This window comes from Erpetoichthys calabaricus, chromosome 4, assembly GCF_900747795.2.
Source record: "Erpetoichthys calabaricus chromosome 4, fErpCal1.3, whole genome shotgun sequence".
NCBI classification, from domain to species: Eukaryota; Metazoa; Chordata; class Cladistia; order Polypteriformes; family Polypteridae; genus Erpetoichthys; species Erpetoichthys calabaricus.
In genome coordinates, this window is record NC_041397.2 from 301,700,316 (window position 1) to 301,772,404 (window position 72,089).

The 72,089-nt window shown below is 39.2% G+C and overlaps 5 protein-coding genes across 5 annotated transcripts; all 5 read left to right on the forward strand.

The window, feature by feature from the left end:
* The first annotated feature begins 1,072 nt into the window (after positions 1-1,072).
* LOC114651282 (olfactory receptor 6N1-like) lies at positions 1,073-2,109 on the forward strand. Its single transcript, XM_028801226.2, has one exon. The coding sequence runs from the start codon at positions 1,085-1,087 to the stop codon at positions 2,036-2,038; it is 954 nt and encodes a 317-aa protein (XP_028657059.1). The 5' UTR covers positions 1,073-1,084; the 3' UTR covers positions 2,039-2,109.
* A 14,635-nt stretch (positions 2,110-16,744) lies between these two features.
* LOC114651283 (olfactory receptor 6N1-like) lies at positions 16,745-17,918 on the forward strand. Its single transcript, XM_028801227.2, has one exon. It carries the CDS (start codon positions 16,754-16,756, stop codon positions 17,708-17,710), a length of 957 nt encoding a protein of 318 aa, XP_028657060.1. The 5' UTR covers positions 16,745-16,753; the 3' UTR covers positions 17,711-17,918.
* A 12,935-nt stretch (positions 17,919-30,853) lies between these two features.
* Positions 30,854-31,887, forward strand: LOC114651284 (olfactory receptor 6N1-like). The gene has a single exon (XM_028801228.2). It carries the CDS (start codon positions 30,866-30,868, stop codon positions 31,817-31,819), a length of 954 nt encoding a protein of 317 aa, XP_028657061.1. The 5' UTR covers positions 30,854-30,865; the 3' UTR covers positions 31,820-31,887.
* Positions 31,888-49,272: 17,385 nt separating this feature from the next.
* LOC114651286 (olfactory receptor 6N1-like) lies at positions 49,273-50,340 on the forward strand. The gene has a single exon (XM_028801230.2). It carries the CDS (start codon positions 49,285-49,287, stop codon positions 50,236-50,238), a length of 954 nt encoding a protein of 317 aa, XP_028657063.1. The 5' UTR covers positions 49,273-49,284; the 3' UTR covers positions 50,239-50,340.
* Positions 50,341-62,027: 11,687 nt separating this feature from the next.
* Positions 62,028-62,960, forward strand: LOC114651287 (olfactory receptor 6N1-like). The gene has a single exon (XM_028801231.2). It carries the CDS (start codon positions 62,028-62,030, stop codon positions 62,958-62,960), a length of 933 nt encoding a protein of 310 aa, XP_028657064.2.
* Positions 62,961-72,089: the final 9,129 nt, after the last annotated feature.

Below are 72,089 nucleotides of genomic sequence, written 5' to 3' on the forward strand. Positions count from 1 at the left end.
ACTAGGGTGTTGTATCGTGTTAGCCATTATGAATGTAGAGAAAAGCCAAGCAAAATGACACCTTTTATTGGATAACTAAAAAGATTACAATATGCAAGCTTTCGAGGCAACTCAGGCCCCTTCTTCATGTAAATAACAAAATCCAGAGGGTTATTATAGCCATAGTAGTATATTTTATAAATGATCTGGCTGTTCCTTAGTTTGTATCATTATGTATTTGCAGCTGGTTTGACATATTTTGATGTTTTTTTGACTAATTTATACATTTTAGCTGTGCCTGGTTACCTTGCTATCTACAAAGTCCGGTTTTCATTGATATCTGAAAAATGTGCAAATTAGTTTTGAAGTATTGGTGATCAAGCTTGGTCCTTTTGATGGTCTAGCACCCTGTATAATGCTGGTTTCTGTGTTTAATCTAATTCTACAAGGATAGACTGGTTTCACATAACCATGATTTGGAATAACCAAGCCTGTAAACTGAATGAAAGAACAAACACCTTCCCTGGATGTAAGATCAGGTTTAAAGCTGTCATTGAGTAGAAAAATTGGACAACTGTACATGAACCCTTCTGTCACACACCAACAGGCTTAAGCTTTAAAATATCTTTGCACAAATCTTTAACATTGATCTTTTTAATGCATAACAACTTTATTTTTCAACATATAATTTGGAGGTTATTGACATGAGAGAACATTCTCAGGCCTGATTAATTCCGTTCAGAGTCATGGGGAGCTGACTCTTATGGGCACAGAGCAAGAAATAACATTCAGCAGGTTGCTAGTCCATCACAGTGTCCATTCACATACACCCTCCTCACTCAAAATCACAAAGGGGATAATGTGGAATCCCACACCTTTAGTAATGTGGGAGAAAAAGCAGAGTACCTGGAAAAAAAACTAGCATATACGATCAACAGGACTTCAACTAAGCAAGCTAAAACCTTTTTCAGCATTATCTAACCATAATGCAACCATACTGTTGCATGAAATATCTTAATGAAATATTCCTAATTACTGCATGAAATTTCATCAAGTGACGATGTATTTTTTTATTTTTAATTCACAGAAGACGTTTGAGGTCATCATGACTAATACAAGCCTGACAATGTCATCAGTGGAGCAGTTTATTGTAATTGGCTTACCAGGATTTCAGGATCATGAAAGCAAACTTCTGTTTTCTGGTATATTCTTGATTGCCTATCTTTTAATTTGCCTGGGGAACTTCAGCATTCTTGCCACATTTATGCTGGATGAAAACCTGCACAAGCCCATGTATATGCTGATTTGCACTCTGGCAGTGTTTGACATTACTTTTTCATCTATCACAGTCCCAAGAGCACTGGCCATTTTAATGTTTGACGCCAGTGTAACTTCATTTGCTGCTTGTTTTGCTCAACTCTTTCTTTACCATTCTGTAGGTAGTTCACAGACTCTTCTCTTAATGCTGATGGCATATGACAGATTTGTGGCTATCTGTAACCCTCTTCTGTACCCCACCATTATGACCAACAGATTCCTCCTAAAGCAGATCGCTCTGTGTTGGCTTGGCGGGTTCACTACGCTCATTATTCCACTTGTTTTGGCTGTCAGGCTGCCCTTTTGTGGTCCTAATAAAGTCAGGCATCTCTATTGCGACCACACCTCAGTGGTCAGACTGGCTTGTACTGACATTTCAGTCAACAGCTATGTAACTTTGACCATCGGTCTGTCTGTTATGTTCATTTCCTTGGCATATATTGTGTATTCCTACATACGGATCATCACATCTGTGCTCAAAATTGCCAGTTCTGAAGGACGCGCCAAGGCCTTCTCAACCTGTGGGACACACCTGGTGGTAATTTTTATATTTATTTTCACTGCTGCTGGTGTTTACATTTCATATCGGATCCCAGGAACTTCTGAAGATATGCGCATAATAGCAGCAGTGCTGCAGACTATAATTCCACCCTTACTGAACCCTGTTATATACTGCCTGAGGAATAAAGAGATTAGAGACAGCTTTGTTAAAATTGTAAAAAGGTGTAAAATATCACCATAGCCACATTTCTACTATGATATTTTGGAATCTGAAATATGTGAATATGTTAAATATTAATATGCTTTATATACTTGGAGCTTGTTTTCATGGAATCATCTTTTTCAATTAAACTTTAATTTGCTACTATATTTATTTTGTCTGTATTTTCCTTTGTAACTTATTAGTGTTATTTAATTTATTGTCATAGTCAATGCAGTGTACTCATGTAAATACATAATTTTGTTAATTTTTAATAATGTGCAACAATTTGTAAACAAAGAGCGTTATACTGTAAATATTGTATTCTTAGAATAAAAAATTCTATCAGCCCAAAATTGGAAGATTGGAAGAAGAAGCAACATTGGAAAAGAAGTGTGCTAATTCTAGTATACAAAGACACAGAGCAATTTATTGGACTGTGGATCACATATAGCAGTCAAATTATCAGAGCAGGTAATGGTGAGAGAAGCGCTATAGAGAAACATCAGGGGTCAGCTCAAAGTCAGCAAAATGCAGTTTGGTTCAACACCTAGGAATGGGGAACAACAGATGAGATCACGCTGTGCTACTCATCAACCTGCAGAATTGCATTGTGAGTCTGCTCTTTTCTTTGCGTGTGTGTGAACTAGCAACAATGCAGTGCGCTGGCACACCGACATTTTCCATCACAATGGTAAGTACAGTATATTACTCACTCTATGGGACCCATTTTACTCTCAATAAAGTCGACTCATTTCTAAAGAAGCTTCACTTCTCTTTCCAAAAGCAGCAGGCGATCACCTAAACCAGGCACTATGCTCTGAGTGCTGCAATAGATCTCTACATAACAGCTAAGAAACATGAATATCCATTCACAGGACCCAGATCAGTCTTCCGGCCTGCACTAAACATTCCAATCAGGAACCCCAGTGATATGAGTCCAAATTCTTTTTTCAATTTCATATTCTTGTTCTGCACCTTCCAGTATGAGGGGTAGAACAATAGCAGACTGAAAAAGGATTTATATTACCTGGTTATAGCTAAGAAACATGGAAAGTTGGACGGATCTTGAATTGTGCTATAATGGCCAGTTTATTGTCAAGTGGCGTTGCACTTAGTGAGCCAAACCTTATGCCCTATTTAGTAATTTGGAAGGATCTGCCATTCCTCAGGCAGTGGTACTCAAGAATGTGGATATGACTTGCACTGTGCCTCCCCTACTGGGATACCCAGTAACCGTGGCAAGGCACCCCAACTCCAAAAAGAAAAATAATAAAATATAACAATAAGAATGAAAAAATGAAGTGAATACAGTATCTCACAACCTTATCAATTGAATGGATACACAATCTATACAAATCAACACAGATTGGGTTTATTATACTTTACTGAAGTAAAGATGGAATTTAGAAGGTTCATTATTTCATTAAACAGTAATACAATGTCAAATTTGTTCATTTTTAACAATAATTCTCTTAAGAAAGTTATGGTTTCATTTACTCTTTCGCTCATGTAAACTATTGAATTGTGATTCTGGTAAATCCTGGTCAGCAGAGCAGTTTTCTGTTAACTTTCCCTGAATTCACATTACGTAAGGTAGCAACATAAATACTAATTTCTTCTTGAAAGAAAGCTGACACCCCATTTATAGCAGTTGGTACCCAATTTTACCTTTCACTCATGTAAACTATAGAATTGTCACTCTGCTAAATCCACATCAGTATGCTGTTAGCTTTCCCTGAACTCAACTGAAAGAAAAGTGATACCCCTTTTATAAGAAGATTCCTCGCAGGCCACACTGGAACTCTGACTCCGTCTTCCCCAGTTAACTAGCAACTTTTATAGTTAGGCTCACGCTAGCATTTCAGTAATTGGGCTCAAAAGAATCTGATTCAATATTTTGTGCGTACAACATACAGATATTGTTTGCACAATATATACCATGTAATGTCAAGATATCGCTTGTGCCCAAAAATCTTGTTTGCACAACATTATAAATGCAATGCTTTTTCGGAAAATCAGCGGTATGACATAAAATAGCTTAATAAGAGGAAAATAAAACCACTTACTTCAACTTGCTTTTTTTAAATTTGAAGGTGAACTCTTGAAAGCAGACATTTCTTTAAGTGCTGCTGTCAAATAAGACTGTGAGGAAAGTACACATTCAGTTTATATGTCTTAACAGTGAATGGGAAGCACACAAGTGACGTATCAAATCAGCAGTGGAAGGCATTCTGTTATGCTTTTATTTTTGAATAGCTTACAGCATTCCATTGGCTGTGTCTGAGCAACACTGAACTATAACATAAGTTAACAACACACCTGATATTCTTCTTTCATGAATTTTTAATATTTTGGTTTTTGTAAGGGAGGAGCAAGCAATTGCTGCAAAATGTAATGAAGTAAAAAGTATGCAGTGTTACCTAAAAATGTAGTGGGGTAAAAGTAGACCTAAATGAAGTTTACTCAAGTAATGTACAAATAGCTGAGAAACATACTTAAGTAAAATAACAAAGAAGTTGTACTTTGTTATTTTACACTTCTACATGATATTAGTAAGCTCTGAGCAGCAGAGCAGTAAGCTAGGCAGACTCACAATCAAGTCCCCAAAGATACTGGACAAAATGAGGGACTGAGGTAGAAACTAACCAGGAAAAATATATGGTAGAAGGGAGACTGGACGGTAGTTCTCAATGGTAGATGGGTTGAGAGCGTGTTTCTTGAGAACAGGGAATACATGAGACTTCTCACATAATCTGAAATGTTTAAAATGCATAAAGTGAAGGAAAATGTAGGAATGTGTGTTTTGTTTTAGCCTTTTCAGTGACAGATTTTTACCTTTAGATTTTAGCGAGTTACCGCCAGATATTTGCTCCCAACAGAGAATCCTATCCTGCCCTGTGAGACTAGCTTTTGTGTGACCTTATCATAACACACCAGACATCACATGTGTGACCTGTAATATGACTATCTACATGTAATGATTTTGGACTGGAAACAATGAGCAATTATGAGTAAACCACGCAAAAAGAACTTCTAATAGTAAGACTGACTAAACAGTGAAACAATGGTGTCAGGTAACTGTAGAACCTCATATCTTGTTTATGGCTTGTTGTTTAACGTATGATTAGAAACATTTTGCTACTTGTTGCCTATATTATTAGCTAATTTGGTTACTTTATTCTATATACTACTGTTTATGAGTATGCTGTAATTATTATATTGTATCTGTTAAGTGATACTGGTTATTTATAACATTCGTTTGGACTAAAATATAAAATATTTCCGTTCTTGAGTACTGTTTGGTCGAGATGTCAACTGAAGGAACCACAGGGCTTTAGCCGGGCATACACTGTGTGATTTTGGCACACTTTTTAGTCCAATTTGCAGTTACCAACTGAGTTTCTGAGTCAGAGCAAATTTCAGCTTCATCTGTCCTCATTTCACTTGCAGTGTTGAAAGAGGCTGCGATACCCAATTGCATTTTACGATTGGGCTGTCGTACAATTGGGAAGAATTTCTGTCTTGTCAGAAGATAAGATAAAGTCAATAATAAAGTCACAGCCCTACAGACCTCGGCCAACTGGCTGCCTACCACCTCTTGGGTTTTCTATAGTGGAGTCTGTGCTAGCCATCCAATCTGATGATGCAAAGCTCCTTAATCTGAGATGACATTACCATATGCAGAAAAGCAGGCTGGCAGAAGAGCAGTGGCACCAAGTGCCACATGCAGATACTGAGAAGAGAAACAGAATAGAGGAGGGTAAGTAATGGTTTATAAATATTATGATATGTATATTTCTATACAACTAACAAGTGGAAATGCAGTATGCACAGCTAATCAGCAGCTCTAGTCAGGGTTTACCAGACTAAAGTTGTGAGCCAGGATTTAAAAGCTGAGACTGAAATTGGTTCTCTTATATTAGCAGTCAAATCATTCCACATTACAGTCTCTTTCTCTGCTGATCAGTGTTAAAAAGTTAAAAATAAATCCCTGTGATTTAATGTTGTGTAACAATAAAATGTGAAAGCTTCAAAGGGGATGGACACTTTTTTATGGGCACTGTATTGCATAAATAAAAAGTACATGTCCTTATATGATTCTTCAGAACATATCAATGAAATTATTATTTAATTACATTGCAAATAACTAAACATTACAATCTACTTACCTTAAAAGCATACGTTTTGAAAATAGTTAATTATTCAGAGCAAGGTATGTAGGCGATAGCATATATTGAAAAATACCTTAAACCTACATCCCACAAAGGAGGAAACTGCTCTTGTGGTTTCTGCAGCCATGCTTGGGTTAAAATGAACTTCTTTAATGAAGTTCTTTCTCTGTGTTCAGCCCTTCTGCTTCGTTCTTAATCTTGAAGTTATTCAATCAAACAGGTAGATGTCCTCATGTTAACTTTGGTTTTTTAGGGTCTTCAGTCCACTTCTGATCTGATTCAGTTCTTAGGCCAAATGTTTGCTAGTAGGCCAGGACAATTGGTGGCTGTGTTAATATCAGTGTATGTGGAAACACAAATTACTGTAAGAACAATGGACAGGAATAGGGAGTTTTAGTTGAAGATGGGGCTGCACCAGGGATCTCTACTGAGTCTATTGCTCTATTAGATTGTGAGGGGAGTGAACTCTCAAAGATTTAGAAATGGTTTTATACCCACAGCCTGATCTATGTCTCAACCCAAATTGATCACGGAGGTCCACAGAGAGTTCCTTGGCTTTGTTTTTGTTCTGACATGTAGTGTGAATTATGGGACCTTCTATACACAGGGAGTGTTCCTTTCCAAACAATGTTCAATCAATTCAGTTTGACACAGGTGGACTTCAAGCATGTTCTAGACACATCTCAAGGAGAATTACAGCAAACAGTACGCACCTGAGCACAGTTTGGAGTGACACAGAGAAGGCTTGGAATACTTAATAAATCTGCAATTTGTATTGAATTTGAAATTTGTATTTGTATTTTTGCCATTTTACCTATCAATCCCCATTCAATAACATATAATAACTCACAAAGTGTAAACCCATTTTCAGAAAGTTTTGAAAATGTATTTGAAATCAATACCTGAAGTCTCTCATTTACTTAAATACCCTTTAGTGTGGCACTTCAGATTGTGGCCAGGTGCATTCTGTTTGCTTTAATTATCCATGACATGTGTCTAGAACTTGATTGGAGTCCATTTATGGCCAACTGAATTAATTGGACATCATTTACAAAGGCACACTCAGGGATTTGTCCTGAAACCACTCCAGCATTGTCTTGGCTATATGCTTCAGGTCAATGTTGTGCTGAAAGATGAACCATCACCCCTGTCAGAGGTCACGTGCACTCTGGACCAGGTTTTCTTCAAGGACTTCTCTGTATTTGGCTGCATTAATCCTTCCATCAATTATGACCAGTCTCCCTTTCCCTGTTGCTGTGAAGCACCCCCATAGCCTGATGACACCTCATTTCACTGTAAGAATGTATTAGACAGATGATGAATATTGCTTGGTCTTTGCCAGACCTTGCGCTTAATGTTCTGCCCAAAGAGTTTTGTTTTTCTTTCACCAGGCGAGAGTCCTTTAACACTAGAATCCCTGAAGCCTACAAAAAAGTCATAATGCCAGGTCACTTTAAATTCCCTCGCCCCTCCTCATAAGCATCTTTGTTTTGCAAATTTGTCAGTCAGCACAACAGCAAGCGGCCTGCTGTCCTATCCCCCACCGAGGCAGTTGAAGTCGAGTCAAACACAAAATTCTCACAGCTTAAGTCTCTTTATCTCGGAGTGAGGTGTCTGGAAATGTATAGGGTAAATAAAATATAATTATTTGGAATACATGCATTTCATGTGTGTTCCGTGTCTACAACGAACTGTATAAATGCGAGAAATGCAAGAAATGTTGAACACATAACTAAAACATAAACTTTTTCGTGTTATAGTAATAATTGACAAAATGTTGACATGAAGTGTATAATGTGTGAAGACTGAAGTCCAAATAACAAATAAACACTTTCACAAATGGTATAACAAAACAAGTTTGCCATTATTCAAGAAAATAACCGAAGAAAAAGAAAATGAAATTATTTGATTGGCATTTTGCTGTCAAAGTGTAAAAACAGAAGCCCAACGCCTCATAATCAACATTTAAAGCTTTAGAATTGGTTTGATCCCTGTTGCCTCACCACAATTTGACTGTAGAGGTCTACATAGACTTTCTTAGACTTTATAGCTTGTTTTTTTGTGGAATCTTACTGTATATATGCAGGCGTGTCCCTTCATAAATGATGTTAAATCAATTTGCCATACAAAGACTCCAATCAAGTTCTGGACGCATATCAAGGAGAATTAAAGCCAACAGGGTGCACCTGAACACAATTTGCAAACCTATCTGAAAAAATGTTTTTATTTTGTCATAATGTATAATTGAGTGTAGAGTGATGGGCAAAAATGTCACATTTTTCCATTTCAAATTAAATCTACAACACAGTAAAGAGTGCAGAAGGTGAAGGGGTCTGACTTTCTGAATCCACTGTATATAAATAATCATTAAAAGCAAAGCCCTGAGACGTGGGGGGTCTTCATTAATCAGCGGTGTTCTGTGCTGAGGGTCGACTAGTACAACAAACTGGTAAAGGGATTATAGTGCAGGAGATAAACAAAGGTTTTAAATATAATATGAATATAGAAAATAATTGGAAGAAATATTACACATCCAGAAAGTATATATTTATAATTTAAAATGAATTATTCAAATGAAAGCATTAATAATAATACATAGTATTGTAAGTGTTACTCAACAACCACTTTACATGACATGTATGCATAATTTATAATTTAAAGATGTTTATACACTTTTAGGCAAAATTCTGCTTCTTTTTAGTGTTTTGAAAAAGCTGTCTCTGATCTCTTTTGTCCATAAACTGTAAATTACTGGGTTTATCAGAGTAGGGAAAAAATTATGAATTAATGAGCCAATAATTCTCATGTCCACGGATGTACCAGGAATTCTGTAGGAAATGTGTGTTCAAGGTATAGAAAGCCTTCATGCATCCCTTCGAGGTGACAATCTTGAGAACTGAAGATATGATCCTCACGTATGAAAATACAATATACATCATAGGATAAAACAGGACACTCAGAGCAATGGTTAACCCAACGTAACTACTGGCCAGAATATTGCCACAGGCTAAAATGAGAACAGAAGAGAAATCACAAACACATTGTACAATTTTATTAGGGCCGCAGAATGGAAATCTGAGCGTGAGAGCTACAATTATGGTTGAGCAAAGACAGGCCGCTAACCAGCAATCTGCCATCAATTTCAAGATACGAGTGTTGTCCATTAAATTTGGGTAGTGAAGAGGATGACAAATGGCTACGTATCGGTCATATGCCATGAGCCCCAAGAGAAAAGACTCTGAGAAAAAGAGACTTAAAAAAAAAAAACATTTGTGTGAAGCAAGCAGTTAAAGAAACCAATCTGGAGCCAAACCTGAAGAGAACTAGAATACCCGGGATTATGTTAGTTGTTATAACAGTACAGTGTGCTTTGGACTGCGAGCACATTTCCGGAATGAATTATGCTCGCAAACCGAGGTTCCACTGTATAAGTAAAGCCATGTAAATACTTTTTAAGCCTGAATTAATCTGTATAAATAAATCACAATAAATTCCCATAATCCTCATTTAGAATCCAGGCTGAGAACTACCTTTATGGAGTTTTCACATTTTCCCCTTGTCCATGTGGGTGTTTTTCCAGGTGTTGCACTTTTCCTCCCATATTCCAAAAACATACCTCTTGATTTAGATGAAGACTGTGATTTGGCCACTGATTTGTCATGTAATGGTTTTAGGACAACCTTTCCTAAAATGTTAATCCCTTGTGTCACTGAGCAATCTCTTTTCCTGTAGACCCACAGTTATATATCATTTCCTCACCATCTATGCTCTATTTCTGTACTTACCTATTTGAAGGGAGACAATGCCCACAGTAGCAATGAATTTGAACCCAAGAGTATGGTCTGATTACATCTAGTATCATCCATTACCGTGACCCTTACCATCAGGAAGTGCGCCCTTCATATCTATTCCTGGATGAGCAGAATAAAGCAACAACACAAGCACTGGAGTAGATTTAGATACATTATTCTCTTATTATATTCTTTGGCATTACTTGATATGCCAAAAATTGAAGCAAAGCAAATTAGTGTGACAATCACACCATACAACCTTAACGTTTAGTAGCTTTCACAGATACTTTTGATCGAATGTTCAGTTGACTTATAGCTCTTGTGGTTATACTTCTTTAGTTTGGATGATTCATGGCATGGAGGTCCCTTGGTGGTTGTGTTTCTGTACTCCAGTTCAGTGTGTGACCTTATAAAAATAATCTAAGATGGGGTTCTGCCCTTGAGAATGGTGCATTCATCCTCTTTAATGGTATTTTTATATGTTTTTGTGTTTCTGAAATATAAAATCAGACAGTGGTCAATGTTTTATTTCCATGTTTGGTACTTGTATAACTAGGTTAGGTGTGCAAGCTAATCAATCTAAGCAAGTTAATTCACACGTTATAAACTCAAAAAATGTGTTAGCTGTTAAACTTACATCCGTAAAACCTAAGCAAGGCAAAAGCTGAAAAGAAAGATACCGTATTTTTCGCTCCATAAGACACACTTTTTTTCCCCAAAAGAAGGGTGGAAATGTCTGTGCGTCTTATGGAGCGAATATTGCGTCACAGACCGTGATGTGTATTACCTGACAGAAGTCAATATCCAGGGATAGAGGGTGACAATCAGCTGTTATTGGCAACAAAACGGTACGTTACGTTACAGGCATTCCCTCTCTGCTTGGAGGAATGTTAGACTCATTGACTCGCCATCTAAATCTTGTGTGTGCGTGAGTTACAAAATGTAAACAAATGTAAACAAAGGCAAGATGGCATCGACATCTCACAAGGGAGCGAAACGAATTCAGAAAACAAAAAACTCAGCAAACGATGTTTTGCGCATTATTGCTGAGTCGGACTGATTTTTCAGAATCTGATTTTGTTGAGAGTGATCAGGAGATCGAGCAAGCGAGTGAGGAACTGGAATCAGCTGATCGGACACCAGCCGATACCGCTCCAGCTGAGCACATTCGCTCAGCTGATGCACCTATGGCAAGGTTCGTGTGGGAGGAATACCAAGACATTGATCATTGGGAGCCAAACTGGCTATCGGACTTCGCACGACAGCATGGCTTGCTGTTGGATACAACAGATTACCAGCCACTGGACTACTTCAGGCTGCTCTTTCCTGAGGCTGCCTTTCAGCTACTGTCAGATGAGACAAACAGGTATGCAGAGCAATTTTTTTGAATCGCAGGCTGCACTTGCATCGCATTCTCATTTTGTCAAAGTGGGAACCCACAATAAAAGACGAGATGAAGGGCTTTGTGGCATTACAAATATAGATGGAGCTAGATTGGCGATATAACTTTGGTCCAAACGTGTTTTGTCCCCTGGTGGCTTTGGACAGGTTATGCCGCATGATGATAGGTAAGTGCTCCTGCAAAGTGATTGTGAGCAGCTGAGTTTCATAAATTCTGACACTAGTGATGAGGAGTTCTTGGGGTTTCCAGAAAACTAGAAGAGTGCTTGAACCTTAAAGTCTCTCCTCATTTGTTAATGGCAGTGGTGATGGTTCTTAATACCACTGTTGACTTTACATGGTTGAAATATTCTGCTATATTTTATTAAATATATTAGTACACCATTTGTTTCAGAATATTTTTTTTCTTGTTTTCCTCCTCTAAACCTAGATGCGTCTAATGGTCAGATGCGTCTTAAGAAGCGAAAAATACGGTAACTGAAATAAATTCTTAAGAATGCTACTACATAAGGATATACAATACAATTTATTTTTGTATAGCCCAAAATCACACAAGAAGTACCGCAATGGGCTTTAACAGGCCCTGCCTCTTGACAGCCCCCCAGCCTTGACTCTCTAAAAAGACAAGGAAAAAGTCCCCAAAAAACCTAGTAGGGAAAAATGGAAGAAACCTTGGGAAAGGCAGTTCAAAGAGAGACCCCTTTCCAGGTAGGTTGGGCGTGCAGTGGGTGTCAAAAGAAGGGGGTCAATACAGTAGAATACAATACAATACAATACACAGAACAGAACAAATCCTCAATACAGTATAAAAATAAAACTTTTACAAGTACGGAGCAGAATTTAACAGTAGTTGATATCACATAAGAAGATTTGGATATATTTAGAGTCATGGAGACCTCATCCATCAAGCTGCCTCCCCCATTTGGCCATTCCATAGCTGAAACAGTGTTGGGCCAGCCAATCCGATGAAAGGACCCCTCTACCCCATGATTCCTGCAATCCTCCATCAGGGATGATTTTACCTTAGGCAGGCAAAACAACTTGGCAGGTGGGCCGTGGCACCAAGTGCCACATTTGAGTACTGAGAAGAGAAACAGAATAGGTGAGGGTTAGTATCCAATTATAACTATCATGTTACTTATGGTTTAGTGCTAATGACTGACAACAGTGATGCAGTCTGTACAGTTAATCAGCAGCTCTAGTCAGGGTGTACTAAACTGAAGTAGTGAGTCTTCAGCCGGGATTTAAAAGCTGAGACCAAAGGGGCATCTCTTATATAAGCAGGCAGACCATTCCACAGTTTAGGGGCCCTGTAACTAAAATCTCAACCTCCCACTGTTATTTTATTAATCCTTGGAATCATAAGCAGACCGGCATCTTGAGATCTTAATGTGCGCTCAGGTTTGTAAGTTATGATAAGTTCAGACAAGTAAGCCGGACCTCGGCCATTTAATGCTTTATATGTTAAAAGGAGGATTTTGAAATCTGCCCTAAACTTAACCGGGAGCCAGTGTAAGGATTTAAGAACTGGAATTATGTGTTCGTATTTTCTTGTTCTTGTAATAATTCTTGCAGCCGCATTTTGGATTAACTGGACGTTGTATAGAGTATAGTTTGAACATCCAGTGAACACCGCATTGCAGTAGTCAATCCTACTAGAAATAAATGCATGAATTAATTTCTCAGAATCCTATTTATTTAGAAAGTGCCTTAATTTCCTAACATTTTTAAGATGGAAGAAACATGATTTGGACAACTTTGTAATATGCATTTTAAATGACATGCTAGAGTCAAAGATAACTCCTAGATTGCGGGCTGATTCAGTATAATTAATGGGGATTCCAACTGAGTTAAATGATGACAAAATATTTTTGTGATCAGCGTCATTTCCTCCAACAATTAACATCTCTGTTTTATCTGTGTTTAAAGACAAGTAGTTCTCATTCATCCACTCCTTTAATTCTCTAACACAACTAATTAAAGACAACATTGGAGAAACTTCATTTGATTTAAATGAAAGGTATAACTGGGTGTCATCTGCATACTAGTGAAAATTAGCATTATGTTTCCTAATGAGAGATCCCAGTGGAAGCATGTAAAGTGAAAACAGTAAAGGTCCCAATGCTGAGCCCTGCGGGACACCATATTGAACTTCTGTGTATAATGATGGAGTACTGTCAGCAGATTTCTGTACGTATTGGAATCGATTTGATAAATAAGATAAACCAAGTGAACACGGTGCCTGTAAGCCCAACATCATTTTCTAGCCTGTGCAGTAAAATAGAATGGTCAATGGTGTCAAATGCTGCACTTACGTCCAACAACATAATTACAGTGGAGTTTCCTTCATCAGAGGATATCAGAATGTTATATGATATCATATTTCCCACAGGCCTATATATTCGAGTGCAGGGGTGTGTGTATGATTGAGCCCTATAATGCCCTTGTGCAACATTCTAGGTGGTTTTCCATATTGTAATACTGCTGAGATGAGCAGCAGCTTTCAACAACCTTAAACTGGATAAACCAGATAGAAAACAGATGGATTGATGGACTGATGTTGTTTTGCATTGGAGCAAAAGTTGGTTACATGATTTATGTAGAGCTGCACAAAGAGATAGGGCTGGAGATGGAACTGGCATCCAATGCCTTAGCTAATACACCACACCACCTGCATTCTCTTCTTTGTTGCTGTAACCAAAAAGTTCATTTTTGTTCCATAATGATTCTAGCTTACATAGATAGATAAATTCACATACTCCAGCAGCAGCATACTAATGAAAAAAACAATATTAAATTAAAGAGTGATAAAAATGCAGGTATAACAGACAATAACTTTGTATAATGTTAATGTTAATGTTCTGCACTCTACAGGTGCTAACTATTGTGAATGGTGTCTTCTGTCAATTCATTCATACATATCATTTCTATTGTGATTTTGTTATTTTTTTATCGTATTCTACTGTGACTCATTTTGTTTGTTTGCTTTTCTTTCTCTGAATGTCATTTCTGAACTGTTCTAATGGCCACAGCCATTACTTTTAAAATGCCAGATAAAAAGCAATGAAAGAGTTGCGTGTACATGGCACAGGGCCCTCTATTACATTTGTATTTTTGCACACAGTCACCTTAGTAGTGTGCCACTCTGGGACGTCTAATTACAAGCCCATAGTTTTTTTGTAATGAGTTTACATTTGTGTGCCTTTTCTTCAGGGAGCCTGCAGGCCAACTCCCCATAGTGTTGGATTAAGCACTCCTTCCTAAAGTCGCTAACTGAACCTCTTAATGAACCTCAAATCACCTGACATTAAACTAATATACAGCAGAGCACTTCTAACAGAAAGCCAACTGGACATCCAAGACGTGTGCCGTGGATTTGTAAGTGTCTGCTGCCTCATTTCGCTCAAATAATTAGTGATGTTCATATTTTTAACTGTCTGATGGCAATCACACTAAATTAAAAATAAATATAGAGAGTGAAGATATTTTCCGATATATCAAGTAAAACAATCTTAAGTACAATGTAAATAATTACATGCAATATAAACATAAATGCAAAAAGAAGATATATATGTATTATAAGGTATACTAACAATGTACAGGAAAAAATATAAATACATATTATTAATATTTACAACCTAAGGATAAATGCAAAAAAAAGAAATGTGTTTTAAGTTATATTAAGTAAAAGGATGAATATATTAATAATATAAGGTAAATTAAGGATGAATATAATAAAGACAAAAAATTATTTAAATAGGATTAAATATAAAGTACACTATATTTTTTAAACTAAATTCAAGATAAATATAAAAAGAAAACATCTATTTTAAGTCATACTAAGTAAAAAAAGTATACAATAAATATTTAAAAACCAAATTAAAAATAAATGTAAAAAAATTTATTTTAAGCATACAGAAAGTTAAATACTAAAATGAAAATGAGAGCACCTCCAACATGTTATAAATTATTTCAAATTTTAGTTTTCAGAAAGGACCCTACATGGGAAAAAAAAACAAGTTCAGGTTGCTGATGATTTTTAAATCTAATTTTCTTGACCTCTCCCTACATTGATCGATACTGTATCCAGTTACTCTACTTACACACATATCATTAAATTACCTTAACACCTTCTATAGGATTTTGGGCTGCACTTAAGCTCCTCTTAATACGGTGCCTAAACAGTTTTACGAGGCATTATTACTCTCTGTGAAGATGTTTAGTTTTGTTAATATAATACGTCATACAGTTTCTTTAGCTACACAATAGTTGTAATACCTGTTGCTCTGTAGTTTGGCAAATGATTATGAATAACAATACTATAACCATACCATCGTAAAGGAAACTTCATCCATCCATCCATTTTCCATCCCGCTGAATCCGAACACAGGGTCACGGGGGTCTGCTGGAGCCAATCCCAGCCAACACAGGGCACAAGGCAGGAACCAATCCTGGACAGGGTGCCAACCCACCGCAGTAAAGGAAACTTAAGATACTTAAATTAAAAAGGTGCTGGAGTGTTTCTTCCAGAAGTATCTCAACTGTTATTTACAGTAATAGAACTAAAGTGCAGTACGTTTACAGCCATGCAGCTATGATAAGCTCATCTCCAGTTGGTATAAGATGGAGTTTACAAACACATAAAGGTCAAAAGTCTTCCCCTCTTGCATACTGATATTATTGCCTAGTATTACAACATAAGGATATAAGAAATTTAACAAACACAAGGAGACTGTTCAGTCTATCAAGCGTGTTTACTTGCTGATAGCTAAGCAGTTCCAATATCTCATCAGGATCCTTCTTAAACGTTGCTGACGTTTCTGCTTCAATTACAGGTGTCTGTAGTTTATTACACATTCATGGTTTCAGTCCTAAATGCACTTCCCCTTAATTTCCACTGGTGTTGTCAAGTATGTGATTCACCCTTAGGCTGAAAGGATTCTGCTGGATCTACTTTAAAACTGATTATTTGATGCGTACATAAATGAATACTTTTTGATATATAGTTTTAGGAGTATATGACATGCTGAGATATGAGCTAACATTCTCATACCTACTTAACTCAATTTAGGTTCAAGGGGAGATGATGCTTATCTCACTGGGCACTTAGTGAGAATTAGTCCTCAAAAGGGTGCCAGTCCATGCCGGCATCACTTCACATACACACATTCAAAAACACACAAGGGCCAAACTGAAATTTGTACGTGTTTAGTAATGTGGGAAAACAATGCACAGACACAGCACACTGTCAAGAACTGTACATCGAACTTCAACTAAGCATGCTGGATCCTATAAAGTGTATTACAGTAAGATTTCTAATTATTGGAAGATATTTCAAGTGCTGACCCTATTCATTTTTTTTCATTTCACAGAAGACTTTTGAGGTCATCATGACTAATACAAGCCTGACAACATCATTAGTCGAGCAGTTCATTGTCGTTGGCTTTCCAGGATTCCAGGATCATGAAAGCAAACTTCTGTTTTCTGTAATATTCTTGATTGTCTACCTTTTGATTTGCCTGGGGAACCTCAGCATCCTTGCCACATTCTTCTTGGATGAAAGCCTACACAAGCCCATGTATGTTCTGATTAGCACACTGGCAGTTTTAGACATTACTTATTCATCTGTCACAATCCCAAGAATGCTGACCTTTTTAATGTTCGACGCCAGAGTGATATCATTTGTTGCTTGTTTTGCTCAACTTTTTCTTTTTCATGCTGTAGGTAGTTCACAGTCCCTTCTCTTAATGCTGATGGCATATGACAGATTGGTGGCCATCTGTAACCCACTTCTGTACCCCACCATTATGACCAACAGAGTCATTCTAAAGCAGATCACTTGGTGTTGGCTTGGTGGATTCATTACTCCTTTGATTCCACTCATTTTGGCTGTCAGGCTGCCCTTCTGCGGTCCCAATAAAGTTATGCATCTCTATTGTGATCACACCTCAGTGGTCCGACTCGCCTGTGCTGACATTTTAGTTAACAGCATTGTGACTCTGACCATTGCTATGTCCATTATGTTCATCCCCTTGACTTATATTGTGTATTCCTACATACGGATCATTAAATCTGTGCTTAAAATTGCCAGTTCTGAAGGACGCGTCAAGGCTTTCTCTACATGTGGGACACATCTGGTGGTAATTTTTATCTTCATTTTCACTGCTGCTGGAGTTTACATTTCATATCGGATCCCAGGAGCTTCTGAAGATGTGCGTATAATGGCAGCCGTGCTGCAGAACATAATTCCACCATTGCTGAACCCTCTTATATACTGCCTTAGGACTAAAGAGATTAGAGACAGCTTTGTCAAAATTGTAAAATGGTATAAAATATTTCCATGGTGAGAAGCAGCATTTTTCTGTTATGATGTGAGTGGATATGTTACATCTGAATATATGTTTGATATATGTGGGCCTGTTATTTTTTTAAAATTAAAGTTTATTTTGCTGCTTTTGCTATACAGCATATAGGAACCTTCCATTGTAACATATTAGTTTATTTTCATATGCAGTGGGCTGTACTCATGTGAAGGCATAGTCCTGTTTATTTTTAACTAGTTGTCAACTATTATTAAACAAGGTGTGTTATAAATATAAAATATTAAGAATAAAAGATTCCAAAAGACTGGAAAGAAGTGGGCTAATTCTACAGTACAAAGAAAAGAGCAACCCGTTGGCGTGTGGATCACATAGAGCAGTCAGGCTATTACAGCGGGTCATATAAGTTAGAGAGAAGAATCAGGGGTCAGCTGAAATTCAACGAAATGATGTTTGGTTACACGTCTGCCATTGGGAAAAACAGTTGTGAGGCAAATGCAAAGATTATATCAGCTGAAAGGAAAGAAGCTGCATTACACATTTGTTTAAGGCATTTGAAAGGGTGCTACAAAATGTTGGGAGATGGTGTCTAGGGCTGGGTCTTGGCAGACATTCAGGTTTCCATCTCTCTTGCCAAGGATAAGAACTGAAAATTATGTAATGGTGGCCAATGGGCCCTTAAGGGTCTCCCTACATTTCCAGGCTCTTAAACTTAGCACATTATGGGGCAACTTTATCAGGTTTGGCTACCTGCTAAAGGTCTGACGTTCCTGATGTCCTGTAATTTATGTCCCTAACCCTGTTTAAACCCTCAATGAAACCCCTAGGTTGACAACCATACCTGTCTTGCATAGGCTAAGGGGTGAAAGATCTGGAAGTAATGGCAACCATCAGGCCCTTAAGATTCTCCTTGCATTTCTAGACTACTAGGCATACACATGTAACAAGTTTGGCTGCCTGTTGCTGTCCTGAAGACCTTGATGTCCCTAACCTTGCTTAACCTTTCACACATTCTGCACGGGTGTCTTTGTTGTCAAAGAACAAATGCCGCACGGTAGTCTGATAGCAGTCACGGGACATTGTATCTTTGATTGCCGGTACAACAAATAGTTCTAAGCAGGCGTCAGCCACAGCACCAACTGTGGTCATCGCTGCTCTTGTGAAAAGAATGGAGATAAATGCCATCAACTCGGACAGGGAGAGGCAAGTTCACTGTACCACGTGAACGTCACTAACAGAATAAAACTGAATAATACAAAAACAAGAGTTAACTTTTACAAGTAGCCAAAATTTACACCGGGTGTTACAAACTCAAATACAATGCATGTTTTTATTATATTAATAATAATGATAGCAGCATCTCAATACTCAGAGCACCGAGACTCGAACCTGGTACCATTGGGTTATAAGGCAGCAGTTCTTACCTCTACGCCATTCAAGAATACGTCAACTTCCTGTCAACTGACATTTGAGCTTGATTTTTCAACTCATTGACAGCAACACAGAAATCGAATGATTTTATTTTTACTTTGATTATATTCTTGAATAAAAGCGCACATGTTTATGTGATATTTGGACTAAAGTCTTCACACATTATACACTTCACGTTATTATTAGTGTAACAAGTTTCTGCTTTAAGTATGTGTTCAGCATTTCTTGCTTTGCATTTCCTTTCATCCTACACTTACCCAGATCTTTGTAGACACAGAACACACATGAAATGCATGTATTCCAAATAATGATATACTGAAATTATTTAGCCTATACAACTCCAGGCACATCACACGCAGATAAGGAGCCTTGGCTTGAGCTGGGAGAACTTTTTTCCCAAGTTGAGCTCCATCAAGGTGGGGGATGGGATAGCAGGCTGCTTGATGCTTGTGCTGATCGACACATTTACAAAACAAAAGACGCTGATGGAGAGGTGCGAAGGAATTGAAGGTGGGCTGAGATTACAAGTTTTTTTGTAGACTTCAGGGATTCTAGTGTTAAGGGGTAAACTCAGGGATATGCAGATGGATAAGCATATGGTGTCCTAATAATGGACTGTCCATCAGGCCTACTGCAGTTTGGGATACTCGAGGTCTGTGTTTCTGATATGGATGTGTCCTGTCTCCTTTTCTCTTCACTCTGTACACCTCAGACTATAAATATAACACTAGGTCAAGTCACTTCCAGAAGAGTCCAGAAGCGCTATCTATCTATCTATCTATCTATCTATCTATCTATCTATCTATCTATCTATCTATCTATCTATCTATCTATCTATCTATCTATCTATCTAATCAAAAATACAATGCTAAAGGCTTAAAAATAAATGGCTAAATACTCTAGCCAGTTGATTTCTATAAGTGTTAACCTTTCTAATACAATTATAATATACTGTAACTAACAAAGAAATACAGCAGGACTAACTCATATTCTGCCCTTCTATCTTTAAGATTGAACCCCACAGCTCAATTCAATTCACTGTCTTTTTAAGATGTATTTGCTGTGTGTCCCTGCCACAGAACTGTAGAAATATGTCCCTTGGTTCAATTCCCCTGACTTAAAAAGTGTCATTCTGATCTGGGTTGATTGAATATTTCCTTTTTATATTTTAAGTATTGTACCTATAAAAACTATTCACCCCCAATGAAAGTTTTCACAATGTATTTTTATAAAGCTTTAAGCCATACGGCAAAGATTAATAAGGATTTCATTTGGCTTTTTTGGCCCCCATGAATAGCAAGAAGACAGATGTCTAAAGTCTTTTTTCATTTTATATGATTTTTATAATCTGTGAATATCAGAAAAGGGTATTTAGCTCCCTCAACCAATGTTTTCATTCTTCTAGCGTTAATTTATTGGCTAACAATTCTCTATAACCAACATCATAATTCTGCTCCATAGAGGTCAATTTGTTCAGAATAATGGGAACAAGGGGGTTTTAAACCTATTATATATCAGGAAACTACTGAGATAAAACTTCACTCTTGCAGTTGGATCAACTGATGCTAGATGGATCAAATTCCACAATAAATTGTAGATCAGAAACAGAATGTTTATTATTACAACTAGGGGGTTTTGCCCCCTGCTCGCTTTGCTTGGCAACCTCCAGGCCTGTGTCTTTGCGGTTCTGCCACTCACGTATGGGGAAGCGGATGTACAATTTAAACAGATTTTTATTTTCATGGGGATTTTTATATATGCATAATAGAACTAACTATTTTACATTACAGTGAGTAATTAACCATAGTAAGAAATAGTAAAACATAATAATTTGAAAGATTAGATGCACATTTGACAGCCATGACATCCTTGAGTCTGTGTGCTCAGGTCTTTTCTATCAGCTTTGTACAGTACAGTTGAACTTTGCCATTTTTCCTTATTCATCTTTGCTGTACTGCTCAAGTTCTGTCAGATGTCATGGTGATCATGATTGAACAAGCATTTTAGAAGTCCAGCCACAAATTCTCAGTTGGATTGAGATCTGGACTCTGACAGAGCCACTCCAGAACATTCACGTTGTTGTTTTAAAGCTATTTCTTTGTAACTTTGATTTTATGGCTGTGGTTGTGATATTGTTATAAAACAAATATTCTCCCAAGCCACAGGTTTCTTGCAGACAACATCAAGTAATTCCTCCAGGACTTCCTTGTATTTTGCTGAATTCATTTTATCCTCACAAGCCTTCTAGGTCCTTCTGTAGAGAAGCACCTCGACAGCAGATGCTGCCACCACCATACTTCAAAATGGAATTGGTGGGTTTTTATAATGTGTTGTTTATTAAACCAACGCATTTAGTCTGATTGCTGAAGAGCTCAATTTCTGGTTTCATCAGACAACAGAACCTTGTCCCAGCTGAGTTCAGAGTCTCTCATGAGCTTTCTAGGAAACTCTAGTTTTGTGCATTCTTTTAAAAGTAGCTTTCTCTTTGCCAACCCATAAAGCTGAAACTAGTGAAGCACTCGGGCAACAGTTGTTGTCTGCGCAGTAACTCTAGTCTTAGAAGCTGCAGCTTATCACTTCTTCAGAGTTTTCAAAATTCTCTTGATGGCTTCCTTCAATGGTCTTCTTCTTGGACGATAACTCAGTTTTTGTGGATGGTCTGTTCCAAGCTGATCTCCAGCTGTGCCATGCTCTTTCCATTTCTTAATGAATGATTTAACTTCCCTACAACAGATATTCAGTCACTTGAAAATTTTCTTGCCTCCATTCCCTGACTTGTGCTTTTCAATTGTTTTTCCACAGAATTGCTTGGAGTGTTCTTTTGTTCACATCGTGTAAGTTAAAACACCATACTGACTTACCAAATTTGAACCTAGAACTAGTTCTAGGACTTCTAAAATCAATTGGCTGCACCAGTGAAAATTTAGGAGGTGTCTTATGAAAGGGGTGAATACTTGTGAGATCAACTATTCTTTGTTTTATATTTGTAAGTAATTTTGATCATATTGCAAAGATCTGTTTTCACTTTAACAGTAAAGAGTCTTTTTCTGATAAAAATCCACAGAGATTCAAAATCTGAAAACATCCAAGGGGGTTAATACTTTCATTGAGCACTATGTACATCTCTGTCACTATTAACTTTTAAGATGCATCCACAAAACATTGGGTATTTATGCTCTCATTATTAAAGAACTCTAATGAACTTAGCAACTGTTATGTTTTTGGCGTGTTTGTTTCTTAAAATACACTACCCCACAGCTGTGGAATGGTCTGCCTGCTAATATAAGAGATGTCCCTTCAGTCTCATGCTTTTAAATCCAGACTGATGACAAATGACTTTAGTCTGGCATACCCTGCCTAGAGCTACTGATTACCTGTACACACTGCATTTCTGTTTGTCGCCAGGTGATTCTTGGATGTGGACCCTGGTCTGGAGTTTGGGGGATAGTGTGGCATACAAGTTTCCTCTGACCTTGGGTGGGTGGAGTGAGACAAACCTGGTGAACACATGTATCAGCTGGCAAATGACAGCGTGTGGCACTTCAAGCTATCTGAGCAACGTGGTGGGAGAAGCTGCTGAAAATTTGGCAGTCATTTTGATTGCCACTCACAAGCTGTGATGTATCAATTCAGTACCACAAAGATAGTCAGACACGTTGCTGTTTTAACTTATGTTCTCTACTTTACTTCTTTTTTGAACAATGCCCCAAACAGCTTTTTGTTACTTTTCAGCTTCCAACTACGGCTACTCCAAAATACCAAAAACCACCAACATACAATCTTAATACACCACAGCTGGCAATTGGCATAAAGAGGCTAATTCCATTCCTCTGTTTCTCACGCATCCAGAGTCAATATAATATATTTTAAACACAGTATACTGCAGTCATACAGTAATGTAATGATTTAAAAGGTACTAAAGGATCAGAGAGGTGATTAAAGAAAAAGCCAGCAGGAGCTTCTGGGTTCGATGCTAGCAGTTTCTCAAGGTTACCGTTTTGAGTAGAGAGCTGCTGTTATTGTTAATATTATACAATAAAAACATACATTTGATTTATGTCTGTAACAACCGCTGTAAATTTATAGTGCTTGTCAAAGTTAGCGTTCACGTTCGCCCCGATCTGACACTGTTCTTTTCAAATAAAGACGCGCTATAACAGAGGTGAACTCAGATCGGAGAAAACAGAAGCCATCCCCGCAAGAAACGTCCCCTCACATATAAGAACAACGCAGCTGCACCAGGCGTAAAGGCAAAAGTCTGGCGTCATGCTGTCAATCACCTGTCCTTCAAAGAAACAGCACGGCTTACAGAGCTCGCCAACGCTACACCGTCCAGATCTAAACACTAGCGTGGTGTATGTGCCCAAAAAAAGTCTAACTGCATTCTCGTACAATTGCTCGCATACTAAAGTGTCAGCAGGGATTTTTCATGGCATTACACGTGTAATTTGTGAGCATGCCCTTGACCGATCAAACAGAGGAAGCTCAACAGTTCACTTGTGACTTTATGCTGTAGGAAGATAAGTAAATAAATCAGCTCACATGTTATTTATTTGGATCAATACATCAATTCAGTGCTCTGGTAAGTCTAATTACAAGCCCTGATTTTTTTTTTTGTAATGAGCTTACATTTACGTGGCTTTTCTTCAGGGAGCTCACAAGCCAACTCTCTGTAGTCTCAGATTAAACGCTCTTTCCTAAAGTCACTAATTAAACCTCTTAATGAGGCTCAAAGCACCTGATATAAAACTAAAACACAACCCAGCACTTTAACAGCAAGCCACCTGGCTGTCCGGAAGACACATGTGCTGCATCTGTAAGTATCTATACTTATAATTGTAATGTTCATATTTTTAATTGTCTCATGGCAATCACACAATATTAAAGATTAGTATAAAAAGGAAGACATTTTGAGCTACATCAAGAAAGAACAATGTAAATAATTACATACTAAATAAGATAACAGGTATGCATTTTAAACAATACTAAAAATATGCAAACATCCATCCATCTATTATCCTAACTACAGGATCACGGGGGTCTGCTAGAGCCAATCCCAGCCAACACAAGGCGCAAGGCAGGAAACAAACCCCGGACAGGGCGCCAGCCCGCCACAGGGCACACACACACACACACACACTAAGCACACATTAAATTGTCCCTAGGATCGGCAATGCACCTAACCTGCATGTCTTTGGACTGTGGGAGGAAACCAGAGGGCCCGAAGGAAACGCACGCAGACACGGGGAGAACATGCAAACTCCAGGCAGGGAGGACCCGGGAAGTGAACCCACGTCATATACAAACAATTAATATCAAAAGAAGGAATGCACTTTAAGTTATATTAAGAAAAAATAAGTATACTAAATTGTCTGCAAGCTAAATTAAAGATGTATATAACAAATTAGGTAATTTATGGTAGATTAAGTAAAAGTAAACTATAATAAACCTTTACAAACAAGTTAAGGACAAATATGAAAAGAAGAAACACAGTTAAAGTTATACTAAGTAAAAAAGGGCATGCTATAAATATGTAAAAACTAAATTAAACAAAATTCTAAAAATAAGAAATTAATTTTAGGGTATACTAAATAAAAAAGTTATTCTCCCTCTCTCTCTCTTTATACAGTATATATATGGTGGTTCAGATCTAATTATGCAACTTTTAATGCAATGCAGGAAAACAATGCAAGACAAAAGAATTGTTCTAAATATCTTGTAATAAATAAATGCAGGGCAGGTGCTGCCATCTATCAGCAACAAAAAGAATTTTTTGTGAATTCTCTATGTAATATGCTTAATAAGGTACAGTGTAATGAAATTTGTATATATACAGTGAATGAAAATTTAACTGCTTTCAAGCTACTAAGGAATAAAAACCGTTTTATTATAACAGCAGGTTACTCATACAGGCGTCTGTCATAAGATAAGGTGAAGTAAGCTGAACTTGGGTAACTTCCTTTTTTAGGAACGTGTCTGTTAGACACAGGAAAGATGACCTTTCCTTCTTTGGGACCCCTCTTGACACGTACACAAAAAAGAAACAGTCGGCTGAATTGATGAAATGCTTAGATGCTGTTTCATAAGTAAGGGGGTGGGAGGAAAATGAATATTAAAAGCCGATTGAAAGTGGAAAATTTTGCTCTTCTACTTTGCAAAGCATGAATCCATGTACTCATCTGTGACTAAATAAAGACTGATTGATTGAACTATTCCTGTCTTCCTCAGGGGTTACTTCCATATAAATTAAACAAATTGTAAAAAAATGTATTTAACACATACAAAATTAAAAGATAAATATTATATACTATAAATATTAAAAAAATGTGGAAGCAGCACTGAAATTTTAAAGATTATTTCCTATTTTAAATTGTGGAAAGGAACAAATAATAGGGAAAAAAAGTTCAGAAAATTGATATACACAGTATATATGTATACAGTGGAACCTAGGGTCACGACCGTAATTCATTCCAAAACTCTGGTCGTAACCCGATTTGGTCGTGACCCGAAGTAATTTCACCCATAGGATTGTATGTAAATACAATTAATCCGTTCCAGACCGTACAAACTGTATGTAAATGTATTTTTTTTAAAGATTTTTAAGCACAAATATAGTTAATCATACCATAGAATACACAGCATAATAGTAAACTAAATTTAAAAACATTGAATAACACTGAGAAAACCTTGAACAACAGAGAAAACTAACATTGCAAGAGTTCTCGCTATAGCGCTACCAACCGCTGGCTAAAAACACTTTTTTTTAATGAGTTTTAAGCACAGGGAAAAAAATAAACATTTGAAAAATCCGTAATTTAATAAACAACCAAGAAAAGTAACATTGCAACAATGCACGCTACAAACCGATCGCTGTAAACAGAAGTGAAGTGGAGGTTAAAATCAAATAGAAAAAAGTCTTCATTAAATACAACGAGGTTAAAACAATGCTGGAATCAGTCTCTTTAAAAACAAGCCCGGCGCATTCTTTAACTGCCTTCTCTCTCGCTTGCTCTCTCTCGTGCGAGCGTGTGTGTGTGTTTGTGTGTCTCTCTCTCTTTCCATACGTGAGTGTGTTTGTGTGTGTCTCTCTCTAACGCGCGCTCGAGTGTGTGTGTGTGTCTCTCTCTCTGTCTCGTGCATGCTGTCTCTCTCGCTCTCTCTCGCTCGCTGCACAGGGAGAGACTGAACACCTGCAGAAATCATCGGCGTGCACAAACCGAAAGGAAAACTGGCTTGTTCGTATACCGAGTGTGTGGTTGTGAACAGATGCAAAAGTTTGGCGAACTTTTTGGTCGTAACCCGATTTGTACATGTTCAGAGACATTTGTGAACCGAGGTTCCACTGTATATATATATTTATATATATACTGTATATATATCAGATTCTTCTTATACATGTTTTAATTATTACATTAACACTTTTTAAAGAATGTTCGGCAACGCTTAAGCTCCTCTTAATATGGTGCCTTTATATTCCTGCCAAAACAATGTTTCAAAATATTATTTCAATGTATGATGATTTAAAGCAGCATCACATTGTGTTTATAAGAGTTAGTTAAGAAATCAAACGTTGACATTTTTATGGATCCACCATACATTTGTCTCTCTAGACCTGAAAAACACTCAGTTTTAGGCCATTTCTGGACCATATGTTGTGCAGGAAATTATACCCTTATGGTAAAGAGTAAGCCAAATGGTATCACCAGCAAAAATGATCAGAAGAAGTTGAAGTTGTGCCTTAAACATCAACTGACACCAAGGGTTTACCGGCTAAGTTAACATTACTCCTTTTCACAAAACTTCAAGCACATGAGGATTGGTAATATAGGATTGTGTTGGGTCATTTTATGCTATTCCAAGACTGCTGATCCCGTTTGATATTTGATTCTTTACTAGTGGTCCTAGATTTTTAGGAGCCACTCCCAGAAGGTTCAGAATGACAAATTTCAAACATAAGTATGTAGAGTATCATTTTAGATTATCCATCCATCCATTTTCCAACCCGCTGAATCCGAACACAGGGTCACGGGGGTCTGCTGGAGCCAATCCCAGCCAACAAAGGGCACAAGGCAGGAACCAATCCCGGGCAGGGTGCCAACACACACAAACACACCAAGCACACACTAGGGCCAATTTAGAATCACCAATCCACCTAACCTGCATCTCTTTGGACTGTGGGAAGAAACCCAGAGCGCCCGGAGGAAACCCACGCAGACATGGGGAGAACATGCAAACTCCATGCAGGGAGGACCCGGGAAGTGAACCCAGGTCCCCAGGTCTCCCAACTGCGAGGCAGCAGCGCTACCCACTGCGCCACCGTGCAGCCCATTTTAGACTATTTCAAGTTTATTAATTATGAATTTGATGCTATTCTTTTATCCTTTATGTAAGATTTAGCCCTCTAAGATCTTCTATTAGAGGGTAAAAAATGACAGCTTTCTATTACAATTGAGACAATTTAGACTTTTAAATTGAAGAACACATTTTAATATTTCAAATATATGATGCAACTATTCTTTTTTATTGTGCACTTCTACCTCATGAAGTAAATCATTATATTTCTTATGAACATCCTGAATTAGGGCAGCGTACGCTAATTCAGATTTTTTTCATGTTTTACTCCTGACTGTTTATTTCCTTAAACAGCTTCTTGAGTTACACAGTAGTAGTAATGCCTGGTGCACTGTAGTTAGGTAGGTGATTATGAATAATGACACTCTAAGTATATTACCATTAAGGTAAAGTGGTGCTGGAGTTGTAGTTCCAAAAGTCCTCTATTTGTTACTTATAATGAAAGAACTAAAGTGTGGAGTGTCTACAGCCATGCAGTTGTGATAAACTCATTTCCAAGTGGTATAAGGTGAAGCTTACCCTCCACTCTAGCAAACAGATGTAATTGCCTTGTCTTTTCTATGCCCTGCAACTCTACTGAATGTTTGATTTATGTTCATACCCCCTACAAAAGTAATACCACATTTGAAGACGAAGAAGTCAAATTTCTAATTTTTGAACAACACATTGAACCACATACAGTACTGCTGGTGAACAAATTGAACTCAAAAAAATAAGAATAAAATTTAAATATAAATCAAGCAATTTACCTTTAGAAATCCCAGCAATCTTGTAAATCTGCCCCTGTGAAGCTTAGATATGCGATTGATGAGGCAAGCGAGGCATATAGCGCTTGAAGGAATTGATACACAATCAATGATCGAGGGGTTTGGGGGATTGGATAGCCCCATGAAGCAACGGGTGGCAGCACATTCCTAGGAACAGCCTAGGAAGTTTGTTCCCTGATAATACCAGCACTGAAATTTAAAAATAGATGTGCTGCACAGTTAAAACTGCTTCACTACTGCCAGGATCACCAGCAGGAAAGATGGGCTGAAATCAGTGATGTTTAACGATCAGGGCTTGCACAGAAATCAATACTACACCTCACCCTTCTGTACGGATCATTGCCAATTCAGATTGCACAAAGATGGAAAACACACCTCACTCAATTTTAGTGAATCGTGACACAGCCTTCCTCTTTGTCGTACTAAAATGTACAGGTTGGAAACCCCTTTTCATTGGGTGCCATATATTACAAGTGAATTTACACAATAATTACCTGTGTATGTAACAGTATGTAAATTGTGTGATTTGAAGTACTGGAGTGTTGTACCGTGTTAGCCATTATGAATGCAGTGAGAAGTCAAGTAAAATGACACCTTTTATTGGCTAACTAAAAAAGATTACAATATGTAGGCTTTTGAGGCAACTCAGGCCCCTTCTTCAGGCAAGATGTAATACAGAAACCGAAGTTTTCTGTGTTTACATAGACACCAGGACACATACAACATTGGAAAACCTTTAAGTTAGACATCTTAAATGTAAAAAATTAATAGAGCTCTTCAGGCTAAGATTCATTATGCAAGAGAGGAGAGCGATGTATAGTACTGTATATAACAAATGTATGTATATCTTATCCAAAGATCCTGACTGTGTATTGCTCTCCTCTAAAACACACGTAGCTCTGATCTCTCTCTCTCAAAAACATCAACCATTACTCCTTAGCAATCTGTAGATGATAATGTCTGCTGAACAAACAGGTATCGCTAGCTAAGCAGAGGCAAGCTATACTCCAACACATGTTGAGACGAAGAGCGACTCGAACAGAGGCTGACGCATGAATGAGGAGGGTCCCAACCCCCTCCCCTTGGCCCACAGTGTATCTTTCAGATTCATACAAATAAATCAGTACCACAAGCGATCTATGATACTTAGCAAAGATCTCATCTTTTGTTCTGCATGCTACATGTGAAACAAGCAAATTACAGAAAAAAACTCAATCTAGTACCCGAAGTAGTTCTCTTGTGAAAAGCGGATAGACAGACAGACGTTGGATTTTATATATATATATATATATATATATATATATAAAAGCCAAATACCACTGACTCACTCATCACAAAATCTCCTGAACCATGAGGACTTGGGACTTGAAATTTGGAATGTAGGTTACCCTTAGGCCCATAGGTTTTCGCTAAGAAACGGTTTTAAAAATTTCGTGGTCCAAGCGCAAAATTTCTTATAGTTTTTTAAACCCGTTTGTATGTCTGTGCGCTTTTCACGAGAGAACTACTTAATGGATTTAGATTGGGTTTTTGTCTATAATTTGCTTGAACATTCCATTGATATTACGAGTTTCTCATTGTGCTAGGTATCATAGTACGCTTGCGGTAACGATTTATTAGTGCGAATCCGAGAGAAACGCATCGGGCTGCACGGAGGGGGCGGGGCCCTCCTCACTCAAGGGTCTACTTCAGGGCGTAACCTTAACTCCGCTTAGTTAGCGAATGTGAGAACTACTTAACAGATTTAGATGGGGTTTTTTTCTATAATTTGCTTGAAAATTCTGGTTGAATTTGCGACTTCTCTCATTGCACTAAGAATCAGAGTTCGCTCGCAGGAGTGATATATTCGCGCTAATCCGAGCGGAGGGGGAAGAGTGACGTCAGGAGTAGAGAGCTGGGCGGGGCCCTCCTCACTGTCCCGTTTCACTACTACATGGGCGGGTGAAGCCGTGGGGGATTGCTAGTATATATATATATGTGGTGAACCCATGGGAAGGGGGACCCACGTTGCCTCTTCGGGCTGTGCCCGGCCGAGCCCCATGGGTGCAGGCCCGGCCACCAAGCACTCGCCATCGAGCCCCACCTCCAGGCCTGGCTCCAGAGGGGGGCCCCGGTGACCCGCATCCGGGCGAGGGAAAACGCCGTCCAAAGTTTTCATTCATCATAGGTGGTTTGAACCGCTCTTTGTCTCATCCCTCACCTAGGACCAGTTTGCCTTGGGTGACTCTACCAGGGGCATAAAGCCTCGGACAACAGAGCTCCTAGGATCATTGGGACACGCAAACCCCTCCACCATGATAAGGTGGCGGATAAAGGAGGGGTTTATGACAACTATAATTATATTTTACATGAATAATAAATTTCTTTGAAATAGTTAAAAAATAAATTTATTATGTAATTATTAGTATATTATGAATAAACTTTGGTTGTGTCTTAAAAATATAGCTAAAATTATGCTTTTATTAATGTCACTTCTTTCTAGAAAACAGTTCATTGTTGATTTCAGTCTTATTGACAATGCAAAATATGAATAATAAAAGTAGTAATATGAATAATATTGTACTTTTTATACATTTTTATAAAGTAACCATGAATTTTTTTTTTTAATTCACAGAAGACGTTTGAGGTCATCATGACTAATGCAAGCCTGACAACATCATCAGTGGAGCAGTTCATTGTCATTGGCTTACCAGGATTTCAGGATCATGAAAGCAAAGTTCTATTTTCTGTAATATTTTTGATTGCCTACCTTTTAATTTGCCTGGGGAACCTCAGCATCCTTGTCACATTTATGCTGGATGAAAACCTGCACAAGCCCATGTATGTTCTGATTTCCACTCTGGCATTGTTCGACCTTACTTTTTCCTCTATCACAGTCCCAAGAGCACTGACCATTTTAATGTTCGACGCCACTATATCTTCATTTGCTGCTTGTTTCACTCAACTCTTTCTTTACCATTCTATAGGAAGTTCACAGACTTTTTTCTTAATGCTGATGGCATATGACAGACTTGTGGCTATCTGTAACCCCCTTCTTTACCCCACCATTATGACCAACAGATTCCTCCTAAAGCAGATTGCTCTGTGTTGGCTTGGCGGATTCATTACACTCATTATTCCACTCGTTTTGGCTCTCAGACTGCCCTTCTGTGGTCCTAATAAAGTCAGGCATCTCTTTTGTGACCTCGGCCTTGTGGTCAGACTAGCTTGTACTGACATTTCAATCAACAGCATTGTGACTTTGACCATTGGTCTGTCCGTTATGTTCATCGCCTTGGCTTATATTCTGTATTCCTACACACGGATCATCATATCTGTGCTCAAAATTGCCAGTTCTGAAGGACGTTCCAAGGCATTCTCTACCTGTGGGACACACCTGGTGGTAATTTTTGTTTTTATTTTCACTGCTGCTGGTGTTTACATTTCATATCGGATGCCAGGAACTTCTGAAGATATGCGCGTAATAGCAGCAGTGCTGCAGACCATAATTTCACCATTACTGAACCCTTTTATATACTGCCTGAGGAATAAAGAGATTAGAGACAGCTTTGTCAAAATTGTAAAAAGGTGTAAAATATCACCATAGCCACATTTCTATTATGATGTGTTGGAATCTGAAATATGTAAATATGTTCAAAATGAATATTCTCTGTATACTTGTTTTTTATGAAATTATTTTTTTCCAATTAAACTTTAATTTGCTACCATATTTATTTTGTACCTTCCTTTGTAGCTTATCAGTGTCATTTAATGTATTGTCATAGTCAATGTAGTGTGCTCATGTAAATACATAATTTTGTTAATTTTAAATAACGTGCAACAATTTTCAAATAAAGAGCTTTATACAGTAAATATGGAAAAGAAGCGTGCTAATTCTAGAATACAAACAACAGGGCAATCTATTGGAGTGTGGATCACCTACAACAGTCAGACTTTCAGAGCGGGTAATGAAGGTGAGAGAAGCACTAGAGAGAAGAATCAGGGGTCAGCTCAAAGTCAGCGAAGTACAGTTTGGTTTCACATCTGGCATGCGGAACAAAAAATGAGATCTTTGTTATCAGTCAAATGCAGGGAAAGCATCGGGTGTATAGTATTGATAGATGACACATAAACATTGATAAATGATCCTTAATTAGTTCTTTAATAATTGTAAAATTGTGTCATTTTCTCATTGGGTTCTGTCAATAACAGGAAAAAAACCCTTTTTAAGAATTTCCTTTTCTCCTTTAAAATCCCACCCACTAATATTCTCCTGGAAATGACCAAAAACATGAAAGTCAGTCGAGATCAATATAAATTTAACTTGTCAATGAACATACAAATACACAACCCCCTTTCCCCCAGTTTTAAATATCTTTGTAAAATTTTGGCCTAACAAAAATTCTACTGGGCCTTAGTGAAACCACAGGCTGTGGGGTCTTAACATCCACAGGTTTACCAGTTTCAGGGGTTGGCATCACCACTGTATTATTATTGCTAGTAATCATTATCGTCCTTTGCTGCTTGTACCATTCGCTCTACTTGTCCATCTGAGGATGGAGGATAGGGAGCTGTTGTCAAATACCAGCCCCCATTTCTTTCTGTGAATTCTTTGAGTTCAGCAGATGTAAATGCTGTGCCATTGTCCGAGACAATAATATCTGGCAACCCATGTGTAGAAAAGATAAGGTACAAAGTAGTCAATGGCAGCATTAGCAGACATGGAGTACAGAAGAGACACACCCAGCCACTTGGAATGGGAACCCATCAAATTAAAGAAGATCTTTGAAATGGTCCAGCAAAATTAATGTGGATCCGAGACCAAGCCTTAGCTGGCCATTCCTAGGGGTGTAGTTGTGCCCTTGACGGTGCATGCCATAATTATTGACATGTTGTACAACACTTTACAGTGTTCTCTATTTGTCCATCCATTCCTGGCCACCATACATAACTCCTGGCCAGAGTCTTCATGTGGACTATGCCAGCATGGTAGTCATGAAGTAGTTTATCACTAGAATCCCTGAAGCCTATGAAAAAACTCGTAATCCTGGGCCACCTTAAATTCCTTCACACCTCTCCTCATCAGCGTCTTTTGTGTTGTAAATGTGTCGATCAGCACAAGCAGCAAGCAGCCTGCTATCCCATCCTCCACCGCCGCAGCTCAACTGAAAATGTTCTCCCAGCTCAAGGCTCTTTACCTGCGTGTGAGGTGCCTGGAGTTGTATAGGGTAAATAATATACTGTATCATTATTTGGAACACATGCAGTTTATGTGTGTTCCATGTCTACCATGATCTGTGTAAATGTAGGATGACAGGAAATGCGAGGCAAGAAATGTTGAACACATAACTAAAATAGAAACTTTTTTCATGTTATAGTACTAATGACAGAATTTTGACATCACATGTAGCAAGACTTAGGTCCTAATATTAAATAAACACTTTCAAAAAAGGTACACGTATAACAAAACAACTGCATTTTTATTAAAGCATATAACTGAAGAAAAAGAAATTGGATTAGAGTATGACACTGACATGACTGCTTGGGTGGTGCTGAATCACAATTAAGAGGTTGAGGGATCAATTCCAGGCACTTCCCAGAATTCCTGTTTTGAGTAGTCAGCTGCTCTTATTGTTACTATTATACAATAAAAAATACATTTGATTTGAGTCTGCAATAGCCGATGTAAAAGTATAGTACTTGTAAAGGTTAGCTTTTTTTTTATTCAGTTTTTTTCTCTCAGACACTTTCACGCTTCCTCCGATCTGACACTGTTGTTTAACACTAGAATTACCAGAGCCTACAAAAAAAACTCATAGATCCGTCCCACCTTAAATTCCATCGCACCTCTCCGTCTTTGTCCTGTAAATGTGCTGATAAAGACAAGCAGCAAGCAGCCTGGTATCCCATCCCCCCACCGCCGCAGAACATGCACAAAGTTCTCCCAGCTCCTGCCTTGATTGATTATCTGGGAGTGAAGTGCTGGAAATATTGTTATTTGGAACACATGCATTTCATGTGTGTTCCGTTTCTGCAATAATCTGTGTAAACACATTGTTAAAACAGAAACGTTTTTCATATTTTAGTAGTAAATGACAAAATGTTGGCATAAACTATATAATGTGTGAAACCCGAAGTCCAAAGATAAAATAAACACTTTCACAAAAGGTTCAAGGACGATACAACAGCTTCCGTGGCGTAGCGGTAAGATTCGCTGACTTGTAATCAAGAGTCCCCGGTTTGATCCTGACTGCCTCCTATATTTGCCGTTTTCAGTAGTGAGCTGCTCTTATTGTTAATATTATACAGTACACATACATTTGGTTTGCGTCTGTAACAGATGATGTCCATTTATAGGACTTGTAAAAGTTACCATTTTTTTTTCACTTTTATTCTCTCAGTCACGATCACGATACATACTACCGCCTTAGGGATCTGACGCTGTTAGTTTTTATTTGAAACTTGGAGTAACTGTAGATGTGAGTGGTGTTTTGAGGCAATGGAACTGGACATTCCCTGATCTGGAGGGATAAAAGATGACACACAAACTGAATCTGCCTTCTTCATACCTCACCGTCACTTGATTTTTTTTTTATTCAGTTTTATTGAGTGTTCATGCTCACACTGAATTAGTATGCACCTTATGGTCTATGATGTCAAAAAAAACCCCAAAAATAAACAGAGACATAGGTATATATGATATTTGGAATTATTCATTTTATGACCTTGTAATCAGAATATAAGTATAATGTCACTGTGCTCGGTACAAAAATAATTTTATAAATCCACTCACATGTACAGGCCAGGCCAAAGTTAGCACACAGGAGCTCTCAGCATTTACAATTGCTGGGCCAAACATAGGACAAGATAGACAAAGACAGCTGGAGGAATGTTAGTCAGCCTAAAGACAGGTATATACTATTTTGTCCTATGTTAAAAGTCAGCACAAAATCTTCTTTCCTTGTTTGGAAATGGACTATTTGCCGACTTGGGGGCCTGCACGTGGAGGAACCAGTATAAAAGACTTGGACAGCAGCCAAATACTTTGAAGCCGATGGACAGATGGCTGATATCGTCATCCGTCCTGAAAAGTCTTCCAGCACAGCGATGAAAAATGGCAGACTGTATACACTGAGTTTCCACCTGGGTAATTGTCTTGCTATGGCTTCCTTTGTCTGTAATGCCGAGTAAATCATCAGTAAAGAAAGCTAAGTTATTTTCTCTTATGTGATTTTTACCGCCATATCACTATGGGAGAGGTATCGCCTTTTAATATCATATCTATATAGTTTTCGGTTACTTAAAACGGCGCAATTACAAAAGAACTTATTCCAACAAGGGAGCTATCGCCCCCTAAAGGAACAGACCTGTATAGTACATTTCGGAAAACATTGTGGCACGGATGCAACATTATTTATATTCATTTGCATAACATCTTGCGGTTGTAATCACTGACTGCGTGTTTTCTTTTTTTTCCCGATCTTGCAAGTCTCCATGTTGCTGTATGGTGCTGTTTGTTTTGTACTCCAGGACATGCAGAGGAAAGAATAGTACAGAGAGGTCAGTTCAGCACTATATACAATCATCAAATTCAAATGTTAACAGTTCACACACACGCAAGGACCGGCCTTCCTACATTTAGGACATGTGTACCTGTTGTAATGTACACGCTTCTCTCTATGCTGTGGTTCCTATTACATTGAAAGGGCACCTGACACTGACTCAGTTTACTTTCCCGGGGAAAGCGGCTGTCTTGGAACAGAAGCTTGTCGATGTTGCATCCTCCTTTTCTTTTTCCATCGTCTTTTCTAGTAAGATACGACAACGAAGTTCCTCTGCAAGGTAAGCCATGAACACTCTTCTTTTCTCAGTGGCCCCCGTGCATGCCTTGAACAGTACGTGTGCGTTGATCGCCGCCAAGTCAAGCTTGTTATAGCACACAGCAACTGGCCACCTGTGTGTTCCTGCACACACTGAATAAGCTCACGCCTTCTGGTGCACAATGTCAACGTAGCACGGAGAAAAAAAGAAATAGACAAATATATGGGACATTGGGTATAAATTTATTGTACTTGTAAAAGTTAGCTTTTTCAGTTTTATTCTCTCAATCACGATCATGCTCTAACCCCCCCAGGCCTCCTGATCTGACTGTAACTAACAGCGCCAGTATAAATTCACACCCAATCTGACGCTGTTCGTTTTCAAATAATATTGCATTCGTGCGATGATGTTTTCTGATTGGTACTATTCAGGTCATAAAATGATTTCTTTAAAATATCACATATATTGTCTCTTTCTTTCAGGTGTGTAATAGAAACCACAGCACAGAGAGAAGTGTGCGCATTGCAACAGGTACACTTGTCGTAAATGTAGGAAGGACGGGTCCTTGCGTGTGTTTGAACTGTTAACATTTGAATGTGATGATTGCACATAGTGCTGAACTGACCTCTCTGTACTATTCTTTCCTCTGCATATCCTGGAGTACAAAAGAAACAGCAACATGTAGAGGCTGCCTGGGCAAGATCGGGAACAAAAAAAAAAAAACATGCGAATCACACGGTCACTGATTACAACGGGAAGATGTTATGCGAATGAATATGAATAATATGAATAATGTTGCATCCGTGCCACAATGTTTTCCGAAATGTACTATACAGGTCATACAATGAATAATTCCAAAAATCATATATAACTACGTCTCTGTTTTTTATTTTTATGACATCATAGACCATAAGGTGCATACTAATTCAGCGTGACCAGGAACACTCAATAAAACTGACTAAAAAAAAATTAAGTGACGGTGAGATACGAAGAAGGCAGATTCGCCAGCGTTTGTGTTTCAGCTTTTATCCCTCCAGATCAGAGAACGTCCAGTTCCATTGCCTCAAAACACCACTCACATCTACAGTTACTCCCAGTTTCAAATAAAAACTAACAGCGTCAGATCCCTGGGTGGGGTGTATAGTGATCGTGACTGAGAAAATAAAAGTGAAAAAAAAAACTTTTTTTTTACAAGTCCTATAAATGTACACCGTTTATTACAGACGCAAACCAAATGTATGTGTGTACTGTATAATATTAACAATAACAGCAGCTCACTACTGAAAATGGCAAATACAGGAGGCAGACGGGATCGAATGGGGGGCTCTTGATTACAAGTCAGCAATTCTTACCGCTACGCCACAGACGCTGTTGTATCATCCTTGAACCTTTTGTGAAAGTGTTTATTTGATCTTTGGACTTCAGGCTTCACACATTATATAGTTTATGCCAACATTTTGTCATGTGAATTTCCCATTGGGATTAATAAAGTATCTATCTATCTATCTATCTATCTATCTATCTATCTATCTATCTATCTATCTATCTATCTATCTATCTATCTATCTATCTTTACTAATAAAATATGAAAAATGTTTCTGTTTTAACAATGTGTTTATTCAGATTATTGTAGAAACGGAACACACATGAAATGCATGTGTTCCAAATAACGATCTATTATTTCCACTCTAAAACTCCAGCACTTCACTCCCAGATAATCAATCAAGTCAGAAACTGGGAGAACTTTGTGCATGTTCTGCGGCAGTGGGGGGATGGAATACCAGGCTGCTTGCTGCTTTTCTTTATCGGCACATTTACAGGACAAAAGACTCTGAGGAAGAGGTGCGAATGGATATAAGGTGGGCCGCATCTGCGAGTTTTTTTGTAGGCTCTGGTAATTCTAGTGTTAAATATTTATGGGAAGAACACTGAAATAATCACCAACAACAGAAAATTACAAGAATTGTGTATCTCCAATTCTGTCTGTAAAATAAACAGACCATATTGCCTGCGCCTCAACCACCCATGTGTCACATTATGCCTTTCTCTTTTCTGTGTACTTTCGGTCAGGAATGCAGTTCTTTTCTTTGTCGACGTTTTTAGAAACCTGTGGTTTCAACGTCGGAATGAGATGCCGCCTTCTGGAAGCATTCTCCTTTAATATGAGGTGGACAAGAAAGGGCGGTGCCTTCAAGGGGCAATTTCTCAACAACAACAACAACAACATTTATTTATATAGCACATTTTCATACAAAAAGTAGCTCAAAGTGCTTTACATAATGAAGAAAAGAAGAATAAAAGACAAATAAGAAATTAAAATAAGACAACCTTAGTTAACATAAAAAGGAGTAAGGTCCGATGGCCAGGGTGGACAGAAAAAAACAAAAAAAAAAACTCCAGAAGGCTGGAGAAAAAAATAAAATCTGTAGGGGTTCCAGGCCACGAGACTGCCCAGTCCCCTTTGGGCATTCTACCTAACATAAATGAAATAGTCCTCTTTGTAGTTAGGGTTCTCACGGAGTCACTTTATGCTGATGGTTATACAGACTTCTGGCTTTTAATCCATCCATCATTGTTGGAACATCATGGTGCTTTGGGTAGATGGTGGTGGCACAAGCCACCACCAATAGGACACCGGAAAAGGAAACAGAAGAGAGAGTAGGGGTTAGTACAAATTTTGAATGAATAGTTATTATAATGAATTGGATATACAGAGTGTCAGGATTAAATTACAGTGAAGTTATGAGAAGGCCATGTTAAAATAATGTGTTTTCAGTAGTTTTTTAAAGTGCTCCACTGTATTAGCCTGGCGAATTCCTACTGGCAGGCTATTCCAGATTTTAGGTGCATAACAGCAGAAGGCCGCCTCACCACTTCTTTTAAGTTTTGCTCTTGGAATTCTAAGGAGACACTCAGTTGAGGATCTGAGGTTGCGATTTGGAATATAAGGTGTCAGACATTCCGATATATAAGACGGGGCGAGATTATTTAAAGCTTTATAAACCATAAGCAGAATTTTAAAGTCAATTCTGAATGACACAGGTAACCAGTGTAGTGACATCAAAACTGGAGAAATGTGTTCGGATTTTCTTTTCCTGGTAAGGATTCTAGCAGCTGCATTCTGCACTAACTGCAAACGATTGATGTCTTTTTTGGGTAGTCCTGAGAGGAGTGCATTACAGTAATCTAGCCGACTAAAGACAAACGCATGAACTAATTTCTCTGCATCTTTCGATGATATAAGAGGTCTAACTTTTGCTATGTTCCTTAGGTGAAAAAATGCTGTCCTAGTGATTTTATTAATATGCGATTTAAAATTCAGATTACAGTCAACGGTTACCCCTAAGCTTTTTACCTCCGATTTGACTTTTAATCCTAATGCATCCAGTTTATTTCTAATAGCCTCATTGTATCCATTATTGCCAATCACTAAGATTTCGGTTTTTTCTTTATTTAATTTGAGAAAGTTACTATTCATCCATTCTGAGATACAGGTTAGACATTGTGTTAGCGAATCAAGAGATTTGGGGTCATCAGGTGCTATTGATAAATACAGCTGTGTGTCATCAGCATAGCTGTGGTAGCTCACGTTATGTCCCGAGATAATCTGACCTAATGGAAGCATGTAGATTGAGAAGAGCAGCGGACCCAGGATAGAGCCTTGTGGAACACCATATAGAATATCATGTGTCTTTGAGTTATAATTACCACAACTAACAAAGAATTTTCTCCCTGCCAGGTAGGATTCAAACCAGTTTAAGACACTGCCAGAGAGGCCCACCCATTGACTAAGGCGATTCTTAAGAATATTATGATCAATAGTGTCAAATGCGGCACTCAAATCTAAGAGGATGAGAACAGATAAATGGCCTCTGTCTGCATTTACCCGCAAGTCATTTACTACTTTAACGAGTGCAGTTTCTGTGCTGTGATTTGTTCTAAAACCTGACTGAAATTTATCAAGAATAGCATGTTTATTGAGGTGCTCATTTAACTGCAGCCTCAAGGCTGTGAGGGAAAAAGGAGACTGTGCGTCAGCACCTCTTCTCATCCCAGGGTGGTACTACCTGGAAGGTGACCCTCTGAAGCACATGAATGACAGTGTATATGAAAAAATAAAAAAACCCTAAAATCATAGTACTTTCTATTATATCATTAAGTGGTAAAAGACTGTTAATTCACAAATACTCTTTGTATTTTCAAGGTAAATGTTTGTTAAAAAACACATTTTTCATCTGTTAACAGATTTTAAATACTTCAAATCAGTACTGAAACCCTAAACGAATGCAGTTACCGTGTGTACTTTTTGTGTTTGTTTTTTGTATAATTTTTTCTTGAATTTCCAAAAAAATACAGATGTAATATTGCTATGATTTCATTTAAAAAAAGGAGAATATATTTGCATTAAATTGTGACAGGCAAAATGTATTAAATTTTAAAATAAACTTTAAATTCCAGTTCATCCATCCATCCATTATCCAACCCGCTGAATCCTAACTACAGGGTCACGGGGGTCTGCTGGAGCCAATCCCAGCCAACACAGGGCGCAAGGCAGGAACAAATCCCGGGCAGGGCACCAGCCCACCGCAGAAATTCCAGTTCCATACTGTTTTTATACAAGAAGACTTCAGTTATTTGGAATACAGTTTTATAAATTTTGACTTTTTATTTAAAAATATAATTTTTTAGTGTATTTTAGCCAGTTTCCCTACCATTTAGCTAAGGCTTAGCTCTAGATAGTGGAAAATGTGAGATTACGCACCATAGAAGCTGAGGTGGCCACCATCTTTTGGAGGTGAGCAAAGGAAATGTCTGTTTAAAGTCTATTGTCACACAATGGAGACGTGAATGACACAACGCATTAAGAAAAGATTATTGTTCTTTCTGAAGTGACATTTCTTACTTTAGTATTTAAACATGAGGGTCAGAGTTCAGTACATATATAAAAGCTGCATGTTGTGGATGTGGTGCTGTAAATTGGATGAATGGAGTTTGCTGTTTTTGCCTTACCAGAGTCTGGCGTTGGTTCTTTCTTGGATGTTGAGTGACCTTGGTAGCGTAGCAGAGGAGTCCTTGATATTGATTATTTGTCAGTTCTTTTAATAAGACTTTCTTTTAATAAGACAACACCAACAAGTTCTCAACCTCACTTTTACACCTCCCCTCAATAAGCTGCTCCTCTTTCCTTTTTTAAATAAATCAACAAACTTTATTAATTCTCTCTCTAATATAAACCATTGGTTACACATGGATAGATATTGATTATATACACTGTGTAATGATATTCAGGTTTATTAATACTTGTAAAATGAATCATCCATTAAATAGAACGTACTCAGTCAGCAACAGACTACAGGAGCTGCCATGTCTATTGAGCTGTGAACTTCAAAGTGACAGAACAAAGCAATACCGGCAATGAGTGATCATGGGACAGTGCACTGTACTACACTTACTACATTAAGACTCCGTGAAACTTGTATTCTTACATGCAGTCACCTCGGTAGTGTGCCACTCTGGGATGTCTGATTCTAAAGCCATATTTTATTGGTAATGAGTTTACTTTAACTTGGCTTTTCTTGAGGGATCTCAAAAGCCAACTCCCCACAGTGCTGGATTAAGCTCTCCTTCCTAACGTTGCTAATTGAACCTCTCAGGAAATCTCAAAGCACCTAATATAAACCAATGAACGAGAGCTGAGCACGTTTAACACAAAGCCAAAAGGACATTCAGAAGAGGTATGCCATGGATCAGTAAGTGTCTGCGGCCTGCTGTCCGTGTCTAGGATTGTAATACTCGGATTTGAGGCTGTTTCATAGCAATCACACAAAATTAAAGATAAATAAAAACAACAAAAAAAAAAACTATCAGCTACACCAAATTAGAAAAGTAAGTACAATGTAATGATATTTTTTTTTACTAAATAAAGGTACATGTATGTATTTTAACCATATAAAGCATATAAGAAAAAATATTATACATATTTACAAAACAAAGATAAACATAAAAATAAGAAATTCATTAAAAGTTATGTTAAGTAGAAATATAAGTATGATGAAAGTATTGCAGGCTCTTATTAAAGTTATATATAAAAAAAAACTAAATGTATTTAAGCTAATATACATAGTAAAAAGTATACAGGACACTTTCAGAAAACTAAAGTAAGATTAATATGAAAAGAAGACATACATCTGAAGTCATACTAAGTACAAGTATGTATGTTCTAAATATTTAAAAATGAAACTGAACTTAATTGTGAAATGAAGAAATGTATTTTAAGTTATGTCAATATAAAATCAGTTGTTCTATAAATATTTACAGACTTAATTAAACATAACTGTAAAATAAGAAATGTATTTTAAATTATATTATGGAAAATATCTTCTTCTTCTTCTTTCGGCTGCTCCTGTTAAGAGTCGCCACAGTGGATATATTATGGAAAATATACAGTAAATATATTAAAATATTACAAGCTCAATTAAAGATACATATAAAACAGAAGAAATATATCTAAGTACAAAGTAAAAAGTGTGCTATACACTTTGAGAAACTAAAATAAGAAAATGTGTAAAAAGAAGAAATATATTTTAAGTTATATTAAGTAAAAATCTAAGTGCATTAAAATATTAAACGTTCAATTTGAGATGCATGTTAAAAAATGAACATCATGTAAATATTTCAAAACAAAATGAAGCATAATTGAAGAAATTTATTTTACATTGACCCAAGTATAAAACAGGTAAAAACTAAATGAAAAAAAAATGTATTTTAAGTTAAATTAAATAAAACATAAGTATATTGAAAATATTATGTTAATTTAAAGAAGAATATAAAAAAGAAGAAATGTAGTTAACATACAGCAGATTCAGTAAAAAGTATACTATAACGTTTTATGAAGTAAAGATGAATATAAAAAGAAGACGTATTTTGAGTTATACTGAAATAAAAAGGTAAACTATATATATTAAAAAAAATAATCCAACATAAACGTAAAACAAACATGTATTTTATGTTATACTATTAAAAAAATACCTTGAATGCCAGTTTTCATTAAGTTGCCTTATCACTTTTTATAAGGATTTTGGGCGACACTTAAGCTCCTCTTTATTTCTGTTCCTGGCTTATTATTAGGCCTACTGTGTATAGTACAGGTAGTCCCCAGGTTACGGACATCCAACCTACGACATACGAACGGGGCCACAGCTGCGACGCATGCTCCTCAGTAACTGCCAGTCCATCATCTTCGGCCTGCGGACGCTGAAAGCGGTGGCTGGACGGAGGCTGCAGGGGGGGCGATTTCGCTGCTTACGCAGTGTAGTGTTCCTTGGGTGGCTCCAGGCGGCAAGTGGTTTCACTGCCCGCCCACCACACACGGCTGACCCGTTCGTTCTAGGTCCACAGCTGGTAATGCTGCAAGCGGTGATCCGGTTGTGGTTGAACGAGGCGGCAGGGGGTAGCATTGTAGTGTGCCTCGGATGGCTGCGTGTTGAATGGGGGCGGTGGTGTTGCGTACGCTGCCCGCAGCATACTGTAGTGGAGGTGACTGTGAGGTGGGCTGGTGATGAACCACCCCTCGCTGTCCCCATTCATTCTCAATAGCAAGCCTGCTTGTACTGTTATGCACATAGCAGGAAGTTGTCTCTTGTCAGTACAGGGTAGTTCAGATCTAATTATGCAGATCCAGATCATCTGGATGACTTTGATTTATGCAGGGACGATTCCAGTTCGGCGCAAAGACGATTCTTCATGTCGTCAGTTCACACACTTCTCGATGGTCCGGGATTTTTCGGGTGATTTTCTATGTAATAAACTGAATAAATTATAGCGTAATGAAAATTGCATAATTAGACCTGGACCACCCTATACATCAGACATGTTGACGACTGGTGCCTTCCTGCTGTGATAGCTGTACAGTGATGTGCAGAAGAGCTCATCTTAACCTTTTGTCTTCACCCTTCAACAATGTCTCTGAAACACAAATCTGATGCAAGTGCTGGTGATACAGTAAAGAAGAGAAAAACCATCACCATGGAAAATAAAGTGGAAATCATAAAAAGGTCAGAAAGAGGTGAAACTCCATCATTCATTGGCAGAGCACTTGGTCACAGTCGGTCAACAATAGCATTTGTTAAAATAATGTACCTGTTCCGACTTACATACAAATTCAACTTAAGTACAAACCTACAGTCCCTATCTCGTACGTAACCCGGGGACTGCCTGTATTGAGTGTGTTTTTTTTTTGTGCTGCGAGTACCAACATCATATTTTGCATTTTATTCCTTGTTTTTACTTAATTAAACTAGTAATGCCTGTTGCAGTGTAGTTAGGCAGGTAATCATGAGTAATGATATTATAAGAAATTGCCATGAGGGAAACTTAAGGTAAAGAGGTGCCAGCGTGTTTATAGCCATCCAGTTGTGATAAACGCTTCTGCATGTGTGATAAGATGAAGCTTACAACATGGGTGTTTCATGTTACAAATGGATTTACATAATAAATGCTCACTAATAACATCTGTATCTATATGTAACCGGTCATTTTTTCAATGTACTTATCGTGTAATTCTTATTGCGTAATTTAAGTAATGACACTGGCACAGTGCACGTTTCTCATTTTGTATACAGAATGCATTAAGAGACACTTAACATAATGTGTTGTCAGATGACACCGTGTTTGTTTGGAGATCAGCTTGTGCATTTCTATGAACACTGTTTTCAATGTGTCCTGATAATAACTCAAAGCACTTTGGTAATTCTCTCAGAACTTGGAAGATAAAACACTCCTTTTTAATAACTCATCTGTTTTCTATTACACGGTGATAGGGATCTTCCTGAATCTTTACATACAGTATATTTTAATTAAAATGGTCCCCTCTTTGAAAGCATATGTGTACACTTCATTCATTCACATAATATTTTTTAAATATTGAATCCATTTTTCAGTATGGGTGGCTGTATTCCAGGATTTGTGTCACTTTTATCGTTTCACTCAGCTGGCATTGCAACCAACTTTCACTCTTCAACTTTTAGGTGGTAAGCTTCACCAACCAGTGAGTTGAACGAGGTGCTCATAAGTAAATGCAACTCCCAACATCCACTTCAAGGAAGGGTTGGCATACTCTGCTCCACTTCAGTTCTAATTTAATTGAGTCTGTCACAAGTCCTTTATGAATAGCTCTTTCAATCCCCATCATTTACATCAAATTACTGCAGGTGACCCTATCAGATCACACATCTCCCGACAACATAGACACTAAAGTTCATTGAGGAACACAAAACCATCCACAATGTCAAAGTCACAGTCGTACGTGGTATGACTTGTAAATGTTTGCAAAAAAATTGAGTCTGAAATGTGATGGCAAGGGTCACAAGACCAAATGTTTAAATGCTGCTGAGCCTACACACTACATTGAGGAAAGATGAGAGCATGTTTTGTTACACTTTTTCCAGGCTTTTCTACAAAGCTCATTAAGTTACATGAGTGAGAAATAAAATTAGATGGAAGGGAAAAAAAGGTATCACTTTAGATTAGGTGTACAATTACCTGTATAATTACAGAGTAACTAGGTGATATTACCTTGTACTTACAGTGTAATACAATGTAATGCTATAATTAAGTACTAAATTGTAATTTGTTATTCCATAAGTTGTATAAGATTATAAACTATATAAACTGTGGAATAACAATTGCAATGAAGTGCTTAACCACAGCATTACATTGTGTTACACAGTAAATACAAGGTAATAACTCCTAGTTCCTCTGCAATTATACAGATAATTACATGGTAAGTACAACATAGTTAAGGAAACCTGATCTAAAGTGTTACCGGAAAAAAATCTAATAGGAGAAAAAAATGTATTTTTATGATAGGAGGTGGAAAAATAATCCGAAATTATAACACATTCTCTTGCAAAAGTACTTCTGGTTTAATATTGGGTGCTTGAAGTTGGAAGAAGACACACAAGCCGCCTACATGATAGGCTGACTAAAACACACCACATGATTACAGCATCTGCTATAAGAACGACCGAGACTGTGAATGTGAATCACCAAAGCCCAGCCTGACGCGGACATTCAGCTCCATTCTGTGGACTGCTTCACGGTGTGCTTGGAATGATTGGGAAGATGATCGGGTGTCTGTCTCGGCCATTCTCAGCAGCAGATGGGCTGTTCAAGTCCTGTTTTAATCAATTATTCATGCGGGTGGCTTGCTTGTTTTCTTATATTTGGAATCTTAACATCAGGCAGGAACAAAACTGTTTTTAGAAAAAATGTAAAAGTATTCCATAATTTTGTTCCTTCCTAGGACTTAAACACATTTTGTTTTTAATTCTGGGTCAAAATTCATTATTAAAGTGTAGGTAATCTAATTGAATCCAAGTTTCATCCAAGCAAAACTTGATCTGAATATAGTCATATTTATGAATATTTATAAATGAACAGCTTTGAGCAGTGCAATGGATCAATGACATGTGTTTGTTTTGTGTCTTCAGGTTGTGGGGTTTAAATCCCAGCCTGGTGGCACCATTTAAGTGTATCTGCTTGGCTTTTTGTCTTAAATAGTCTGGTTTTCGTTGATATACCAAAAACATGCAGGGTAGGGTTATAGAATCAGTGTGCCTTTTTATAGACCTTTTAAATACAGTGCATCCGGAAAGTATTCACAGCGCATCACTTTTTCCACATTTTGTTATGTTACAGCCTTATTCCAAAATGGATTAAATTCATTTTTTTCCTCAGAATTCTACACACAACAGCCCATAATGACAACGTGAAAAAAGTTTATTTGAGGTTTTTGCAAATTTATTAAAAATAAAAAAATTGAGAAAGCACATTTTTTTTTCATATTTTTTCATATTCACAGCCTTTGCCATGAAGCTCGAAATTGAGCTCAGGTGCATCCTGTTTCCCCTGATCATCCTTGAGATGTTTCTGCAGCTTAATTGGAGTCCACCTGTGGTAAATTCAGTTGACTGGACATGATTTGGAAAGGCACACACCTGTCTATATAAGGTCCCACAGTTGACAGTTCATGTCAGAGCACAAACCAAGCATGAAGTCAAAGGAATTGTCTGTAGACCTCCGAGACAGGATTGTCTCGAGGCACATATGTGGGGAAGGTTACAGAAAAATTTCTGCTGCTTTGAAGGTCCCAATGAGCACAGTGGCCTCCATCATCCATAAGTGGAAGAAGTTCGAAACCACCAGGACTCTTCCTAGAGCTGGCCAGCCATCTAAACTGAGCGATCGGGGGAGAAGGGCCTTAGTCAGGGAGGTGACCAAGAACCTGATGGTCACTCTGTCAGAGCTCCAGAGGTCCTCTGTGGAGAGAGGAGAACCTTCCAGAAGGACAACCATCTCTGCAGCAATCCACCAATCAGGCCTGTATGGTAGAGTGGCCAGACGGAAGCCATTCCTTAGTAAAAGGCACATGGCAGCCTGCCTGGAGTTTGCCAAAAGGCACCTGAAGGACTCTCAGACCATGAGAAAGAAAATTCTCTGGTCTGATGAGACAAAGATTGAACTCTTTGGTGTGAATGCCAGGCATCAAGTTTGGAGGAAACCTGGCACCATCCCTGCAGTGAAGCATGGTGGTGGCAGCATCATGCTGTGGGGATGTTTTTCAGCAGCAGGAACTGGGAGACTAGTCAGGATAAAGGGAAAGATGACTGCAGCAATGTACAGAGACATCCTGGATGAAAACCTGCTCCAGAGCGCTCTTGACCTCAGACTGGGGCGACGGTTCATCTTTCAGCAGGACAACGACCCTAAGCACACAGCCAAGATATCAAAGGAGTGGCTTCAGGACAACTCTGTGAATGTCCTTGAGTGGCCCAGCCAGAGCCCAGACTTGAATCCGATTGAACATCTCTGGAGAGATCTTAAAATGGCTGTGCACCGACGCTTCCCATCCAACCTGATGGAGCTTGAGAGGTGCTGCAAAGAGGAATGGGCGAAACTGGCCAAGGATAGGTGTGCCAAGCTTGTGGCATCATATTCAAAAAGACTTGAGGCTGTAATGGCTGCCAAAGGTGCATCGACAAAGTATTGAGCAAAGGCTGTGAATACTTATGTATATGGGATTTCTCAGTTTTTTTTATTTTTAATAAATTTGCAAAAACCTCAAGTAAACTTTTTTCACGTTGTCATTATGGGGTGTTGGGTGCAGAATTCTGAGGAAAAAAATGAATTTAATCCATTTTGGAATAAGGCTGTAACATAACAAAACGTGGAAAAAGTGATGTGCTGATTGTTCTTTATTTCGCCTTATGCAATTTCTTGTATTAGGAATTTGTTAGTTTTCACATACCCCTTGGGGTCAGAGTGCAGGGTCAGCCATTGCACAGCACCCCTGGAGCAATTGAAGGTTAAGGGCCTTGCTCAAGGGCCCAGCAGAGTAGGATCTCTTTTGGCAGTGACAGGGATTCAAACCGGCAACCTTTGGGATACCAGCGCAGATCCTTAGCCTCAGAGCCACCACTCCACCCCCGAATGTATACCTGTATACAGTATATATATATGTTGGTTCTTGTGTTTTACCTAATTCTACAAGGAAAGACTATCACTCCCATTACTCTGATTTGGAATAAGCAGGTTTGTAAACTGAATAAATGCATAAACTTCACTAGAGATACATATTTGGATAGCATTTATAGCTGTCATAAAGCAAAAAGGTCCTGTCACCACCAACATGCTTTAAAATACATTTTCAAAAATCGTCAACATTGGTCATCTAATGCATAATATCTTATCTTTGTGAGTATAGTTTGGAAGTATATGACATGATAACATGAGATAACATTCTCAAGCCTGCTTAATCCTGTTCAGAGTCATGGGGAGATGATACTTATCCCTCTGGGCACACAGCAAGAAATTGCATTCAACAGAGTGCCAGTCCATCACAGTGTCCATTCACATACAGGTACACCAACACTCAAAATCACAAAGGGACCAATCTGGAATCGCACATGTTTAAAAATGTTGGAGAAAATGCAGGGTACCTGTAGAAAAACCAGGATATGCTGCAAACTCCATACGGTCAATGGGATTTCAGCGCAGCATGCTGGATCCATAATTCAGGAGTTCAAACCACAATGCCATTATACCATCCTGTAAACTGTACTAAAGTAATATTCTAATTATTGTAGGATATGAGAAAAGCGCTATATAAATGTAATGAATTATTATTATTATTTCAAAAGTGACAATGTAAATTTTTTTTTTTTCTATTCACAGAAATTTTTTGTGGTCATCATGGCTAATGCAAGCTTGACAACGTCATCGGTTCAGCAGTTCTTTGTCGTTGGCTTTCCAGGATATCAGGATCACGAAAGCAAACTTCTAATTTCTGGTATATTCTTGATTGCCTATCTTTTAATTTGGCTGGGGAACCTCAGCATCCTTAACACATTTATGCTGGATAAAAACCTGCACAAGCCCATGTATGTTCTGATTTGTACTCTGGCTGTTTTAGATATTACTTTTTCATCTGTTACAATTCCGAGAATACTGGCTGTTTTAATGTTCGATGCCAGTATGATATCGTTTACTGCTTGTTTTGCTCAACTTTTTCTTTTTCATTCTGTAGGAAGTTCACAGTCCTTCCTCTTAATGCTGATGGCATATGACAGATTTGTGGCCATCTGTAACCCCCTTCTGTACCCCACCATTATGACCAACAAATTCCTCCTAAAGCAGATTGCTCTGTGTTGGCTTGGCGGGTTCACTACACTCATTATTCCACTCGTTTTGGCTCTCAGGCTGCCCTTCTGTGGCCCTAATAAAGTCAGGCATCTCTATTGTGACCACAGCTCTGTGGTCAGACTGGCTTGTGCTGACATCTCAATTAACAGCTATGTGACTTTGACCATCGGTCTGTCTGTTATGTTCACCGCCTTGGCTTACATTGTGTATTCATACATACACATCATTAAATCTGTGCTCAAAATTGCCAGTTCAGAAGGACGTGCCAAGGCCTTCTCAACATGTGGGACACACCTGGTGGTAATTTTTATATTTATTTTCACTGCTGTTGGTGTTTACATTTCATATCGGATCCCGGGAACTTCTGAAGATGTGCGCATAATGATTACGGTGCTGCAGAACATAATTCCACCATTACTGAACCCTGTTATATACTGCCTGAGGAATAAAGAGATTAGAGACAGCTTTATCAAAATTGTAAAAAGGTGTAAAATATCACCATAGTCTTATTTCTCTTATGATGTAATGGAATCTCGAACATCTGAAAATGTTTCACATACCTGGAGCCTGTTTTTACTATATTGTCTTTTTCCCATTAAACTTCAATTGTTACCCTAACTATTTTGTTGGTACCTTTTTTTGCAACTTGTCAGAGTCAATTTATTTTCTTAGTCAATGCAGTGTAATCAGATGAATACATAATTATGTTAATTTTTAGTAATGTGCGTTAATTATAAAGGTTTGGGGCTGGTAACTCGAAGAATGCCGGTTCGAATTCTGGTAGTGACAGAAGGAATAATATTCCGTTGGGCCCTTGAGCAAGGCCCTTAACCTGCAATTGCTCCAGGGACTCTGTACAAAATGCTGAACCTGTGCTCTGACCTCAAAACGCTCTGGAGAATAAGTTGGGGAATGCGAAAAATAACAAGTTCCTAATATAAGAAATTGTATTTAGTGAATGAAGGATTAAAAATCACTAAATAAATCAAACAACAAACATTACAAATATTGTATTGTTAAAATAAAAGATTCATGAAAATTGGAGACTGGACCACAATATAGCAGTCAACCTATTAGAGCGAGTAACGAAGATGAGAGAAGTGCCAAAGATAAGAATCAGTTCAGCTTAAAGCGAGAAAAATACAGTATGGTTTAATGTTTTGTATGGAGAACAACAGATGAGATCTTTGCTTTCAGGACAATTCAGGGAAAGCATCAGGGGAAACGATAGAGTCAGGATCCTCGTTATTTTTTTAACTTATTATGGAAATTCTAGCAGACCTTGTTTTGGTTTTCATCTATATTTGGAGTTTTTTTGGTGGTCACGTCACTGTTTTGCTTATTAGCTTAGTTTTGCTTGTATACAGTTACTTGGACCATTCCCACTGCCATTTTGTGTATTTCTCCGCAACACTATTTCGAACTTCTGTTGTTAGGACAGAGTCTGCATCCTACCAATAAAACAAGGTGCCGTGATGCCACAGGCTAAAAGTGCACCTCAAAGTTGTTTGAGCTTTTGAGTTCACAGATTCCCAAAACCCTCTTTTTGTTGCTTTGATTAAAAACTCATTTTTGAACGACTTCTGACCTTTTGACTACGAATTTTGTCTTTGGTTGCTTATATTTCTGATCTCCAAGTTTCTGATCTTTACTTTGTTTTCTGACCTCGTATGTTCTCCCAGTTGTCTATAAAATCACAAGGCATTTCTTAAACGCACATTAGCTGCATTCTGCATTTGTACAAATTATTTGAAAGGGTGCTGTGCTGGTGTCTAGACTCAGATCTTGGTGGATAACCAGGTTATCTATCTCTCTTGCCCAGGCTAAGAACTGAGAGATGCTAAAGTAATGATGGCTTTGGTGCCCTTAAGGTTCTCCCTACATTTCCAGGCTTACAAGCCTAGCATGTTGTGGTGGAACCTTAGCAGGTTTGGCTACTCGTAGGTTTGAAGGCCCTGTTGTCCTTCGGTTCATGTCTGTAACTCTGCTATACCCCATAGGCTGATGCTCCACCCCAACATCTTTAGACCAGAAAACAAAATGTAAGAATTTAGATCAAATTAATGCTTATAAAAGTTTCTTCCAACTTATTAAAGCGCAAATGCTTAATAAGTCTATCCATCCATTTTCCAACCCGCTGAATCCGAACACAGGGTCACGGGGGTCTGCTGGAGCCAATCCCAGCCAACACAGGGCACAAGGCAGGAACCAATCCCGGGCAGGGTGCCAACCCACCGCAGTGCTTAATAAGTAAATAAGAATAATACAAGATATAATACTGTAAATGGTTGCCTGTTGTAGGTTTTAGCAATTATAATACAGAAAAAATATAAGAAAAAAAGAAATTGCAGCCTTTCCAAAATTCAACAGCACTGGCACAGATTCAGCCTTTCTATCTTCAAGATGGAACCCTGTGCTTCAGTCCATTCCACTGTCTTCCAAAAATGTATTTGTCATGAATTTCTTGCCACAGAACTGTAAAGCCAAGTGCCTTGGTTCAAACCATACTGTCAGTCCTCCTAACTAATCTTAATCCAAAAATGTGCATTCTTTTGTGGGATGGTGAGATACTTTCTCTCCAATTTTCATTAGTTTTTTATTCTGGTAGTGTTTTCAAGAAACAAACACACCAAACAGTTCCTTAGACCATCAGGGTTCGTTATTAATGGTTACCGCTGATTGGTAAAAGGGTTTTTCACAGCAAATATGCTGTGTTCACCACTGAACTTGTTTACCAAATATTTTCCTGCAAATTTGTCATGTGGTTGGGTTTCAACTTATTTTTTTTCAGAGTCCCATGATGCTTTGCAAGGCCAGGATAACATGACAGGGCTGTAGCAACTACACAGAGAACATTCACCCTTATGCAGTGTCAGGGTACTCCATCGCATCAGAACTCCAGCCAGAGTTGCACCCCGCAATTGTTAAGAAATGCAGCATTTTCGTTTGAGGGGTACATTACCCACCGAAATTAGAGCACTGATCTCCTTCTCATTCACTACCTACCAGGCCACGTGGCTAATTTCAAATGCTGCCTGAATGCCACATAGCATAGCTACAAGTCAAAACAAACCTTAAAGGAAAGAGTGAGAAAACAGTGAGAGTCCGTCAGTCAGTTCAGTGAGTCAGTGCTCCAAAGATTAGACCTCTGTCAGTTCTATGTTTTGAGTTTGTGGCCATTTGTTGTATTTTGTTTGTGGTTATCATTCCATTTACATCTTGTGTTGCTTGAGGCACGGGGGTGCAGATGCTTCCCTGGCACTCGGGAACACTTATTAGACTACTGTGCCATTGTAAACCACCCACAACTAGTATTATATACACCCAAAACTATATATATATTTTAACTTATAGCTAATTTGTGGCCATTTGTTATGTTTTGTTTGTTGGGAACATTTTGTCAGCATCATGTATGCTGTGGTTAGCACTGCTGTCTCACAGGTTAGATCTCACTCAGATCTCACCAGAATCACTGGCAGATGTTTTCCTGCTGTCGAGAACAAGTAAAACATCATTGCACCTTTATAACTCACTCAAATCTTGTTCTGTTCCTCCTACCCCATTGACTTCAATGTATTTGCTGAGTTTGACAAAGTTTCTGAACATTTCAGAACTCCTATATACCACTTTTTCTTTCTTTCACTTGTCAAGATGCTTCATATTGGTTAGTAGACTTTGGTTTTGCCTATTCTGATGTGCTAATCAAGAATTAACCAGTGGTTTCATCTAATTAGTCATTATTTGTATTAACCCAGCCACAGGGGATTCGTGTTTGTCCCAAGGGCGGATAATGGGGAGGGTTACGTCAGGAAGGGCATCCAGTGTAAAATTTTGCAAAATCAGTATATACGGACAACAATATAAATTTCCATACCGGATCAGTCGAGCCCCGGGTTAACAACAACTGCCACCAGTACTGTTAGCCAACAGGGTGCTGGCGGAAATTGGGCTACTGTTGCCCGAAGAAGAAGAAGGAGAATGAGAAGAAGGTGGGGGGAGACGTGTCCGGAGGCAGGATGAGAGGAGGAAGGTAAACAGAATGGAACTGAGGGTAGCAACTTTGAATGTTGGCAGTATGACTTGTAAAGGGAGAGAGTTAACAGATATGATGGAGAGAAGGAAGGTTGATATATTGTGTGTGCAAGAGATTAAATGGAAAGGGAGTAAGGCCAGGTGGATCGGAGGTGAATTCAAATTGTTCTATTATGGTGTGGATGGGAGGAGAAATGGAGTAGGGGTTATTCTGAAGGAACAGTATGTCAAGAGTGCTTTTGTAGGTGAAAAGAGTGTCAGACAGAGTAATGATTATGAAGCTGGAAATTGGAGGTGTGATGATGAATGTTGTTAGTGCATATGCCCTGCAAGTTGGGTGTGCGATGGAGGAGAAAGAAGATTTCTAGAGTGAGATGGATGAAGTGATGAACAGTGTACCCAAGGGACAGAAAGTGGTGATTGGAGCGGATTTCAATGGACATGTTGGTGAAGGGAACAGAGGAGATGAGGAGGTGATAAGTAGGTATGGTGTCAAGGAGAGGAATGAAGAAGGTCAGATGATAGTGGATTTTGTAAAAAGGATGGACATGGCTGTGTTGAATACATATTTTAAGAAGAGGGAGGAACATAGAGTTACGTACAAGATTGGAGGAAGATGCACACAGGTAGATTACATCCTATGCAGAGAGGAGATTGAAGACTGCATAGTGGTGGCAGGGGAAAGTGTAGTTAAGCAGCATAGGAAGGTGGTCTATAGGAGATCAAGAAGAGGACGAGAGTGAGGGCAGAGCCAAGGATCAAATGATGGAATTTGAGAAAGGAAGACTGCAAGGTTGAGTTTAGGGAGAAGGTGAGACAAGCACTGGGTGGCAGTGAAGAGTTACCAGACAGCTGGGAAACTACAGCAGATACAGTAAGGGTGGTAGGGCCCAGATGACATACCTGTGGAAGCATGGAGGTGTCTAGGAGAGACGGCAATGGAGGTTTTAACCAGATTGTTTAATGGAATCTTGGAAAGTGAGAGGATGACTGAGGAGTGGAGAAGAAGTGTGCTGTTGCCGATATTTAAGAATAAGGGGGATGTGCAGGACTGTAGTAACTACAGGAGGATAAAATTGATGAGCCACAGCATGAATTTATGGGAAAGAGTAGTGGAAGCTAGGTTAAGAAGTGAAGTGATGATTAGTGAGCAGCAGTATGGTTTCATGCCAAGACAGAGCATCACAAATGCAATTGTTACTCTGAAGGTGTTGATGGAGAAGTATAGAGAAGACCAGAAGAAGTTGCATTGCGTCTTTGTGGACCTGGAGAAAGCATATGACAGGGTGCCTCAAGAGGAGCTCTGGTATTGTATGAGGAAGTCGGGAGTGGCAGAGAAGTATGTAAGAGTTGTACATGATATGTATGAGGGAAGTGTGACTGTGGTGAGGTCTGCGGTAGGAGTGACGGATGCATTCAAGGTGGAGGTGGGATTACATCAGGGATCAGCTCTGAGCCCTTTCTTATTTGCAATGGTGATGGACAGGTTGACAGATGAAATTACACAGGAGTCCCCATGGACTATGATGTTTGCTGATGACATTGTGATCTGTAGCGATAGTAGGGAGCAGGTTGAGGAGACCCTGGGGAGGTGGAGATATGAGAGGAGAGGAGAGGAATGAAGGTCAGTAGGAACAAGACAGAATACATGTGTGTAAATGAGAGGGAGGTCAGTGGAATGGTGAGGATACAGGGAGTAGTGTTGGCGAAAGTGGATGAGTTTAAATGTTTGGGATCAACAGTACAGAGTAATGAGGATTGTGGAAGAGAGGTGAAGAAGAGAGGGTGGAATGGGTGGAGAAGAGTGTCAGGAGTGATTTGTGACAGATGGATATCAGCAAGAGTGAAAGGGAAGGTCTACAGGATGGTAAGCAGCTATGTTATATTGGCTGGAGACCAGAAAGCAGTAGACAGAGCTGGAGGTGGCAGAGTTAAACATGTTAAGATTTGCATTGGGTGTGACGAGGATGGATAGGATTAGAAATGAGGACATTAGAGGCTCAGCTCAAGTTGGACAGTCTGAGAGGTGAGATTGTGTTGGTTTGGACATGTGCAGAGGAGAGATGCTGAGTATATTGGGAGAAGGATGCTAAGGATAGAGCTGCCAGGGAAGGGGAAAACAGGAAGGCCTAAGAGAAGGTTTATGGATGTGGTGAGAGAGGACATGCAGATGATGGGTATAACAGAACAAGATGTAAAGGACAGAAAGATATGGAAGAAGATGATCCGCTGTGGCAACCCCTAATGGGAGCAGCCGAAAGAAGAAGATCTTGTGGTTTTTTTGTGTGTTTTAATTGATTTTTTTATTACATTTTTTGCATGTGCACATATCTGGTGTGACAATATAACATATATTTCACAAGTGAAGTATGTGGGATTGCTGCTCCTGTTATTGACAGTCTGCTTTGCTGACATGGACACTGGGGAGGAGCCAAATAAAGAAGCCTCGTAAACTCCTTCATTAAATGCTGGGTAACGAAGGACTTCAGGAAGCACTGGCCAAACTCATTCATTACCTACATAATTTTTCATCTTGTTTATTATTATCTAAGAATGTACAAAATGTTAAAAATGTCTACTTCATAGAAGATAAAAGAAACTGAGCATAGAAGGCTAAAAACAGTGATAAGAACAATTATGGTCACACCTTAGCACAGTTTTCACCTAGTGACCATTTCTATTATAAACCTGGTTGCTGGAATAGAACTTGGTTGATAAATGAGGAGTACTTGCATATAAAAATCTACTGTCATACAATGGAGAAGTGAATGAGATTCAGGATATTTCTTGGGTGACTGATGTGGTGCATTGTGAGATAATTTGCTCTTTCTGACGTGACATTTCTGACATTAGTTTAGTACTTACGCATAAGGGTGAGGGGCAGTGCATGCGCAGCTATTGATTACATATATTGTACAAATACTTGTAAGAAAACATCTGTTCAGTGCATTGATCTAGGATTACAAGCCCATATTTTGTTTGTAATGAGCTTACATTTATGTGGCTTTTCTTCAGGGAGCTCACAAAGCAAACTCCCCGTACTCTCTGATTAATCGCTCTTTACTAAAGTCATTAATTAAACCTCTAAATGAGTCTCAAAGCACCTGATATAAAACACCGAAACATAGCCAAGCACTTTTAACACCAAGCCAACTGGACATTCAGAGGACATCTGCTGTACATCTGTAAGTGTCTGTACTTATGATTGTAATGTTCTTATTTTTAACTGTTTAATGGCAATCACACAATATTAAAGATTAATAGAAAGAAAGAAAACTATCAAGTCCAATATAAATAATTACATAGAAAATATGCATTTTAAACCATTATAGAAATGTAAGAAAAAATTAAGAATATTATAAATATTCACAAAAAAATATTTAATATTAAAAGAAGGAATGCACTTTAAGTTATATTAACTGAGAAATAAGTATACTAAAATTTTTGCAAGCAAAGTAAAGTACCTAAACCTACTCCAGTGCTTGCCTTGTTGCTTTATTCTGCTGATGCAGGAATAGATATAAAGAGTGCACCCCCTGATGGTAAGGGTCACTGTAATGGATGATCCTAGATGTAATCAGACCATTTCGTCCAGCAGTGACAGATGGTTTTGAGTGAGCATGTGACACGACCCCTGACATCACATGCGTGCCATGTAGTGCGACTATCTGCTGTGACTATTTTGAACTCCTGTAGACAATGAGTGACCACTAGCAAATTAAGCAAAAAGAAATTAAATACTTGTACAGTAATAATACTACTGACTAAATGTTACAAAAATACTGCCAACTTCCTTTAGACCCTGATATTTTACTTATGGTCTATGTCTATTTAAAATCTGTTGTTACACAGTGGACATGTGGATGACACCCTCATATTTTACTTATGGTTTATGGCTCCAGCAGACCCCCGTGACCCTGTGTTCGGATTCAGCGTGTTGGAAAATGGATGGATGGATGTTACACAGTGGACATGTGGATGAGATTTAGGTTCATTCTCCAGTATTTAAAATGATGCATAATGAGATGATTTGTTCTTTCTGACATGACATTTCTAACTTTAGTATTTAAATACGAGCATCCGGGTGCAGTGCTTGGATTGCTATTGATTTCTTGCACTGTGTGATGATGTTCAACTTTTAATATAGAAAAAAAAAAATCATCCATTCAATGGAATGTACTTAGGGAGCAGCAGACTACATGAGCTGCCCTGTCCACTGAGTAGTGGGCTTGAAAGAGACAGAATAAAGCAATGGCAGGAACCGTGCTGCACTTGCCACACTAAGACTCTGTGATACGTATATTTTTACATGTGGTCTCCTCAGTAGTGTGCAGCTCTTGGACATCTAATTACATGACAATATTTTGTTTGTAATGAGTTTTCTGGCCTTCTTCGCGGAGCCCACAAGCCAACTCCCCAGACTGTCAGACTGAATGCTCTTTCCTAAAGTTGCTAATTGAACCTCTTAATGAATCTCAAAGCACCTGATAAAAAACTGAAACAGAGCTGAGCTCCTTTAACACCAAGCCACTCAGAGGACGCGCCGTGGGTCTGTCAGTGTCTGCTGCCTCCTGATTCATTCCAGGATTACAAAGTCGATACTTTAAACATTATAGTAAAGCTGAATAGAACAAGACATTTTCAGCAATACAAAGATAAAAAATTAAATAATGAAAGCATTACAATATAAATGCTTACTAAACAAAGATAATGCAAAGTCATCCTAAGAAAGAAAGAAAAATTTATATTATACATATTTGCAAAGTAAATTAAAAATAATTGTCAAATGAAGAAATGTATTTTAAGTTATGTTAAGTAAAAAAAGCTATTTAAGATATTACAAGCTCCATTAAAGATGCAGACAGAAAAGAAATGCACAGTATTTAAGCTAGTATAAGAAAAATGTATACTGTAAAGATTTTGAAACTAAAGATAAATATGAAAAGAAGTTGTGTATTTAAGTTACACTGAGTAAAAAGAGGTATCATATAAATACCAGTAATGGCGCACTGCATGATAATGTGCAGTGAATACACTTGACTTGAGCATTAATAGTTTTCATCCGCTTTCTTACTCTGTATGTTTACCATTCGTTTGCTCAAAGGTTGATGCGCTTGCTGCTTCCTGAGCAGCTCTTCTTTTCTCCACAATAGCTGCTTCTCTTCTTCCGTTGGCGTCTTTTCACGTTAAAACTGATTAAGTTAGTTTTTGTGTTGCAATTACGTAGTACGTTTTTCTTAATTTTTCACTTAAGCTGACAATTAAGTCTTCAATCTGCCTCAAGAATGATTAAAGACATGAAGAGGTAGGGGAAGTGACCACGAAGGTGGTAGGGAGTGAGAACGGTGCATGTACGCATGTGCTGCCCAGCTGCGCACTGCTGAGAATTGATTCTACAATAACATCAAATAAAAATAAAAAGAGTAATAAAAATCATCACCCCGAAAGCGGATAGTAGACGTCACGTTGTATATGTGTACCAAATTTCAGGTCAATAGGTCAAACGGTTTGCAAGCTACAGGTGATTTAAAATCCTGGACAGACAAACGAACAGCCATAGTAGCGTATTATATAAGAAGATTAAAGAACTTAATTAAACATTGCATTTTAAGTTATACTAAACAAAACAGTTTTTTTTATAAATAGCTACAATCCATCCATCCATTTTCCAACCCGCTATATCCTAACACAGGGTCACGGGGGTCTGCTGGAGCCAATCCTAGCCAACACAGGGCGAAAGGCAGGAAACAATCCTGGGCAGGGCGCCAACCCACCGCAGTAGCTACAATCTAAATTTAAAATAATTGTAAAAATGAAGAAATGTATTTTAAATTGCACTAATTAAAAAGGGGCGGCACGGTGGTGCAGTGGTAGCGCTGCTGTCTCGTAGTAAGGAGACCTGGGTTTGCTTCCTGGGTCCTCCCTGCGTGGAGTTTGCATGTTCTCCCCGTGTCTGCGTGGGTTTCCTCCCACAGTCCAAAGACATGCAGGTTAGGTGGACTGGCGATTCTAAATTGTCCCTAGTGTGTGCTTAGTGTGTGTGTGTGCCCTGCGGTGGGCTGGCGCCCTACCCGGGGGAGAAATTCAAAGGAGTGACATAACAAAGGAGTGAAACCTCAGATATAAATTTCAAAGGAGTGACAACCATCCAACCAACCATCCAAGTGGTAGGTGAGGCAACAACGATTTTTTTGGAGAGCGTACTTTCAGTTGTGTTCCTGCTCTCTGTTGAAGCAAGATAACAAATTATTTAATAAAATTTTAATCATAATTTGTCACTCCATCATTATGTCACTCCAATAAAATGTCACTCCTTTAATATGGTATTTATGTCACTCCTTTATTATGTCACTCCTTCGATACAGACCCCTGCCCTGTGTTAGGATATAGCGGGTTAGAGGATGACCGACTGACTTTTACGAATAAAAAAACAAGAACAGGACAGATTATGTGAAAAGTATACAATAAACTTTAAAACTAAAGATAAATATGAAAAGAAGGCATTATTTTTAAGTTATAGTAAGTATACATGGTATACTAAAATATCTAAAAACTTTAATTAAACATAACTGTAAAAAGACAAAATCTTGCATTTTAAGTTCTAGTAAGTAAACCATATTGTTTTTTTAAAATACTTCCAATCTAAATTAAAAATTATGCTAATTAAAAAGTAGTTATTCTATTAATAGTTACAGACTAGGTTGAAAAATAACTGTAAAAAGAACAAATGTATTTTTAACTCTGTTAACCTAAAAGATAAGTATATTAAAATATTAAAAGCTGAATTAAACAGGAATATAAAATACATTTATGCTAGATTAAGCAAAAAAGTTCAGTTTAAACTTTTACAAACTAAACTAAGTATGAAAAGAAGTCACATAGTTTGAATTATATTAAGTAAGAAAAGGTATGCTATATTTAAAAACTAAATTGAATACACAGTAAAAAGAAGAATAAGAATAAAAATATGTAAATATTTAGAAAATAATTTTAAAAAAGGAAAAAACTTTAAACAAAAAATTCAAAATTAAATATTTTGTAGATATTAAAATTAGATTAAAATGACATGCAGGACTTTGCATTGTATGCCTCATTTGACAAACAGATTTACACAATAATTACTCAGCACTTACCTATGTGCAGTATCTGCATGTAACCTAACATTTTTATAATGTATTTGTTGTGTAATTTGAATAATGAAATAGACACTGTATTACAGTAATATTTCCCACTAGCATATATAATCATGTATTGATGGGTGAACACTTCCTGAAAGACAAAGTTGTCCAAATGGGGTTGGTTTTGAGGATACGACTGTAGGTGAATGAAAAGATGGAACTCTGGAGAGGGCAACATACAATACAGCGTTTTACACGCTGCATACAGCAATTCACATCGAAGCATAGACATTGCTAAGACCATGGGATACCCCTCGCAAACTGTTTTAAATGCTGCATACAGCGATTCACATCGAAGCATAGACACTGCTAAGACCATGGGATACCCATCGCAAACTGTTTTACATGCTGCATACAGCGATTCACATCCGCAACAAACAAATTGTTTTACACGCTGCATACAGCGATTCACATCCGCAACAAACAAATTGTTTTACACGCTGCATACAGCGATTCACATCCGCGACAAATATGATTCTTCTTAGATGGTGCTGTCGCGTCCACCCTCGCTCTCGAAGCATACACACTGCCTGGTCATGTGCCCGCTCCCAAGAGCAACTAACAGAGACCCACCCACAGCGATTCACATCTGCGACAAACATGCTTCTTCTTATGGGGTGGGTTTGAGGATACGACTGTAAGGGAACTCTGGAGAGAGCAACATACAATTGTCTGTGAGTGAGAACTAGAGGACTGCCGACGCCCCTCACCCCCCCCCCCCCATCTAAGAGCGAGGGACGGGACTGCATGGCAGGCGCGCGCGGAGGGCGGAATGGGGTGTGAGGGGAAGGACGCCCAGTGAGGACGATGTATTGATCGTCTCTTAGTCATCATTCAGTACACACTGCCTGCTCATGTGCCCGCCTGTGAGTTGTCGTCCTATCCCATTTGGTGGGCATGGCTCTGCCTTGTGTGCTCCATGGGTGTCTTGCTTGCGTGCTCCATGGGTGTCTTGCTTGCGCTGGTGGCTGCTTAGTGAATTATATATATAGATGTTGTATGATATTTCAAAATATGACCATGCAATTTTTTTTTAATCCACAGAAGACTTTTGAGGTCATCATGACAAATACAACTCTGACAATGTCGTCGGTTCAGCAGTTTATAGTCGTTGGCCTTCCAGGATTTCAGGATCATGAAAGCAAACTTCTCTTTTCTGTAATATTCCTGATTGCCTACCTTTTAATTTGCCTGGGGAACCTCAGCATTATTGTCACATTCATGCTGGATGAAAGCCTACACAAGCCCATGTATGCACTGATTTGCACTCTGGCAATCTTTGATATTTGTTATTCATCTTCCACTGTCCCAAGAGCACTGGCCGTTTTAATGTTTGACTCCAACGTTGTATCATTTGCTGCTTGTTTTGCTCAAATTTATATTTTTCATGCTGTGGGAAGTTCACAGGCATTTCTGTTCATGCTGATGGCATATGACAGATTTGTGGCCATCTGTAATCCCCTACTGTACCCCACCATTATGACCAGCAGAGTCATTCTAAAGCAGATCGCTCTGTGTTGGCTTTGCGGATTCATTACACTCATTATTCCACTCATTTTGGCTCTCAGGCTGCCCTTCTGTGGTCCGAATAAAGTTACGCATCTCTACTGTGACCACACCTCAGTGGTCAGACTGGCTTGTGCTGACATTTCAGTCAACAGCATTGTGACTTTGATCGTCTGTCTCTCTGTTATATTCATCCCCTTGGCATATAATTTGTATTCCTACACACGGATCATCACATCTGTGCTCAAAATTGCCAGTTCTGAAGGACGCACCAAGGCTTTCTCTACCTGCGGGTCACACCTAGTGGTAATGTTTATCACTTCTTTCACTGCTGCTGGTGTTTACATTTCGTATCGGATCCCAGGAACTTCTGAAGATATGCGCATACTAGCAGCAGTGCTGCAGACTATAATTCCACCCTTACTGAACCCTGTTATATACTGCCTGCGGAATAAAGAGATTAGAGACAGCATTGTCAAAACTGTAAAAAGGTGTATAATATCACCATAGCCATTTTTTTGTTATGATGTCTTGGATATTTGCATATTGCTCTAGCAAATCCACATTGGAGGCTGTCACTTTGATCCTTCATACAGTATTGGGTCACCCATACAACACAAGAGGGAACTTTATTTGAAAACTATTTATAGACTATTGTTGTGCGTTTAACAGAATAATCATCTTTCAGCTTATCACCAAGCTCTCGAACCTGCGTCTGAGCACTTCCTGACAAGCTGAGTCCAGGTGGTTCAAGTGGGTGGTCATACCTCATCATCCCTCACCCACAGTACAGGTGCTCCACACGGCTGTGTTCTGAGTCCTCTGCTATATTTCCTCTACACATATAACTGTATGGCTACACACGACTCTCAGTATCCTTGACAGGTTTGCTGATGACACAGCTGTGGTAGGCCTGATATCTAACAAGAATGAGTAGACTTACCTGGATGAAGTGGTGTCAGGACAACAGTCTACTCATGTCAGGAAGACAAAGGAGCCAATTATGGACGTTGGGAGAAAACAGAAGAGGCACAACCACCCTCTCAGTATTAACAATACTCAAGTGAAGAGGATGGCCAGTTTCTGATACCTTGGTGCCCACATTACAGTTGAACTAACCTGGTCCAAACACACTGCCACCTTGGTAAAGAAGTTATAACAATGTCTTTACCCCCTCATACACATCAGGGATTTCAGGATTCTTTCCCAGATACTAAAGAACTTCTAAACAGTGGAAACAATTCTGACAGGAAGTATCACTGCCTCTGTAGAGAGTGGTGCAGTCAGCTGAATACATCATTGGATGTCCATTCCTTAACTTCAAGGACCACACCAAGTGATGTTGGACCAGGGCAAAGAAAATGATCAATGACACTAGCCATCCCAATAGTGTACTACAGTCAGGTAAACACTAAGGCTGTCTACAGATTAGTGCAAATAGACTGAGAAGGAACTTCTGTCTGCAGTCCATATGCATATTGAATAACTATCTTACATTAGGTTATTTAAAAAGATTAAGTCATTTATTTAGTAAGTAGCCTGTACTACAAAAATAAGACTAAGATGGGCTGACACCTAAGTAAACAACATAGACTTTAGCGTTAATATTTGCTGTGCATGTGTCTCAGTTATATGCCATTTGGTATGGGATTCACAAAGCAGTGTTAATGTTTGTGGCGCACCATCTATTGGAATGACAGAGAAATAACAACTGCACAGACACAAAGATAGTTATCCTTAAATTATTTATAATGTTTACAATTCTATTAATGATTTTTAATATTTGTAAATATCTGTTTCATAATTATTGTTATTGAATTTTTATATTCTTCTTTAAGGCATAGTCATTGTAGTTGAGCAACTAAGCATTTCACTACATATTGTACTGTATGTATAATTTGTATGTGATAAATAAAATAAAATTTGATTTTTTTTTTTTTAATCTAAACTATGTGAATATGTTACACAAGAAAATAAGGTTCATATACGTGAAACTTGCTTTTACTGAATTATTTTTTTTCAATTAAACTTTAACTTGCTTCCCTAGTTGTTTCGTCTGAATTTATCGATGTTAATCAATTTATTCTTTTAGTCAATGCAGTGTAATCATATGAATATATATTTTTGTTCATTTCTAGTAGCATGTAACAACTTTCAAACAAGGAGCATTATATATATAAACTGCATTGTTAGAATAAAAGATTCCTGAAGATTGTAAAAGAAATGTGCTAATTTTAGTATGTAAAGAACAAGGCAATCCATTGGAATATTGATCACACAGAAGTGTGACAGTGGTGAGGTCTGCGGTAGGAGTGATGGATGCATTCAAGGTGGAGGTGGGATTACATCAGGGATCGGCTCTGAGCCCTTTCTTATCTGCAATGGTGATGGACATGTTGACAGACAAGATTAGACAGGAGTCCCCATGGACTATGGTGTTTGCTGATGACATTGTGATCTGTAGCGATAGTATGGAGCAGGTTGAGGAGACCCTGGAGAGGTGGAGATATGCTCCAGAGAGGAGAGGAATGAAGGTCAGTAGGAACAAGACAGAATACATGTGTGTAAATGAGAGGGAGGTCAGTGGAATGGTGAGGAGTCAGGGAGTAGAGTTGGTGAAGGTGGATGAGTTTAAATACTTGGTGATCAACACTACAGAGTAATGAGGATTGTGGAAGAGAGGTGAAAAAGACAGTGCAGGCAGGGTGGAATGGGTGGAGAAGAGTGTCAGGAGTGATTTGTGACAGATGGATATCAGCAAGAGTGAAAGGGAAGGTCTACAGGATGGTAGTGAGACCAGCTATGTATTATGGGTTGGAGACGGTGGCACTGACCAGAAAGCAGGAGACAGAGCTGGAGGTGGCGGAGTTAAAGATGCTAAGATTTGCAATGGGTGTGACGAGGATGGACATGATTAGAAATGAGGACATTAGAGGGTCAGGTCAAGTTGGACGGTTGGGAGAAAATGTCAGAGAGGCAAGATTGCGTTGGTTTGGACATGTGCAGAGGAGAGATGCTGGGTATATTGGGAGAAGGATGCTAAGGAGAGAGCTGCCAGGGAAGAGGAAAAGAGGAAGGCCTAAGAGAAGGTTTATGGATGTATTGAGAGAGGACATGCAGGTGATGGGTGTAACAGAACAAGATGCAGAGGACAGAAAGATATGGAAGAAGATGATCCGCTGTGGCAACCCCTAACAGGAGTAGCCGAAAGAAGAAGAAGAAGTCAGGCCATAAGAGCAGGTAATGAAAGTAAGACAGCACTAGACAAAAGAATCAGGGATCAGCTAAAAGCCAGTTTGCAGTGTGCAGTTTGGTTTCATATCTATGATGGGGAAAAAACAGGTGCGGTGTTTGTACAAATAACTTGTATATATCTCAATTATGCTTTAAATATGTCCCCCGTGAAGTTTAGACAATTGATTGCTATTGCATAGCTGCATTTTATCTGTAATGTTATGAAAACTTTAATTTTGGCTAAAACTGTGTGGCCTCTCCATGTATGGAGCGATCACATAACCTATAAGAGTTGCTATAAATATCAGTCTGTCTCTGTCAGATCGATATCTTTTTGAACGTTTGTTGATGTCCAGCATTTCCAAAACATTCAGTCATTCTCTGGATGTGCAGTGCAAATCTCTGTCTGAATGACATTTTCTGCCAGCTGTTAGAGACTTAGGTTGGCTCACAAGCTCTCCTAAATCCTGGTGAAGTTAGCAGTAGTTTCCTAACTTGATAAAATGCTTTTGTTCCTTAGAGTAGGACCAAATGTGTGTCACTTTGAGAATTCTGAACCAGTTAGGATTGTTTTCCTGCTCTGAGACACTTGATAAATACAGGTGCTGGACTCTAATTTAGCCACTCCAGGGCCTTCACATTATTGTTTTGAAGCCATTCCTGTGTAGCTTTGGCTTTATGTTCAGTGTCATTGTCTTCTTAGAAAACAAATCTTTTCCGAAGATGCAGGTTTCATGGAGATTTCATCAGGTTTTCCTCCAGCATATTTCTGTATTTTGCTTTCTCTATTCCTTTATGACAAGTCTTCCAGGTCCTGCAACAGAGAAGCCTCCACACAGCCTGATGCTACCATCACTGGGTTTCATGTTTAGAATGGTGTGTATTTAATAACGTGCAGCGTTCAAGCATGTTGTTTAGACTAATGGCCGACAAGCTCAATTTTGACCTCATCTTACCATTCTTCCTGCTGACTTCTGAGTTTTTTAGGTGCCTTTTGGTAAACTCCAGTTGAGATAAAAAAAAGTTTCTGATAGAGCCAATGAAGACCAATGCTGGACAACAGCAAACAGTATCAAAATCGTCTTTGAAAAAAATTCCTGGTTAGTTGTTGTTGTGATGTGAGATTTTACATATAAGTTGATAAATATTTTGTATGTCTTTATTTGTCATTTAAGCAAAGCAATGTAATTTAGTGTTTACCCCCCCCCCCCCCCTTTTACGACTGAGTTTCTTTGAATTTTACGACAGTATTGGGGGTTGTGCCTTAAACCAGTTTGGCGAGTGTTTCTCTGCTAAAGTCTTTCAACCCCCACAAGAAAGATTTAAAGACATATGGTCTTGGGGGTGGCAGGTTTTAAGATGTTGTATTCCCCCATTGGTCTGAGGTATGGCTGTTTGGAATTGGCTTGTGTCAGACGCTTTTAAGTATCATGATGTCCTATTGGCTGTAGGGGTTGGACAGAGAATTTATAAATCTGCTTGTTCAACCACATTCTCTCTCTCTTACTAACCAACATCTGAAAGAAGCATCTCTCTTGCTAACCTGTGATGATGAAGACAACACAATGAAGAGCACAGTTTAGCAGCCATTTTGAACAGACATGTGGCTGAAAGCTCAGCACCAATGATGCCTTAACTAGAGACATTTAAGTAACTACAAGTCTATGTGCCTGAACTACATCCATCCATCCATCATCCAACCCGCTGAATCCGAACTCAGGGTCACGGGGGTCTGCTGGAGCCAATCCCAGCCAACACAGGGCACAAGGCAGGAACCAATCCCGGGCAGGGTGCCAACCCACCGCAGGACACACACAAACACACCCACACACCAAGCACACACTAGGGCCAATTTAGAATCGCCAATCCACCTAACCTGCATGTCTTTGGACTGTGGGAGGAAACCTACGCAGACACGGGGAGAACATGCAAACTCCACGCAGGGAGGACCCGGGAAGCAAACCCAGGTCCCCAGGTCTCCCAACTGCGAGGCAGCAGCGCTACCCACTGCGCCACGGTGCCGCCCCCTGAACTACATATCACCATTTAATCAGGTTGTATGGTTGCCAATATTCAAATGTACTTTGCATTTTGTTATTATATATGAATATTATCAATAATACATTATTTTATGTGTAACTTAAATTCTGCTTGTCTTTTTACTACATCTAATTGCCTGAGGTTATAGATATAGAAGGGAAGGTGGGGATAAGTTATATACTATAATACCTTATAAACAGTGGTAAGTTTGACAAAGGCTACTTATTAATAATACAATAGGGGAAAGTAGAGCAAGAAATTACTCTACCAAGACAAAACAGTTGTGTTGCATAATCTTCACGTCAACTCATCCAGCATATGCTCATGATGTCCCAAACACATATCATTTTACTAAAATACTGTTATAAGAAAGAAAAAAAATCAGCTTTGCAATGAGTATAAAAACTCATTAGGCTTGACTGTAATAGATGTGAGGAATTTGTGCCTTGGATATTTAAATATCTGCTGCTCCAAACTGGGTTAAAAATATATGTGCAATTTATATCCCTATCATGGACTACACTTGGTGGGGCTTGTGCACTTTAGTGATGCTTAGATCTAGGACCTATGGAGTTTTGTACTGCTGGTTGGGTCTCCCTTGGTAAACATGTTTGGACTAAAATGTCAGACAATGGACAGTTCATAACAACCCTCATGAAGGTATCAATTAAACAACAGTGTCCCCTGCCAGGAATAGAGTCACCATGGCCCACTCCTGGAGCCAAGCCTAGGGGTAGCTTTTTTTAGGCAAGCACCAGGGGCCTCATGCATAATGCCGTGCGTAGAATTATAACATGACATAAGCACAACAGCGTAAATGTGTGTATGCACAAAAAAATCCAGATGCATAAATCTGTGCGAACACCAACTTCCACATTCTTCCACTACATAAATCCCGGTCAGTGTGAAAATTAACGCACTTGCACGCGCCTGCTTCCCCACCCCAACTCCTCCCAGAATTATGCCTCTTTGAATATGCAAATCAATAGAAATAGCCCTTAAACTCAGTGTTCTGTGAAAAGGCAATGGCAAAAGCACGAGGGAAAATAGAATTTCACCATACCAAGTGGAGGCAATGAAGTGAATGAAGTGCTCGTCACGGATTGTCCATAATGAACACCATGTTCAAGCATAGGGGTGTTCATATGTGCACTTGGCACCAGGACATCCTAGGCCTCAGTTCGATGATTGACTTTGTGGTCGTGTCGTCAGACTTGCGGCCACATGTCTTGGACACTCGGGTGAAGAGAGGGGCGGAGCTGTCAACTGATCACCCCCTGGTGGTGAGTTGGCTTCGATGGTGGGGGAGGATGCCGGTCAGGCCTGGTAGACCCAAATGTGTTGTGAGGGTCTGCTGGGAACTTCTGGCAGAACCCCCTGTCAGAAGTAGCTTCAACTCCCACCTCCGGCAGAACTTCAACCATGTCCTGAGGGAGGTGGGGGACATTGAGTCCGAATGGGCCATGTTCCGTGCCTCTATTGTTGAGGCGGCTGACCGGAGCTGTGGCCGTAAGGTGGTCTGTGCCTGTTGTGGCGGCAATCCCCGGACCTGTTGGTGGTGTGGACACTTTTTGTGACTGAAGACAGAGAAGAAATTAAAATTAGTAAAAACCTTTTATTGATACATACCAGACAAGGGTAAAATGACAGAGAAATACAGTCCTAGGACACCGCACTTCATCTGCCTCGAGTGCAGATATCCTTGCTCTTTTATAGCTTTCTAGTCTCCTGATCGTTGACCACGTAAGCAATAAAAATAGCGTCCTGACTCATTTTGTATTATTCCAATTGGTAAAGTCTTTACCCTAAAGGTATATTTTCTTGTCACACACATCATTGAAAGAAAACTTCCAGAAAGTATATATGCTTTTTGTCACGTACACAAAACACAAACAAGTTTGATCATTCTGTCCTATTTTCTGTACTTACACACATACATTTTGTTCAATTACATCATTTTATGTTTTTACAGTGGACACCGGTGGTGAGGGATGCTGTCAAGCTGAAGAAGGAGTCCTACTGGTCCCTTTTGTCCTGTGGGACTCTGGAGGTAGCTAATAGGTACCGGCAGGCCAAGTGGAATGCAGCTTCAGTGGTTGCCGAGACAAAAACTTGGGCATGGGAGGAGTTTGGGGAGGCCATGGAGAATGACTTTCGGACAGCTTCGAGGAGATTCTGGTCCACCGTCCGGCGTCTCAGGAGAGGGAAGCAGTGCAGTGTCAACACTGTGTATGGTGGGGATGGTGTGCTGCTGACCTCGACTCGGGACGTTGTGGGTCGGTGGGGGGTGTACTTCGAAGACTTCCTCAATCCCACTAACATGCCTTCCAATGAGGAAGCAGAGCCTGAGGACTAGGAGGTGGGCTCCTCCATCTCTGGGACTGAGGTCACTGAGGTGGTCAAAAAACTCCTTGGTGGCAGGGCCCCAGGGGTGGATGAGATACGCCCGGAGTTCTTCAAGGCTCTGGATGTTGTAGGGCTGTCTTGGTTAACACGTCTCTGCAATATCGCATGGACATCAGGGACAGTGCCTCTGGATTGACAGACCGGGGTGGTGGTCCCCCTCTTTAAGAAGGGGGGCCGGAGGGTGTGTTCCAACTACAGAGGGATCACACTCCTCAGACTCCCTGGAAAAGTCTATTCGGGGGTTCTGGAGAGGAGGGTCCGTTGGATAGTTGAACCTCGGATTCAGGAGGAACAGTGGACCAGCTCTACACCCTTAGCAGAGTCCTGGAGGGTGCATGGGAGTTCGCCCAACCAGTCTACATGTGTTTTGTGGACTTGGAAAAGGTGTTCAACCGTGTCCCTCGGGGAATCCTGTGGGGGGTGCTCCGGGAGTATGGGGTACCGGACCGCCTGATAAGGGCTGTTCGGTTCCTGTACAACCGGTGTCAGAGCTTGGTCCGCATTGCCGGCAGTAAGTCGAACCCGTTTCCAGTGAGAGTTGGACTCCGTCAGGGCTGCCCTTTGTTACCGATTCTGTTCATAACTTTTATGGACAGAATTTCTACGCACAGCCAGGGTGTTGAGGGGGTCTGGTTTGGTGGATTCTGGAATGGGTCACTGCTTTTTGCAGATGATGTTGTCCTGTTTGCTTCAGCAAATCAGCACCTCCAAATCCAAGACCATGGTCCTCAGCCGGAAAAGGGTGGAGTGCCCTCTCAGGGTTGGGAGCGAGATCCTGCCTCAAGTGGAGGAGTTCAAGTATCTCAGGGTCTTGTTCACGAGTGAGGGAAGAATGGAGCAGGAGATAGACAGGCGGATTGGTGCGGCGTCTGCAGTGATGCGGGCTCTGCATCGGTCTGTCGTGGTGAAAAAGGAGCTGAGCCGTAAGGCAAAGCTCTCAATTTACCAGTCGATCTACGTTCCTACCCTCACCTATGGTCATGAGCTATGGGTAGTGACCGAAAGAACGAGATCGCAAATACAAGTGGCTGAAATGAGTTTCATCCGCAGGGTGTCTGGGCTCTTCCTTAAAGATAGGGTGAGAAGCTCAGTCATCCGGGAGGGGCTCAGAGTAGAGCCGCTGCTCCCCCATATCGAGAGGAGTCAGATGAGGTGGCACGGGCATCTGATCAGGATGCCTCCTGGACGCCTCCCTGGTAAGGTGTTCCGGGCACGTCCAACCGGGAGGAGGCCCCGGGGAAGACCCAGGACACGCTGGAGGAACTATGTCTCCCGGCTAGCCTGGGAACGCCTTGGGATTCTCCCGGAAGAGCTAGAAGAAGTGGCTGGAGAGAGGGAAGTCTGGGCATCTCTGCTCTTAAAGAGGGGGACCACCACCTCGTTCTGCCAATCCAGAGGCACTGTCCCTGATGTCCATGCGTGTCAACCAAGACAGCCCTGCAACATCCAGAGCCGTGAGGAACTCCGGGCGTATCTCATCCACCCCTGGGGCCCTGCCACCAAGGAGTTTTTTGACCACCTCGGTGACCTCAGTCCCAGAGATGGAGGAGCCCACCTCCTAGTCCTCAGGCTCTGCTTCCTCATTGGAAGGCATGTTAGTGGGATTGAGGAGGTCTTCGAAGTACTCCCCCCACCGACCCACAATGTCCCGAGTCGAGGTCAGCAGCGCACCATCCCCACCATATACAGTGTTGACACTGCACTGCTTCCCCCTCCTGAAACGCCGGACGGTGGACCAGAATCTCCTCGAAGCCATCCGAAAGTCGTTCTCCATGGCCTCCCCAAACTCCTCCCATGCCCGAGTTTTTGCCTCAGTAACCACCGAAGCCACATTCCACTTGGCCTGCCGGTACCTTTTAGCTGCCTCCAGAGTCCCACAGGACAAAAGGGACCAGTAGGACTCCTTCTTCAGCTTGACAGCATCCCTCACCACCGGTGTCCACCAACTGGTTCGGGGAT

Coding starts and splice junctions, on each gene's coding strand:
- LOC114651287 (XM_028801231.2), top strand. CDS start 62,028: ATGTCGTCGGTTCAGCAGTTTATAGTCGTTGGCCTTCCAGGATTTCAG.
- LOC114651283 (XM_028801227.2), top strand. CDS start 16,754: ATGACTAATACAAGCCTGACAACATCATTAGTCGAGCAGTTCATTGTC.
- LOC114651282 (XM_028801226.2), top strand. CDS start 1,085: ATGACTAATACAAGCCTGACAATGTCATCAGTGGAGCAGTTTATTGTA.
- LOC114651286 (XM_028801230.2), top strand. CDS start 49,285: ATGGCTAATGCAAGCTTGACAACGTCATCGGTTCAGCAGTTCTTTGTC.
- LOC114651284 (XM_028801228.2), top strand. CDS start 30,866: ATGACTAATGCAAGCCTGACAACATCATCAGTGGAGCAGTTCATTGTC.